The sequence below is a fragment of the Cucurbita pepo genome, chromosome 17 (assembly GCF_057944985.1).
Source record: "Cucurbita pepo subsp. pepo isolate OVF chromosome 17, ASM5794498v1, whole genome shotgun sequence".
Classification (NCBI taxonomy): Eukaryota; Viridiplantae; Streptophyta; class Magnoliopsida; order Cucurbitales; family Cucurbitaceae; genus Cucurbita; species Cucurbita pepo.
In genome coordinates, this window is record NC_141814.1 from 10113960 (window position 1) to 10186048 (window position 72089).

A 72089-nucleotide genomic window follows, 5' to 3' on the forward strand; every position below is an offset into this window, starting at 1 on the left:
AAATTATTAAAAGATATTTCAACTCATGCCACATTGAAGTAGAATGAAGTTTCATGTTTTAAATTTTGGGTGGATTACAATTTAGAGTAATTTAGAGTTATTGTATTTCATTAATGTATTTTAAGACTTTTAATTTACTTTAGGTTACAATTACATAATGGTTAATTATGGCCATTAAGTATGAATGTTACAACTATTGGAATAACTTTAGTAGTTTCATTTTGAGGCTATATAAAGCCATATATGTTGTATTTTTAGGAAGACTTGGAAAATATAGTAAAAGAAGCATTTGTGCTCTTCTTTAGCCAGACTAAGTTTCTTTGTAATTCTATGTAGTTTAGGTTGCATGTAGAATCATTCAAGCTCGACATGATCAATCTTGCTTGTGGAGTGATTCGAATTTCAAACAATGTTCTTGCCTTGAGATATTCGATCAACAAGGTAATCCGAATCTTACACCCCTTGTAGTGATTCCTTATCTTATCAGTAACCATGAACAAAACAACGATCAAGGACTAGAACATGGATCAAGATCCAAATTTTGAAAACAAGAACCTAGAACCATAGTACTAAGGCCCTTAGATCAAGACCAAAGTTGAGACCAAAGTTGAGACCTCTGAATTCTAGGACCAAGGTCCTCAAGATAGATCACAATAAAAATTCACAAGTCAAGAACATAACTAAAGGGGCCTAAGTACTTACAACAAGAAAAGAAAGAGTATTATTGATAAGGCAACCCTAGTCCTCAGCCCAACGATCCAAGCTTTTGTTGAAGCAAGAACCCTTGAATCAAAGTAATTAACACCTTCTTATACAAAATTTGGATCAACCAAGAGATAATGCTAGAATTAGATTACCTCTTACGATCGAAGATCTAGAAGCAAGATTTGGAAACCTTGTTCTAAATTGAGTCACTCCACAAGCGAACTTGATCAAGGTTTGATTGAATGGCTCGGGTGCAATTCACAAGAATTGCTTGAAACTTAGAAATGACAAATATGATGCTCGGGTTTCTAGGTGAAACGTCTCAATTTGAGATCTGAATTACATTCATCCATGAATCTGACTTTTACATAACATATTGAGGGTATTTATAGTCTCCCAACAAAAGATGTTTATGGACGGGATTTATTCCCGATCCCCTTTAATCTCCACACAAGAATAAGTCAAATTGACCATTTGACTTTGACCTAATTTATGAAATTAAAAATAGTTCTTTCTAACAAATGTTGATATGTTTGAGTGACTAATGCGACAGGTTTGAAATTAATTGAGCTCTTTGCGCGTAGGTTTGAATTCTGTTGTTGACATGTTTTTTTAATCTTCTTGGCAATAGGACTATTTGGAACACCGTGATTCTTATCAATTATACCCTAGCATACCAAGGACATGAGTAAGACCCTACAAGTAGGCTACTTATTGAGTCTACTATCAGCCTACATGCTATCTTGGAAATCACTGACAACCCGCACGATCAACATCCTCCTATAGGACAGAGCCATTGGGCAAGACAATCAAATAAACTATCAAGTGACACATCCATAACCAATCTCACGCCTAAGTCAAAGGTTCCATACTGGAGTTGAAAGAGAAGTTGAAGTTCTACAGACACTGTATCGACAACAATTACCAAAATGCTAACTTGAAAATAACATCAACGACTTTTTTTCTTAAGGCACTTGATTTAATTATTTTTTTCCCTAGAAACGACTCTACCCATTTTTATTGATGAGTAATGCATTTAATAAACAAGAACTATATGAATAAATATCTGATCTTATCCTTTACTAACAAAATGAGATTTTGATATGAACCAAGAGACATCAATCATACAATATGCTTCAATGAAGATGTGAAGAAAATATTGTTGAAATTATCAAAAGATATTTCAATTCATGCCACATTCAAGAAGAATGAAGTTTCATGTTATAAATTTTGGGTAGATTACAATTTTGAGTAATTTAGAATTATTGTATTTCATCAAAATATTTTAAGACTATTTATTTACTCTAGGTTACAATTACATAATGGTTAATTATGACCATTAAGTATGAATGTTACAACTCTTGGAATGCCTATAATAGTTTCATTTTGAGACTATATAAAGCCATGTATGATGTATTTGTAAGTAGACTTGGAAAATATATTAAAAGAAGCATTTGTTCTTTTCTTTAGCCAATGGCTAAGTTTCTTTGCAATTCAATGTAGTTTAGGTTGCATGTAGAATCATTCAAGCTCGACATGATCAATCTTGCTTGTGGAGTGATTCAAATCTCAATCAAGTGTTCTTGCATTGAGATATTTGATCAACAAGAATCATTCAAGCTAGACATGATCGATCTTGCTTGTGGAGTGATTCGAATCTCAAACAAGTGTTCTTGCCTTGAGATATTCGATCAACAAGGTAATCCGAATCTTACTCCCCTTGTAGTGATTCCTTATCTTATCATTTGGTATCAGAGCTTCAGGCTCAAGATCAGATATATGTTTCCTTTGCGTTTTTTTTTTCTCAATTTGATTTTTTATTTATTTTTAGTTTTTTAGTTTTTAATCGACCAAGAGTTTAAAATCGAATCTTGCTCTATTGAAAATTTTGAGAGGTGAGAATGAGAGCTTCATTTGTGTAAATGAGTGTAAAAAGAGTGGCCTAAATTTCCTTGAGTGTATACTTGTGAGAGAATGTTGTGAGGTCCTTTGTATTTCCATAACTTATTTTTTGCAGCAAAGTTTCACAAATAGATTCGAGGACGAATCCTCTCGAAGAAGTGGAGAATGATATGATCCAAGAGACATCAATCATACAATATGCTTCAATGAAGATGTGAAGAAAATATTGTTGAAATTATCAAAAGATATTTCAATTCATGCCACATTCAAGAAGAATGAAGTTTCAAGTTATAAATTTTTGGTAGATTACAATTTTGAGTAATTTAGAATTATTGTATTTCATCAATATATTTTAAGACTATTTATTTACTTTAGGTTACAATTACATAATGGTTAATTATGACCATTAAGTATGTATGTTACAACTCTTGGAATGTCTTTAATAGTTTCATTTTGAGACTATATAAAGCCATGTATGTTGTATTTATAAGTAGACTTGGAAAATATATTAAAAGAAGCATTTGTGCTTTTCTTTAGCCAAAGGCTAAGTTTATTTGCAATTCAATGTAGTTTAGGTTGCAAGTAGAATCATTCAAGCTCGACATGATCAATCTTGCTTGTGGATTGTTTTGAATCTCAATCAAGTGTTCTTGCCTTGAGATATTTGATCAACAAGAATCATTCAAGCTAGACATGATCGATCTTGCTTGTGGAGTGATTCGAATCTCAAACAAGTGTTCTTGCCTTGAGATATTCAATCAACAAGGTTATCCGAATCAACAAGGTAATCTGAATCTTATTCGATCAACCAGGATATTCGATCAACAATAAATACCCCAATATGTTATGTAAAATTCAGATTTGTGGATGAATGTAATTCAGATCTCAAATTGAGACGTTTTCCTTAGAAATTCGAGCATCATATTTGCCATTTCTAAGTTTCAAGCAATTCTTGTGGTAGAATTGCACCCGAGCCATTCAATCAAGCCTTGATCAAGTTAGATTGTGGAGTGACTCAATTTAGAACAAGGTTTCCAAATCTTGCTCCTAGATCTTCGATCATAAGAGGTAATCTAATTCTAGCCTTATCTCTTGGTTGATCCAAATTTCGTATAAAGAGGTGTTAATTACTTTGATTCAAAGGTTCTTGCTTCAACAAAATCTTGGATCGTTGGGCTGAGGATTAGGGTTGCCCTATCAGATTATATAGAAGTGTACACACCTGTGGCCAAAATAAATACTGTGAGAATTATCATTGCTTTTGCAGCCCAAAAAGGTTGGAAACTCTATCAGTTAGATGTCAAATCAGCTTTTTTATATGGCGGGTTAAAAGAAGATATTTTTGTTGAACAACCAAAAGGCTATGAAAAGAAGGGAAGTGAGGACACGGTGTCCAAACTCCAAAAGACTCTTTAAGGATTAAAATAAGCACCTAGAACCTGGTTTAGTCGAATAGAATCCTACTTCATCAAGGACTATGCCAGAGACATGGAAGATAGCAAGAGTACTTCAGGCTATGTGTTTATGATGAGTGGAGGAGCAGTAGCTTGGCCTTCTCATAAGCCGCCTATAGTCACCTTATCAACCACATAAGCTGAGTTTGTTGCTACTAGTGCCTGAACTGTTTGGATGAGGAGGATACTCAAAGAGAGTCGTCACTCTCAAATAGAAGAAACAAAGCTAATGTGGGATAATACTTCAACTATTAAGCTATCCAAAAATTCAGTTCTACATAGACGTTCCAAAGAGAGTCGTCACTCTCAAATAGAAGAAACAAAGCTAATGTGTGTGTCGAAAATAGTTAAATAAAGATGGTTTCTTTTTTAGTAGTTAAAGTATTTTTAGGTATTTAGTTTAACTATTTTGGAACCTTTGTCGTTGGTTTCTATTTGTGGTTATTTGTAAAGCTATAAAAATCAAGTTATTCTTCTGTTAAAACCTAACAAACACATGCAATCATGCTCTTCAGACCTATCTCTGTTTTTTAAGGGTGGCCTCCAATCCGAACTAATATGGATGTATAATACTTCCCTACACACGACCTACACGTGCAAGTGTGAACCTCCAGGGGGCTCGCACACCCCTGGACCCTCTCTGATTAAGCTAATCTATAGCGACGTCCGGAGGTCGACGGAAGCCCTTGGTGTCATGCTCTCCATGAATACCCTTATTATCAACCCTCTAGTCTCATCTCTTTGTTACATTAAGTAACACATGCTCATTGAATATTTATATTAATATCATTTTCATGCTCTTAGGTTTGTGTCCTATGTCGGTCTATCGACATGATGCAATATTATGCTCATTATCATATATCATGCTTAATATGAAAAATATCAACATATTAAGCCAAACGTCATGCAATCATCATAATCATCATATTGCCATAAACTGCATCAAGCATATCAAGTACGTCATTCATCGAAATATATATTACGCACATCATCAAGCATCATAACTCATACATCACCAGATACTCATACAGTATCATATACTAGTATATAGCATCCTACGATACAACTCATACATCATAATTGTAACACATACAATTTCTAGCTTTCTACTTCAAAGGTCGCCAGGGTTTGTTTCCAATCACACTGTTCGTCACTTCCTGTTAGTATTTCACAATTAAATTAAAAATAAAATTAATAATGTGAAATACGACTCTAAAACGACCTCAGTTACCTTAATCGGGGTTGAAAACAGGTTCGAGACAATCGAAACGGTGGAAATCTGGCAAAAATTGGAAAATCGAGCCGAATAGCCACTGCTGCGCCGTACACTCCGCTCAAGCTGAAGGGCTGCTTGCGCTGCAGCTTGACATGTGCCGACATCTGAGTAGGACACGACAACGCAAACATCTCGGCTCGTCGGCTGCAGGTGTAGGCTTCGGCTGCAGGTTGGATTGCATTTCTTGTTGGCTCGCGGCTCGTCGGCTGCAGGTGTGGGCTTTGCTTCGTGGGCTGGGCCGCAGATGAGTTTGGGCTACTAGGTTTATTATTGGGTTTTGGGTCGAGTTGGGATTGGGCCTCGGGTTTATAGGTTTGTTTCAGGTTGTAGAGCGGGTCGCAGGTTGTACGCAGGTCACAGGCTTGACCAGCCTCTGGCTGCTAGGCCAACGAATTTTTGGTCGCAGGCTTACTCGCTAGGCATCGAGTTTGGATCAAGTGCAAACTAGATTCGACAGATCTTTTCTTCTTCGCTCGACTCCTTGCACGATTTTCTCTCTCCTCTTCGCGACGTTTCTGACGCCTTTTCTCTTCCATTTTCTCTCCCTATCTCTCTATGGACCTCTCCTCTTCTCTTCCATGAATTTTCGTGGCTTGTAGCCACCTGTAATGACGGATCTTTGATATTTTTGAAACTCAATTTTGATCTCCTTTTTCATGACGATGACGACAAAAATACAGCGTGGAACATGTCCTAGACGGTTGACCTTCTCTTCACGACGTGTTTCAAGCATTTTAATGTCGGATCTGACAGTTTAAGGTCGTGGGTTTCATTTTTGGAACTTGTCGACGTTCTCGATAATTCCCTCTCTCTCTCAGTTCCTCACTTTCTTCTTCGTTGCAGGTGGTCTGAGTGTCTTGGAGGGGTTGCTGACGTTCGTGTGGCAATGGTTGAAGGTCGAGGGAGCCTTGTGAGGGGTTGGGGGAACACGACTTTCGTGTGTGTCACGAAATTTCCGGCGACTGAATATTTTTTTAAAAATTTCGATTCGTTACAGTGTTAGATTGACGTGATAACCAACTACACCACAATACCAGATGATTTACAAGTTTTGTTCTATATTATGATATAATGTTATAAGACTCCGAGCACGAGTAGAAAGAAAGATAAAATTAGAAATTCAAATCTTTTTTTTTTTTTTTTATTTTAGAATTGATTGAATACTCTTTACATATTTGAATGTTTTCATTATTATTTTCAGTAGTACGTGAAGCTCTTTAATCTTAATATTGGCCACTAGAAAATTGACTACTTACTAATGACAACTATAGAACTTGGGAAAATGATGTTTGTACCCTTTCAATAGAAGCAAATTAGATAATTGAAAGACATTATGAATTTGAGAGTTCTGTATCGGAAAGAGGATAATCAAGAGTTAATAGCATAACTGGCATGATTATGTAGAAGATATTGACGATTGAAGAAATAGTTATGGTTATGTGTTTCAACTCAATGAAGAAGCTCTGTCTTGGTCCTCAAAAGAAAAAAAAAACATAGTTCCTTTGTTCTCTTTGCTTGTCCAGGGGTGGATGATGAGAAACATGCAGTTTCTTTGTTCTGTGGATGATGAGAGTATTGAAAAAACTTGGTCAACTACAAGACCCAAAATCATTAGTCATATTTACTGGGATAATGAGATTTATTAAAAAAAAACATAATTTTTTTGCGATTAGATAACATAAATTAGTACCCAAATGTTTTCACAAATCTAGTATACAACATCTAATCCTCCACTTTCTCAATATATTTCTACCGTACCTAAAAAAAAAACAAACAATCCAAACATATAGGATTATAAGTAGTGAATGGAAGTCTTGGGAGAGGAGTAACCACTTGGATACTAAAAAAATATAGATTTTAATCATTATATAATTGTTATTACACCTATTCGTATAAATAATTTTAGTTGCATCTGTCAAAACTAAAAGATAGGATTATAATACATGCACATGAATTTTATCGATATTCAAATCAAATAAATGAATGAAATAATAATATATTCAATAAAAAAATTTGTCACAAGTGGGCATTTGGTCTAGTGGTATGATTCTCGCTTAGGATGCGGGAGGTCTTGAGTTCATGTTTATCTTCTCTTATTAATTCTCTCCTTTCCTATTTAAACAAAGATACTCCAATAACTCAGGATATGTTTCTCTTTACAAATATGGGTGCAGGCTTAGATTTTATTTTCGAGCTTCAACCTTCTTCCTTTAATGGCAAACAAAATTGGGAAGTTGTGTTTGAGGTACCCTCAACACTTTATTTCTTCACCAAACTTGTGAGTTTTGTGAGTAATCTCATTTAGAAGGTGTAGAAGCAAGTTTGAAGGAAAATGGTTGACTATGGCTCTCAAATTTTGACTAAATTTGATAGTAAGAAACCCAAAATCTCAAAGGCTATAACAATTCATAGTTGAAGGCTTAACTTAGCTCGATTCTTACTCCAAAAGAAAGCCCTTGCTTCAGGCTTTATAGAGGGAGCTTAGACCGACATTAAAACTTCTAGATTGTCGTGAATTTGAGATTAAATATTATAAAATTTCTGCCATAAATATTATCTATGATTAGTGGGCAACTGATCTCCATTTTGAATTTGGTCGTTGGATTCGATAGTTGTGTCTCTTCTATAAGATACTTGGATTCGATTCTAATTCTTGTCTTTAGAACTTAGGCCCTTTAAGTTCTATTATAGCTTTCTAGGTTCTTTTCATGATCTAGTCCAAGAACTTTAGTAGTGGGATATGAGGTCTTAACTTTAATAATGATCTAAAGACTTTAGTTTTAAGGTTCAAGGTCCTAAGTTCTAAAAACTTAGGTCTTTATCGGTACTTTAATTTTTATTCTTATCTTAGGCTTAGTCTTGTTCTAAGTTCTTTCCTTCGTTCTTTTTCTGTTCCATAAGACATTTCCTATGATTAATGATCCGGACCCTTTCAGCTATGTTACCTTATTCATTCAATCTGGAACGGAACCTACCTATCTATTTCTTTTTCTTCTTCTTTCGGTTGTTAGGAAGTGTAGTCAAGACGAAACCTCACCCCTCTCCAACTCGGTTTCATGTCTTCGGCCCTGGCCTATTCATTCATTCATTCATTCTTCTTTCTTCCTCTTTGTTGTTACGTTAAAGCTATTTGTTTGAAGAACCTGAACCGCACCGTACGTAACCTGATTTTAGTAGGTCTCTTCTCTTTGCTTGCTCCTGACCCTGCATTGTACTTACCTTACTTCTGTTCTTGTAGTCTTGAGGGAAATAGACTGGCTGTATGATTAGCTGCTCATTCACCTTTTTTCCTATTCTTGAACTGTAAAGCCGAAAGAAAGAGGGATTTTCCTTCACTCAATCACTTGTCTTTTCTTGACCTCAATAAAGATGATGTTAGCTTTGGCGAAGATTGACTTACCTATTCAAAATGAATTGGGATTCTCATTGCCAGTGGATTTGGATTCAGAGGTAGCTCCAAAAGGGAGGGATTGGCTTAGTTTCTTGTGTACCAGCATAGAAGACAAGAACAAGATAAGATCCAAATCTTGTCCAAGCCCTGAAGGAGATCTTTCAGGTCGGCACTCCACTCTAGTACTTTATAGAGCTATAGCTGTAGTTGTTACACTTATTCAGTAAAGGAAAAAGCAAGAGAAGTAGCGAAGCCTATGTTACCTTGTCTTTGAATAAAGAGGGAATGAAAGTATAAGGTTCCGGTCAGGTTAAATAAAGGGTTCCGGAGCGAAGCTACTCTGGAATCGAGTACTATACGTTTCCGGGAAGCACATACACAAAGGGAATTTATTTGGACGATACACAAGAAGGAAGGAGTGACGTCAACTCTGATCTAACTTTTAGTCTGTCAAAGAAGAATAAGTTCAGTTCCGGATTTCATTAATTTCTTCTCCTCGTCAGCCGGGATCAAGAGCAGTGAAAGCAAGAAGGTTCCAGCTTAGTAGCTCAGGGTTGAGGTTGAGTCTCATTCATCTTTCGGGCTTTCAATTCGACTGAACTCCTCTCTTCCTTTACTACCACAATAGCTCGACTGTAAAGGTTCTTCATTCAATCAAATAGCTTTACCTTGTTCAATTGTTTGTCTCATTCATCTTTCTTACAGGAGAGGAAAAGAGGAAATGAATAGGAAAAGGAGAGACAGAAGCTCCTTTACTGAGTGAAAGAAGAATAGTCCAGGTGTAGGAGCGAAGCTGTGAAACCGACAGGTGAAGGAGTTCATAGACCTACAGAAAGAAGGTGAGAAGCAGCTTCCTTCCGTTGATGAATGGTTATACAATGGTGGTTCCTTATGAGCTAATTGTTCTACACTTCTGACTTGGTGTAGCATGTTACATGGGTGGAGAGTGGGAACTTAGTTTCCGTCTAGGTATGCGTCCTTGGATTGCTGTTGCATATTCCGCTCCTGTTGCAGCTGCTACTGCTGTTTTCTTAATCTACCCAATTGGGCAACGAAGCTTTTCTGACGGTATGCCTGACAGAATCTCTGGTACTTTCAACTTCACGATTGTATTCCATTCTAGGCTGAGCACAACATCCTTATGCACTCATTCCACATGTTAGGTGTAGCTGGTGTATTCCTCGGCTCCCTATTCAGTGCTATGCATGGTTCCTTGGTAACTTCTAGTTTGATCAGGGAAACCACAGAAAGAAAATGAATTTTGTTCAGTTCCATCCAAGCTCAGTTTTGTCTGAATCTTCGTGGAAGAATAAAAAGCGGTTCACCAGCCACTACATCTGTGGATCCCACCAGGGTCGCGAAGTGTAAAGATCCAGTCTTTGCCAACCGTCGTAAGAACAACAAAATCGATTGTGTCTTCGACACTATAACTATAGGCAGGACCAGTTGTAGGGGCATGCTCTCGAAAAAGATACCTTCCATTCTCTTGTCTCCGGTTCTGGAGCTTCTCTTCAGTTGTTGAGTCTGAAGAATCAAAGGAAAGAACAGATGAGAGACCGTAAAATAGCTTTAACGAGTTTACTGTTCCAGAATAAATAGGAAAAGGGGCGAAGCCACAAGACCCAGTTCAAGAAGGTTCCGGTTCGGGAGGTAATCTCAGCCTATTCAATCACCAGGCGTTCTCCTTTTCTTTGACTCTATCTACTATTACAATCAGTTCTTGTGTGTGAATTATTCTGTGACCAAAGACTAAAGATGAATGAGAGTGAACTCCGTAACCTATGGATGGAAAAGGAGGTTCATTGGATACATTTGAAGTTAGATTCATTTGGTGGATACATGTATTAGCTAGATTCATTATTTCAGATTTGTTACATGAATGGCCATGGAGGATGTTCCAAAAGAAGGCCTAGATTGTTTTCCTCATTCCCTTCTTTCACTCCTATACCTATTTATTCTGGAACTTCTCTTTCTCCCAGGGAACCTATACTATATGAGAGTTTACAGGGTAGGCCGATCGATTCTTCGGAGGTAAAGCACTCTCTTTTCTTTCTTTTCTTTTTCCTATTTATTGAAAATATTCTTCTCTTTGTTTTTCTTTCCTGCTGTAAGGGTGTTCTGGAGCAAGCCTGTAATAAGTATTAGATAGAAGTGCGTTCTTTCTTTTGATTACCTATAAAAAGAGAATTGAGGGTTGGTTGGAATGGAACTGGCGTATAACAAGAATGATTGGAATTCCATGGGTTTGATTGGTGCTGAACTAAAGTGCAAAGTCGTATCTCTCTCTTTCTTTGGTTAATAAGATCAAAAAGGGTTCTCGATCCCAGGGGCAGGGGGTGGAGATCCATAATAGACATATCTAAATGAGAAAAGTGTTGGTTTCATCAGAATGTCTAATGTTCACCTGGAGAACTCATTGGATTGTTGCCAGCGGAACGAACAGTAGGGCGAAACCTGAACAAAAACATGAGAGTCAATTCATTAGCTGCTTTACAAGAGAACTGAAAGAAGAAGAAAATGAAAGAATCAGAGAAAGGAAAGAAATGCCAGAAAGAGAAGCGACTTACTCCTTTTCCGATATTACCTGACCTTCACCTTTTCCTATCCGAGTTTAGAGAAAGATTTGCGGCTGAACTCAATCACCTGTCCTTTACCCTGACGAAGAAGAAAATGAAAGAAAAAGAGAAAGACGAAAGAAAGCAATAGAAGATGAATGAGACGGAACGAACTGAACTCAATCACTTGAATGAAGAACCTTGACAGTAGAGCTACTTACTTCGGAACAGGAAGACAAAACAAACATTCTCCTTTACTGTGAAAGACTAAATTCAGGGAGAGTGGAGAGTCAAGCGAAAGATTCATTCTCCTGAGAAGGAAAGAAAGAGAAGAGAAGCTCATGAACCTGAACCTATATTACCGAGCGAGTTCAATCAGTCGGAGGGTTACTCTCGTCTTTGGCCAAACCACCTGGGCACTAGGGCCAATGTGAGTAGGATCACCTAGCCATGCTTCATAATTGAAAAAGAGCACCGTGGAAATACATCCCCCTCAGCCAAGCCCAGAGATCATAAATCAAGGATGGGATAGGAATAAAGGCATTCCAGCCCAACATACTCCGGTGAATGGGTCGAGAGAGATAGGGAGGGAGTGGGCTAGAGGAAGTCTAGTAATTTCTGACTACAGGGGTTACTCTTCCTTCCTCATCTTTCATTATTCATAACAGTTTAAGTGGCTATCCAACCAACCATTCAATCGGCTGACGAGGATTCATTCTATCTTTACCCTATTGAAACAGGAAAGACGAAAGAAGAATCAATGAGAGTGAACTGGAAGGAAAGACTAAAGATTCATTCTATCTTCTGTTTATTTTGAGGATTAAAAAGTCTTATCTCTCCCTTATTTTTTTTTTATTAAAAAGTGTATATTTACCCTATTTTTAGGGATCAAAGTCTATCTTTACCCTATTTTGAGGGATAAAATGCTATCCTCTGTCTATTTCTACGATAAAAGTGTATCTTTACCCTATTTTTAGGGATCAAAGTCTGTCTTTACCCTATTGAAACAGTAAAGACTATTTATGACTGAGAGTTCACTGTCAGTAAATCCTCAAGAGGGCCTTAGGACTCAAGAATTTGACTCTGAGTCTAGGAACCATTGGTCCGGGTAAGGCCTTCCTTTATATATTCCAGTATACTAGCGGGGCGTTAGCGTAATCAATCAATGGAGCAAGGAGAGGGGAGAAGCTGACAGACCGAGGGGAAGGAGAAAGAAACAAACCAAACAAATAGGAAGAGGGAAGGGATTCAATGAATTGACTCAACCGGAATGGAAAGGACAGGGACAAGGGATTGAGCGAACGAAGCAGCTTTACCAACTGAAAGAAAGAAGAAATTCACTAGTTTACTGGAAAGAAAAGAAAGAAGAAAGACTCAACCTCAGGAACCTTAAACGACCTTATTGAGGTAAAGCTAGAATCAGAATCAGATATTCCATTTACTACAGGAGAGTACAGAAAAGGAAGAAGACGAAAGATGAATGAGAGTGCACTGGAAGGAACCCTCTCCTCTCCTTTCCAGTCTTCTGCCGCTTCGCGCGTTCGCCTCGTAAACTCGGACTTACCGCTTCGCGCCTCTTCTCATCGAGCTTTTTCTCCCCTCTCCTCTTCTCATCGAGTTGCTTTGCCCCTCGACGAGAATAAAAAATAAACAAAAGAATCAGAAAAAAGGTATTTAAATCATAGTCTAATTGATTTCATAATCTATGAATCCATTTGACATTAATTAGAATACTATACATGACTTTGAATTTCCTCGAGCCGTACGAGGAGAAAACTTCTTATACGGTTCTGGGGGGGGGGGTATTGTTAATTTATATCTATCCTAATATTTACGGTATGAGTCATGAAAGCGAAAATCTGTGTCTAAGGCTTCATTCGTTCCAAGAGACATAGTTTGTACTTACGTCCAAGGTTTCTTGTGTTCCAAGCGACATAGTCTGAACCTACATCCATGGCTTTATGCATTCCCTACGATACAACCTGAAACCTACACCCAAGGCTTCTTACAATCAAAGCGGTGTAGTCTGAAACCTACATCCAAAACTTTTTACGTTTCAAGTGACTTAGTATGAAGAACTCATACGTTCCGAGCAGTGTAGTCTAAATACCTACGTTGAAGGCTTCATACGTTCTGAGCACTATAGTCCAAATACCTATACCCAAAGTTTCATACGTTCTGAGAGATGTAGTTTGAAACCTACATCCAATACTTTTTATGATAAGAATCACGGTGCGGAGAGCTCTATTGATTTCAAACCTGTCGCATTAGCCACTCAAGCACATCAACATTTATTAGAAAGAACTATGTTTAATTTCATAAATTATGTAAAAGTTAAATGGTCAATTTGACTTATTCTTTTGTGGAGATTAAAGGGGATCGGGAATAAATCTTGTCCACAAACGTCTCGAATAAATCCCGTCCACAAACATGTTTTGTTGGGAGACTATAAATACCCACAATATGTTATGTAAAATTCAGATTCGTGATGAATGTAATTTAGTTCTCAAATTGAGACATTTCCCTTAGAAATCCGAGCATCATATTTGCCATTTCTAAGTTTCAAGCAATTTTTGTTGTAGAATTGCACCTAAGCCATTCAATCAAGCCTTGAACAAGTTAGATTGTGGAGTGACTCAATTTAGAACAAGGTTCAAAATCTTGCTTCTAGATCTTCGATCATAAAAGGTAATCTAATTCTAGCCTTATCTCTTGGTTGATCCAAATTTCGTATAGGGAGGTGTTAATTACTTTGATTCAAGGGTTCTTGTTTCAACAAAAGCTTGGATCGTTGGGCTGAGGATTAGGATTGCGTTATCAATTTGGTATGAGAGCCTAGGTTTACATCTTTATGGCCGACTCTAGAATTGATTTTGTCTTTCATTTTTGCTATTGTTAATTACTTTCATTTATTTTCTTACGGTCATTTCCGCCATTATTCATCAACTTTTCACTTTGTTCTCATTTTCTTCCTAAAGATCATGTTTAGATCTTGAAAAAAAAAAATCTTATCATATTTGTTCTTACGATTGTGATTATAAACGATCTTTATCATTTTTTTCATTTGCATGTTTATTTGAAGATCAAATAAACTTTGATTCACATCTTTTTCTTAATTCATCTAAATCTAGAACCGTTGTGTTTGATATTTTTTTTCTCATAATCTACGCTTGAAGATAACTTCTAAAAATTTCCCGAATTCTGTAAAAAGAGAGTTAGATCGTTCTTAAAATCCTCACGTCCTTTCTTTTTTGAATTTTTTATTTTATTTTTCAGTGTGCAACTCTATTCCAAAATATCTGTGTCTCTTATTTGTTTGTTCATTTCTTGTTTTATTTTGCTGTTATTTCATAATTAACTTATCTTGATTGCCTTGAATAGCTTGCTACCATCAGAATTGCTTTACCCATATATTAGCCTACCTTGATCATAATTTAGTCACTTTCCCAAACAACCTAACTTTGTGTGTATAAATTGTTGGGTTTTATGTCCTAAAACTCGTAGTTTGTAAACAAAAAAAAAAATATATTCTATTTTCAATAAAGTTATTATTGTTATTTATTCAGTAAAGATTGTTATTGAATAAAGTGAACTTTACGATCATTAATCTAAATCCAATAAACTAAGAACACTCTGGCTATAGTATGATTACTTGAATTATATGTAGAGACATAAGAGTAAATCAAATTCAAGTATATAGTCAAAATGATCTACAGTATAAGGATAAGGCTGAGTACCTTATTCTGGGGACACTATGGATGCGGCCCACTTTTGTATATGATATAAACAATGTGATCACTAAATTGTACATGTGGAGACATGTGAGTGGGGGCGTCCTATGCAATGAGTATTTCATAAGATCGAACCATGAAGAAAACCACTCACTTTATAATGTCGTTTACTATTGAGACTGATTTTCTTTTCATTCGATAACCTAGGTAACTCAGTTTTAATCCTGAGCTAACCATGAACTCCTGTTTATTCGGAATTATCCTTAGATTTGCATGGGTGAGAGTGGCTCTAGTTCGCCGACTCAATAGGCCTTCCATTTCAGGGGTAAGACTGGGTGAATGGCTGGGGACGTGGGGTGCAAGATGGAATTCACTCCTACCCACTTTTAGGGATAGAATAAAGGTAGTTCACTTAAGCACTGACTCCAGGTCTTGAACAAGGGGCCCCACCCTCTCATTGGCCTGAGAGGGATTCGGTTTACTGGTTGGACCACAAACCAATTGTTCATTAGAGGATCAGTGAGACATAAGGAACAAGAAGTAACTTTAGGGGTAAAACGATAAATTGACCCAGCTCTAGTTACGAACAACCTGTGAAGGATCGACTTACTAATCATGGTTATATCAAATGGACAGAAATATATCTATAGTGAGGGGAGTGCAACTACTAGGCTATAGTGGAGTGTCCTAGTAGTTAACGAATGTTGATTAACAAGGTTAATGAGTTTAGCCGGTTAATCTTGGATCGTTGGAGCCCATGATCTATAGGTTCATTAGGTCCCTCTACTAGCTCATATCAGACTAAACCATAGAACAGTGTGACGAGTGAGTTCGAAGTGTTCGAATAGGGAATATGCGCTACATATATACGATATATTTAACCGCATTTTTGTTTTATTTACGAATTAAACAAAAGGAGAGAATCTGAGATATTTAAATAAGATTTAAATATCTTAATCAATTATGTGTCAGAATTGATTGGGATTGGCATTTGAATTAATATTAAATATTAATTAAATAGTTTAATTAATCATTTAATGTTACTTTAATTTGAAATTCATTATTCAAATTAATTGTAGAATTAAAATGAAGAAAGTCAAAATGTTGACTTCATTTAATGGAAAAATCCATGTTAGTGGAATTTTGAGGTGTCAAAATTTGGTTTAACCAAACTTGCATGTTTGCCAAATAAACCCCACAAGTTTGAGTGGAATTTTGAGTGTCAAAATTTGGTTAACTCAAACATGCATGCTTGCCACATAATCCCAAACATTTGAGTGGAATTTTGAGTGTCAAAATTTGGTTAACTCAAACATGCATGCTTGCCACATAATCCCAAACATTTGAGTGGAATTTTAAGTGTCAAAATTTGATGATCTCAAATTTGCATGAACATGCAAACATGACTCTTTAAATAAAGTGATCATGGTACATGGAAGGTCTTCTTCTTCTTGGTGGAAAACCTTGAGAAAAATCTCTCACAAACACTCTCTTCACATATACAAAATCTCTCCCAAGTTTAGTCACTCCCCGAATTTCACAATCCCGTTCTAAGGCCGGAGGATAGTGGAGAAGACACTAGTGGTGGTTCGAAACCGGTTCGTGAGGAAAAAGGAGTTTGAACTACAAAAGGTTAGTATCTAAACTAATTAAGTTTCTATACTTATGAACATGCTAGTTATATACTATAATTAATGTTCTAAAAGTGCCTAAGATCCAAATTACTTCCGCATGTGTTATATTAACACCATCATAAACACGAGTGTCCCTGAGTGTAAAATTAGTGAGTTGAGTGTCTGAGATCTTAAACATATTTCACTACTGTTTGTACAATCATGAACCAAGACGAGGAAAATGGAAGGGAGATCAATGATCAAGTTGAAGAATTCTAGAAGAATGAGGAGGAACTGGAAGATGAGATTCATTTGTCACTTATAACAAGAAGACTTGTTTAAACTCAAGTTACGGAGAATGATGTTGATGATCAAAGAGACAACCTGTTCCACTCGCGGTGTTTCGTCAAGGGGACTGCTTGTAGTCTTGTCATTGATAGTGGAAGTTGCACCAATGTTGTGAGTACCATGTTGATCAAAAGGTTACAAATTCCAACCCAAGATCATCCTAAACCTTACAAGCTTCAATGGCTCAATGATAGTGGAACAATGAAGGTAGTTTTTCAAGCTTTAATATCTTTTACTTTGGGAAAATATAAAGATGAAGTTCTTTGTGATGTAACCAATGGAAGCTGGAGATATATTGCTGGGCCGACCATGGCAATTTGACAAGAGAGTTATGTATGATGGCTATTTGAATAGGTATTCTTTTGTAAAAGATGGTAGAAAAACCACTCTTGTACCTTTGAGTTCTGCAAATGTATTTCCTGATCAATTAAAGTTGGAGGAAAGAAAGAGTTTGAGGAAAAAGAGTTAAAAAGAAAAACAAGAGTTGAGTGAAAAAATAGAGAAAAATCAAAGAGAAAAGAAGAAAATGAAAAAAGAGATGAAATTGAAGAAAAAAGGAAGAGAGAGAGTTATTTGGCTACAGTTGTAGAGGTGAGAAGGTTTTCACAAAATTTGTAATTCAACTACCAATGGCAAGTCTTCTAATCACTTTCCAATGTCAGCCACTCCATTATTTTCTTGAATTGATACTTGAATCTTCTTTGTATTGCTTCTTGTAATTGCTCGTTTGGGTACATGGAAGTGTTTAGTTGTTGGATTCATATCATCCCCCTTTCTTTAAAAGGATTTGTCCTCAAATTTAATTCTTCCCAAGTCTCTATTGGATTCTCCTCTTTTCTTCTTCTCTCGGATTTGAGATGCTGGTACCAATCACTAGCATGATTGGTAAATGTGGCAATAGCAAGTCTCATCTTCTTATTTTCACTATAGGTGTTGCAATCAAACACATGCTCTATCTTTCTTTCCCATTGCAAGTATGCCTCAGAATCTGCCGTTCCACAAAAGGGTGGGATTTTGAGTTTAACTCCCCCATCTCTATCTTCATGTACTCTTTCCATTCTTCTAGGTTGCATAATAGTTGCATGGTTATTTCTTCCTCTCCATCTTCCTTCAACTTGTCTTTCTTGTACTACTATACCTTCATCTTCTTGTAATGTTCGTTCTTGTCTTTGTTGTTGCGCCCTTCTTTCTTGTCTATCTTCCATCATCATTTCCATCATACCTTGAATTGCTTGTGAATGGTTGTATTAAGATCTGGTACTCTTTTCATGGTGAGTGCATTAGTCTTATCCGACGTCTTCAATTCTGATTCCAAATCTACGGAGGTAATTGACGACGGCGTAACTGCTCTAATGAGCGTCAAACCCGAAGAAGAGCTTCAGCTGGGCGTGATAAAGGCACCGGCTGGAGAGCCAATTCAGCTGAAGGAGGAGCGAGTGTTCGCTCAAATCGGTGAAATAAGCGAGCAGCAAGAGCACCGATGATGGGTCCTCGACACAAGGGCAACAAACAGTATGACCGGGGCTAGGTCAACATTCTTCGAGCTCGACTTGGGGATTCGCGGGACGGTGAAGTTCGGCGACGGCTCCATCGTCGAGATCGAAGGACGCGACACCATCCTGTTTGTCAGCAAGGGAGGCGAGCACCGGAAGCTGACCGGTGTCTACTTCATCTCGAGGCTTAAAGCTAACCTTGTGAGCCTAGGTCAACTTGATAAGGCCGGTTGCTTTATCTCCATTGAGCGCGGGCTACTTAAAATCTACGATGATTGACGACGGCTGCTCATGCAAGTTCGGCGCACGGAAAATCGCCTTTACATTCTGGAGTTAGAGATAGACCAATCGGTCAGCCTCTCGGCCAGGACCAAAGAAGTAGCTTGGAGGTGGCACGCAAGGTGTGGGTTTCTAAGCTTTCCTGCTCTATAAAAACTACACGAGGAGATGGTGCACGATTTTCTAGCAATTAAAGGTGTGAACAAGCTGTGCGACGGGTGTCTCATCGGCAAGCAAAGGCGCTCCCCCTTTCCGTCTAAGGTATTCTACTGCACTAATGTGCCATTGGAGCTCGTGAACGATGATATCTATTGGCCCATCAAGTTGGCGACCCTAGGCAGCAAGACCCTCTTCCTCTTGTTGGTCGATGACAAAAGCCACTTCATGTGGCTAGTCCTACTGCAAGCGAAGAGTGAGGCGAATGCGGAAAGAAGATATGAGTTCTGCGCACCGATCGGGACGGAAAATTCTCCTCAGTGAGTTTCAATAAGTACTGTGATGAGCTAAAGCAAGCACATAGAAATTATATTCAACTACATCCGGGAATGTGCAGAATGGGGGCTCATCAAGATTGATCTCATCCAAACAGAGGAACAGCTTTGAGACATTTTCACCAAATCTCTAGTTTGGCTGAAATTTGAAGAATTACGCTCTAAGATTAGAGTTCAAACAATAAGGTAAATATATACCACACAGCTTAGGAGGAGATTGTTAGATAAAACCCTATTTTAGCTTAAAAGTTATTCTCATTTTTAGTTACTATTTTTAATTAAAGTCACACAATTAAAATTAGGGAAATGTGACGGTGTAATGGCTTTAATTGAGCTTACACTTCTTCCCAATTTTAGGATATAATTGTTATTTAATTATCCCTATTGAATGAGAAATAAAATCATCGAGTCTTCAAACAGAATCTCAAATATTGTATCTCTGATATGAACCAAGAGACATCAATCATACAATATGCTTCAATGAAGATGTGAAGAAAATATTGTTGAAATTATCAAAAGATATTTCAACTCATGCCACATTGAAGTAGAATGAAGTTTCATGTTTTAAATTATGGGTGGATAATTTAGAGTAATTTAGAGTTATTGTATTTCATTAATGTATTCTAAGACTTATAATTTACTTTAGGTTACAATTACATAATAGTTAATTATGGTCATTAAGTATGAATGTTACAACTCTTGGAATGCCTTTAGCAGTTTCATTTTGAGGCTATATAAAGCCATGTATGTTGTATTTTTAAGAAGACTTGGAAAATATAGTAAAAGAAGCATTTGTGCTCTTCTTTAGCCAATAACTAAGTTTCTTTGAAATTCTATGTAGTTTAGGTTGCATGTAGAATCATTCAAGCTCGACATGATCAGTCTTGCTTGTGGAGTGATTCGAATCTCAAACAATTATTCTTACGTTGAGATATTTGATCAACAAGAATCATTCAAGTTAGACATGATCGATCTTGCTTGTGGAGTGATTCGAATCTCAAACAATGTTCTTGCCTTGAGATATTCGATCAACAAGGTAATCCGAATCTTACTCCCCTTATAGTGATTTCCACATATCATTTTGTATCAGAGCTTCAGGCTCAAGATCGGATATATGTTTCTTTTGCATTTCTTTTCAATTTGATTTTTATTTATTTTTATCTTTTTAGTTTTTAATCGATCCAAAATCAAAAAAATCCAATCTGGGCTCTACAAAAATTGAGAGGTGAGAATGAGAGCTTCATTTGTGTAAATGAGTGTAAAAAGAGTGGCCTAGAATTCATTGAGTGTATACTGTTGAGAGAGTGTTGTGAGGTCCTTTGTATTTCCATAACTTATTTTTTGCAGCAAAGTTTCACAAATAGATTCGAGGACGAATCCTCTCGAAGAAGTGGAGAATGATATGAATCAAGAGATATCAATCATACAATATGCTTCAATGAAGATGTGAATATTATTGAAAATATCAAAAGATATTTCAATTCATGCCACATTGAATAAGAATGAAGTTTCATGTTATAAATTTTGAGTGGATTACAATTTAGAGTAATTTAGAGTTATTGTATTTCATTAATGTATTTCAAGACTTTATTTACTATAGGTTACAATTACATCATGGTTAATTATGGCCATTAAGTATGAATGTTACAACTCTTGGAATGCCTTTAGTAGTTTCATTTTGAGGCTATATAAAGTCATATATGTTGTATTTGTAAGAGACTTGGAAAATATAGTAAAAGAAGCATTTATGCTCTTCTTTAGCCAATGACTAAGTTTCTTTGCAATTCTATGTAGTTTAGGTTGTATGTAGAATCATTCAAGCTGGACATGATCAATCTTGCTTGTGGAGTGATTCGAATCTCAAACAAGTTTTCTTGCGTTGAGATATTTGATCAACAAGAATCATTCAAGCTAGACATGATCGATCTTGCTTGTGGAGTGATTCGAATCTCAAACAATGTTCTTGCTTTGAGATATTCGATCAACAAGGTAATCCGAATCTTACTCCCCTCGTTGTGATTTTCCCATATCACTCTCTCTTTGTGTTTTTCTGTTATTTTCTTCTCCCAACATTTTCGTTCGGCTTTTTTCCTCCGTAAAAAACAACACCACAAAGAAGAAAGAAAATACCAAAGATTAAAGATGGAAGTTCACTTACAAGATGAATTCTTTTGTTTTTTTTTTCCTTGAAATATGAAAGCCAAATTGATACAGAACTGTTTTCTATTCTCTTTTTCATATTATTAAGGTTTCACTTAGTGGATAAATTTGTAAAATCATGTCTATTGTCGTTATCACGATTTAGATTTGAGAAATCTCACCCAACCTTCCTATAACAATAAAGAAAATTTTATTTGATAGAGAAGACGTGGGGCAAAGTAGAAGAAGACTACACAACGATGTGGTATTTGCTACACACTCTTCAATTCAAAAGAAATTCGGGATTGATAGATGTCAAATTTAATTTGAATCCTATTCCGTGTTTTGGACATGAGACATTATGACCATGTCACAAGGGATGTAAGGGAATGTCAGAGCAATTATGGACTAAATCTAGGTTCCAAAGCATAATCCAAACCATGGACATAGGTTTTACTAGGTTAAGGATGTCAGTATCGACCACATGACCTAGTTGTCTATCGATGGGAGATTTCTAGTTAAGACTAGAGCGTATGTATTGTGTGTGAAAAAGGAAGTGGACAGCCAGATAGGATCCACTCTCCTTCAAACCGCCTTGAGAACGATGAAAGACCACATAAGTACATAAGTCAAGACTTAGGCAATAGACTAATTAAAGCCTCAAAACTTAGACCCTTGTAATAGAACCATTGATATGAACCAAGAGAGATGTGAAGAAAATATTGTTGAAATTATCAAAAGATATTTCAATTCATGCCACATTGAAGAAGAATGAAGTTTCATGTTATAAATTTTGGATGAATTACAGTTTAGAGTAATTTAGAGTTATTGTATTTCATTAATGTATTTGAAGACTTTTTAGTTATTTTAGGTTACAATTACATAATGGTTAATTATGACCATTAAGTATGAATCTTACCACCCTTGGAATGCCTTTAATATTTTCATTTTGAGAATATACAAAGCCATGTATGTTGTATTTGTAAGTAGACTTGGAAAATAATAGTAAAAGAAGCATTTGTTCTTTTCTTTAACCAATGGCTAAGTTTTTTTGCAATTCTATGTAGTTTAGGTTGCATGTAGAATCATTCAAGCTCGACATGATCAATCTTGCTTGTGGAGTGATTCGATTCTCAAACAAGTGTTCTTGCGTTGAGATATTTGATCAACAAGAATCATTCAAGCTAGACATGATCGATCTTGCATGTGGAGTGATTCTAATCTCAAACAAGTGTTCTTGCCTTGAGATATTCGATCAACAAGGTAATCTGAATCTTATTCCCCTTGTATTGATTCCTTATCTTATCAACCATATTCCTATTTTAAATAATGATTAGAACTTGATCAACTATTGGAGTGGTCTGGAGCACATGACCATAGAAACAAACTTAGGTTCAAGAGTTTCCTTGGATTTTATACACTTTTGTCCTGATCTTGTCTTTTATGCTTCGTTCCTTCTTTTGTATTTAAACTCAAACTCTATTGTGTATAGTGTAAATATATATTATATGTACTCTTGTATGTTTTCAAATTCTAGAGTCGTTCTTGTTTTTCAAAACGAAAAATATTACCATATTTTCATAACTCTTTTGTCGTTAGTCTACATCCCAATCCATGCTTAAAACATCTAAAATTGATCATGGCAACATCGATGTGGGGATGGTCAGTGGGTTCACCAACTCACCTTTGACAATCTACATAGTAGTGTCAGTTTATGGGGTTACCCCTACAAGTTCTATGACGACGTGGGGACTGGGGACTAGTAATTGAGAAATCGCACATATTTAGTAAACATGTTTGCGTGATAAGGGTCTACAAGCGTATTTAGAAATTATTAGGAGTTGGTATATTAAAGATCACGCGTTGAGCACAACTTATGCTCCATAGATAGAACTCATGTGGAGACGATCAAGCGATCTCCAACTATTTATTGGTCGTGAACTTTCCCATAGAAGTAAGGGTCGACATAGGTATAGTAGCTTAACAGGCACGAGGGCCACCCTTCCTAAATTATGATGATATTATATGGCTTATTAGGGAGTCACCCTCTAATCCCTTTTAGTAGACCAATATTAGGTGATAAATCATGTAATATCCTAGTAGCTCAATAGCGGGAACAACTAGAGGTCACATTTAACAGATGCATGATACTTGGGTATGTGATATGAGCAATAATTTAACTTATAGATAATTAATTGACTCTAAGATCTCGTAGAGAACAAATGGATATAGACATGCTCTTGGGGTCATTTTTGTAATTGGCCATTTTTTAATATTTTAATATTAGTTTCTAAAAAAAACAATCTAGAATTTTCCCCAAACTTTTATACCCCTTAATAATCCATTTTTCTTCATAAACACATTGAAATTCTTCTTCTATTAGAATTTAAAAATTCGTGAATTTTGATAAAACTTGGAAAAAATTCAACTTTCTAAATTTTTTTCCAATTTTTGTTGTTCTTTGCTTCCAAAAACCTTCTAAAATCTATTAGGGACTATACATTACCTCTTATTAGAGGACTTGGGTGTTACACACTCATGAAAATTCCTTAAAACCAATTTCTTTAGCTTGAGGGAAGAATAAGGAAGAAGTTCCATGAAGAAATCGGGTTCTAATTGATAAATTTAATAAAGATAAGTTTACAAAAGGAAGGAAATTCAGTAATTTGTTATGTGAAGAATGACTGTTTATAGCGAATACAATGTTTAACAGAAGATAAAAATAAAATCCTAACATAAAGTAGAATATCATGTCAAAACAAAGAATCTGGCATAATATCATATCTATGATTTGATATCGGCATAAGATCACATCAGTGAATTGATATTTGGGAATTAAAATATAAAAATAGCAACTAAATATTTTTTAACATTCTCTCCCTTAAACTGATGACTCAGTCTTTAGATCAAACTTTAGGATCTTGACAGACACCAAGCAACATGCATAGCTTCTCAAACACAACTCGAGTCAAACGTTTTGATATGAATTCAATTGCTGACCCTTTGCATGTACCCGAAGAACCGATTACAAGAAGCAAGGTTAAGAAGATTCAAGAGGCCTATACATTGCATCTTCGAAACCTAGCTGGTGTACAAGTTGAAACAAAGACTGATATGAACCAAGAGACATCAATCGTACAATATGCTTCAAAGAAGATGTGAAGAAAATATTGTTGAAATCATCAAAAGATATTTCAATTCATGCCACATTGAAGAAGAATGAAGTTTCATGTGATAAATTTTGGGTGGATTACAATTTAGAGTTATTGTATTTCATTAATGTAGTTTAAGAGTTTTTATTTACTTTAGGTTACAATTACATAATGGCTAATTATGGCCATTAAGTATGAATGTTACAACTCTTGGAATGCCTTTAATAGTTTCATTTTGAGGCTATATAAAGCCATGTATGTTGTATTTGTAAGCAGACTTGGAAAATATAGAAAGAAGCATTTGTGCTTTTCTTTAGCCAATGGCTAAGTTTCTTTGCAATTCTATGTAGTTTAGGTTGCATGTAGAATCATTCAAGCTCGACATGATCAATCTTGCTTGTGGAGTGATTCGAATCTCAATCAAGTGTTCTTGTCTTGAGATATTTGATCAACAAGAATCATTGAAGCTAGACATGATCGTTCTTGCTTATGGAGTGATTCGAATCTCAAACAAAGTGTTCTTGGCTTGAGATATTCGATCAACAAGGTAATCCGAATCTTACTCCCCTTGTAGTGATTCCTTATCTTATCATTTGGTATCGAGCTTCAGGCTCAAGATCGGATATATGTTTCCTTTGCGTTTCTTTTCAATTTGTTTTTTATCTTTTTAGTTTTTAATCGATCCAAAATAAAAAATAAAAAAAATCCAATCTCGGCTCTACTAAAAAATTTGAGAGGTGAGAATGAGAGCTTCATTTGTGTAAATGAGTGCAAATAGAGTGGCCTAAAATTCCTTGAGCATATACTCTTGAGAGAGTGTTGTGAGGTCCGTCGTATTTCCATAACTTATTTTTTGCAGCAAAGTTACACAAATAGATTCGAGGACGAATCCTCTTGAAGAAGTGGAGAATGATATGAACCAAGAGACATCAATCATACAATATACTTCAATGAAGATGTGAAGAAAAGGTTGTCAAAATTATCAAAAAGATGTTTCAATTCATGCTACATTGAAGAAGAATGAAGTTTGATTGTTGTAAATTTTGGGTGGGTTACAATTTAGAGTAATTTAGAGTTCTTGTATTTTAAGACTTTTTATTTAATTTCGGTTACATTTACATAATGGCTAATTATGGCCATAAAGTAGGAATGTTACAACTCTTGGAATACCTTTAGTAGTTTCATTTTTTAGGCTATATAAAGTCATGTATGTTGTATTTGTAAGCAGACTTGGAAAATATAGAAAGAAGCATTTGTGCTTTTCTTTAGCCAATGGCTAAGTTTCTTTGCAATTCTATGTAGTTTAGGTTGCATGTAGAATCATTCAAGCTCAACCTGATCAATCTTGCTTGTGGAGTGATTCGAATCTCAATCAAGTGTTCTTGTCTTGAGATATTTGATCAACAAGAATCATTGAAGCTAGACATGATCGATCTTGCTTCTAGAGTGATTCGAATCTCAAACAAAGTGTTCTTGGCTTGAGATATTCGATCAACAAGGTAATCCGAATCTTACTCCCCTTGTAGTGATTTCTTATCTTATCAAAGACTTTTGAGCCCAAAAATCTTTATAGCATTAACATATCAAATCAAGAAGATAATGGAATAGCTGACATTGGACAGTAATTAAAAGACTTGCCTTTGGTAGTTGAACTACCAATTAAGACAATTTATAAATACCTTATTTTTTTCCATTTGTATTTAATAGCATTTATTAATTTGGAGTTGGTGGTTGAACTTTATTATGTTAGGGTTAACTTTTGGGTCTATTTAAAGGCATGTAATATTCATGTTTGGGAATGTATTGTTGAATACAAACAAAACCTTTGTGTTTTTTTGATACCTTTTTGGTGTTATTCTTTTTCAAATCTTTCTTTAGGTTTGATGTTTAAACCGATTCATTGAATTAGTTTTGATCAAGCTAATTCTAGAGTAAATTGTCTTGGTATCTAAGAGTGACCATCATAGATTTTAAGTTCGATCTAAGTGTCATTCATCTTCTAACCAGCTCTTGGTTGGAATCAATCCGTTAAGTTAGCTTTCTCTGTGAACGTTTTGCAAGGATTCTAGAAAGACCTCTAGCTTTGCAAATTCCACCATTGTAGGTGCTTATTATTTGGTATCAGAGCATTTGATCGACGTTCTTTGGCCGCTCTAGTGGTGAAATATCTTTATTGTTATTTTTTTTCTATCAATTTTTTTTCTCTCTCAGATTATCGAAAAAAAAAAGGAAGAAAGAAGACTCGGTAGAAAAAAAATCATTTCTGAGAAAAATATATATATATATTCAGTTCTTATCATTTATTTTCAAGCTCTTGATCATTGAGATACTAGTCTTAGCTTATTACAATTGATCGTGAATTTGTTATAATCAAGCTTAAAGCAAGATTGAACCAAAATAATAATAATAATAATAAAAGCGAGCCTTTACATTCTTGACCTAGTACCAAAAGCCTACCTTTGAGTGTTAAACACGAGTGTCCCTGAGTGAAATTTTTGTGAGAAGTGTGGAGAGGTCCCTTGAGATACAAAATGTCACATAATGGAGAAGGAGTACCACCAGTACCAGATCTTAATACAACCATTCTCAAGCAATTCAAGGTATGATGGAAATGATGATGGAAGATAGACAAAAAAGAAGGGCGCAACAACAAAGACAAGAACGAACATTACAAGAAGATGAAGGTATAGTAGTACTAAAAAGACAAGTTGAAGGAAGATGGAGAGGAAGAAATAACCATGCAACTATTATGCAACCTAGAAGGATGGAAAGAGTACATGAAGATAGAGATGGGGGAGTTAAACTCAAAATCCCACCATTTTGTGGAACGCCAGATTCTGAGGCATACTTGCAATGGGAAAGAAAGATAGAACATGTGTTTGATTGCAACACCTATAGTGAAAATAAGAAGATGAGACTTGCTATTGCCGAATTTACCAATCATGCTGGTGATTGGTACCAAGATCTCAAATCCGAGAGAAGACGAAAATAGGAGGATCCAATAGAGACTTGGGAAGAACTTAAAGAAGCCATGAGAAAAAGGTATGTTCCAAAACATTATGAAAGAAATTTGAAAACTAAATTGCAAGGTTTGAAGCAAGAAACAAAAAGTGTGGCAGAATATTATCAAGAGATGGAGACTATGATGGAAAGAGCAAATGTTAGAGAAGAAGAAGAAGATACCATGTCTAGATTCCTTGGAGGTTTGAATCGAGAAATTGTTCATCTTGTTGACAGAAATCCACCACCATATCTGGAAGACATGTATCATTATGCTCTCAAAATTGAAGACCAATTGAAGGAAGAAAAAGAGCATTAAAAAAGGTACACATCATGAACTAACACCTTTTCAAATTCTAAAACTTGGAACAAGGATAATTTTGTGAATAAAAATGAATTGTTGTCACCAAAAGAAAAGTTTGTGGCTGCTAAAAGGGTGGAGGCTGAGAGTTCCAAATGTAAAAAGAATGAAGCTTCAAAGACGATACAGGAGAAGTCTAGTTCTATTCAATGTTGGAAGTGCAAAGGATTTGGACACATGAGCAAAGAGTGTGTTAATAAAAAAGTTATGGTGATAAGGAATGGGATACTTGATTCAGATGATGAATGTGAGGATCATGATTCACAACTTGTGGAAGAAATCGCAGCATATGATGATAAATATGTTGAAGAAGGTAATTTCATATCTTTGATCACAAGAAGGGTACTCAATGTTCAAATCAAAGAAGCGAAATTTGAAGATCAAAGGGAAAACTTGTTCCACACAAGATGTTTGATCAAAGGAAACCCATGCAGTTTGATGATTGATAGTGGAAGTTGCACAAATGTGGTATGCAACTTCCTTGTAAAAAGACTTCAACTTTCTGTTCATCCACATCCAAAACCGTACAAACTTCAATGGTTGGCAAACAATGAAGAAATTAAGGTGAACTCCCAAGCTCTTATTTCTTTTACTCTTGGAAGATATAAAGATGAAGTCCTTTGTGATGTCGTACCAATGCATGTGGGGGACATCTTGTTCGACCGACCTTGGCAATATGATAGAAAGGTAACATTTGATGGTTTGACGAACAAGTGTACTTTTACTTTTTGTGGGAAGAAATTTCCTTTACTTTCGTTGTCTCCATATGAAGTACATTGTGACCAATTGAAATTAGAGAAGAAAAGAAAAGAATGTGAAGAACCACAGTGGAGAGAAGAAACTCAGGTAAAAGAGAGAGATAAGAGTGAAAAAAAAGAGAAAAGTGAGGGGCAAAGGATGAGTGGAAACAAAGAAAGAAAAAAAAGTGATTTTGAGGAAAAGAGAGAAAATGTGAGTTTGGTTATAAGAAAGGGAGAAATGAGGAATATGTTAGCCCAAGAACCAAAATTTGTACTTATGTGCAAAGGAATGTGTTTAGCAATAGAACAAAAAACTGATGATGCTTTACCAAGTGCTTTTAAGTCTCTTTTTCAGGAATTCAGCGACATATTTCCACATGAAGATGCATGTACGGGGTTACCCCCTCTAAGAGGGATTGAGCACCAAATTGACTTCGTACATGGGGCAACTTTTCCAAATATGGCTGCCTATAGGACTAATCCCACCGAGACTAAGGAGATTCAGAGACAAGTAGAAGAACTCATGGATAAAAGATATGTTAAAGAAAGCATGAGTCCTTGTTCGATTCCTGTGATTTTGGTACCCAAGAAAGATGGCACGTGGAGGATGTGTGTTGATTGTTGAGCCATCAACAAGATAACGGTAAAGTATCGACACCCTGTTAAATAAAAGCCATGCCTTATTTAGTTAGGTTTGTAAAACATCTGAATTCACGCGAATGGAGGAGCGTGATTCTAGGGGCCATTGTTTTGGCAATTTGGGTGAAGTCTTCGTCCACTTCTTCTATTTTTGTATAATTGGTTTTTCTATTTTTGTAATTAGATTTGTTATTTAAACCGTTAAACTGAAGTAAAATAAGATATCGAGTCTTCAGCAATCGACGCGAATCTCTCACTCTCTCTCCTTTTACTTCCGCTAATTTTTCCTTCGAAGAAACCTTCGGCCAATTTTTCGTCGACACTGTCTTCCGAGTTGCCAGAGTCAACAAGTGGTATCAGAGCCAGGTTGAAGCGATCGGTAGTATACCATCACAGAAGAGCCAACCTATCAACAATCAAGTTGAATAGCTCAAGTGGTTAGAGTGTCGACCTAACAACACATAGGTCTCAGGTTCGAGTAGAAGAAAATGCAAAGTGTGTAAATAAGCACATCTTGGGGTCCCCATCCCAAGCAGGCTCCCTCACTCCTCCACGCCACCGTCAAGTGCTGGCATCTCCATCACCACCACGAAGAGGCCGACGCTGTGATGACGGGCATCGAGTTGTTGTTGAGCGAGATTGATCAGGGAGACAACGACGACGTCGTTCAGTACCCGATGTTGACAAGGTCAAACTACAACGAGTGGGCCTTGTTGATGATGCGCGTCAACGTACAGGCGCTGCGGGAATGCTGCGAAAGAAAGCTCTCGGAGATCTGTTTTAAGGACGGCAAATTCGTCGATGATTTTTCAATGCCGGATCACGGGGCTCGCCAACAGCACCACCACCTGGCATCAGCGAGACAGAAATCGTGAAGAAGATGTTGCAGGTCCGTCCCCGATCACCTCGAGCAAGTCACGATTTCAATTGAGACATTGCTTCCGGAAGACTACGTAACGTCGAGAGGACCGTCTACTCCTCACGGAGGAGGAATGACTTGCACGCCTAAAGCTCCCTCCGCGACAACACCGGCGAGAGCAACGGATCCTCCTCCAGCTGCAAAGGTGGCAAGAAGCCATGGATGTCCCACGGGCGCACGCGCAGGATAGATGGGAATCAAAAGAAGGAGTCGACCAATGGCAGGCCGATCCCAATGGTCGAACTGTGGGAAGAGAGAACACCTGAGTAGAAATTGCTGGAGCAAGCTCAGGAATTAAGAGAAGCCCGAAAAGGCCCATGTGGCTCCAATCCGAGGAGGACGAGCCAGCTCTCTTCATGGTAACTACATGGTAACTACATCCGACGACGATGTTGAACCCGAGAAAGAGCTCCAGCTGGGCGTAGCAAAGGTGGCACCAGCTGGGGAGCCAATTCAACTGGAGGAAGGGACGAGCAACACGAGCACCGGCGATGGATCCTTGACACAGGGGCAACAAACCATATGACTGGGGCTAGATCTGCGTTCTCCGAGCTCGACTCGAGGATCCGTGGGACGGTGAAATTCGGCGACGGCTCCGTCGTCGAGGTTGAAGGGCGCGGCACCATCTTATTCGTCAGTAAGGGAGGCGAGCATCGCAAGCTGACCGACGTCTACTTCATCCCGAGGCTCAAGGTTAACCTTGTGAGCCTGGGTCAACTCGATGAGACAGGTTGCTTCATTTCCATCGAGCGCGGACTACTCAAAATCTGCGATAATAAACGACGGCTGCTCACGCAGGCAAGGCGCATGACAAACCGTCTTTACATCTTGGAGTTAGAGATAGACCAACCCGTCAGCCTCTCGGCCAAGACCGAAGAGGTATCTTGGAGGTGGCACGCAAGGTACGGGCACTTAGACTTTCCTGCCCTAAAAAAGCTATAGAAGAAGGAGTTGGTGCACGGCTTGCCAGAAATCAAAGGCGTGAACAAGCTGTGCGACGGGTGCCTCATCGGCAAACAGAGGTGCACACCCTTTCCGTCTCGAACATCCTACCGAGCCGATGAGCCGTTGGAGCTTGTACACGGCGATATCTGCGGGCCCATCAAGCCGGCGACCCCAGGCGGTAAGAGTCTCTTCCTCCTGTTAGTCGATGACAAAAGCCGCTTCATGTGGCTGACCCTGCTGCAATCGAAAAGTGAGGCGGCAGAGGCGGTTAAGCGCGAGCGGAGGCCGAATGTGAGAAGAAGATGCGAGTGCTACGCACAGACCGAGGCGGAGAATTCACCTCGACAAGTTTTAGTAAGTACTGCGACGAGATCGGCATACAACGGCACCTAACGGCGCCCTACTCCCCCCAACAGAACGGAGTGGTAGAGCGCCAAAATCAGATCATTGTCGAGACAGCAAGGTCATTGTCGAGACAGCAAGGTCATTGTTGGTGACGGCCGGGATGCCTGGGAGATTCTGGGGAGAGGCAGTAATGACGGCTGTCTATCTCCTCAATCGGTCACCAACCCGAAGCCTCGATGGGAAGATGCCATATGAGGCCTGGTACAACAAAAAACCAACAGTACATCATTTCCGCGTGTTCGGCTGCGTCGCATACATGAAGGTAACACGTCCCCATCTCGCCAAGCTCGATCCCAGGGGGCTGAAGGTCGTCTTCATCGGCTACGAACCCGTGAACAAGGCGTACAGACTCTATGATCCGGTAGGGGGGCGAGCTCACGTGTCTCGCGACGTCGTCTTCGACGAAAGCACCTTCTGGCAGTGGAATGAGGTGATCGAGGTAGACTGTAATCCAAATCAATTCACGGTGGAGTACCTCGTCACCGAGCCTGAAGAAGAAGGAGCCCAGTATCAGGAGACGTCACCGCCGCCAGCAGGTGCACCACCTGAACCAGTGGAATTCGCAACACCACGGACTGCGGATTCGATGCTGGATGCCGATCACGATACTGATCTGGAGGCTAGGTACCGAAGGATGGATGACCTAGTGGGAGGAGGTGAACCACCTGGACTAGCAGCGCGCGAGCTCGAAGAAGTGGCCGAACTACATGCCATCAGTGCAGATGAACCAAACACCTTCGCCGAAGCAGAAAAGAACCCGTGCTGGCGGAAGGCAATGCAGGAGGAGATGACATCCATCACCGAGAACCAAACGTGGAGTCTGAAGGATATGCCACCGAGAAATCGAGCCATAGGGCTCAAATGGGTCTTCAAACTGAAGTGCAACGAAAAAGGAGAAGTTGTGAAGCACAAGGCTCATCTGGTGGCGAAGGGCTACGTCTAGAAGCAAGGAGTGGACTTCAAAGAGGTATTTGCGCCAGTAGCAAGGTTAGAATCCGTTCGTTTCTTGTTGGCAATTGCGGCACATTACTCTTGGAAGGTTCACCATATGGACGTAAAGTCTGCTTTCCTTAACGAAGAGTTGAAGGAGACCGTATATGTTCGACAACCACCTGGCTTCCTGGACAACGACAACTCTAATAAGGTACTGCGCCTGCACAAAGCACTCTATGGGCTTCGACAAGCCCCACGAGCCTGGAACGCGAAGCTCGACAGTACCCTACTGTCATTGAAATTCAAACGTTGTGCCTCTGAGCATGGCATGTACACGTACGGCCACGGCAAAAAGCAACTGATCGTGGGAGTGTACGTCGACGACCTCATAATCACTGGAGGCGACATGGGAGTCCTTGGAAGGTTCAAGAAGGAGATGTCGAAAAACTTCGAGATGAGCGATCTCGGCGTGCTCAGCTACTACCTCGGCATCGAAGTGCAACAGAACTCTTCCGGCATCTCCATCTGCCAAAGTGCATACGCGAGGAAGCTGCTGGACACAACTGAGCTTGTGGACAGTAATCCTACCAGGACGCCAATGGAGGCCCGACTCCAACTAAGGAAGGCCGGCACTACGACGACAGTCGACTCCACCAATTACCGCAGCATTGTCGGGAGTCTGCGCTATCTGGTAAACTCTCATCCTGATCTTGCTTATTCTGTTGGCTATGTGAGCAGGTTTATGGAAGCACCTAGGGAGAAGCATCTAGTGGCTGTCAAGCGCATCCTGCGCTATGTAGCCAGAACCAGAGGCTGGGGTGTAAGATATTGCGCAAGGAGCGGAAAGGAGAAACTCAAGCTGGTCGGCTACAGTGATAGTGACATGGCCGGTGACGTTGATGATCTTAAGAGCACCAGCGGAATGATCTACTTTCTCTCAGGCGGCGCGATCTGCTGGCAATCAACAAAACAGAAGGTGGTTGCTTTGTCTTCCTGCGAAGCAGAATACATCGCCGCTTCGATGGTAGCAACACAAGGGATCTGGCTTGCACGACTAATGGAAGAACTCATCGGGAGAGAAAGCGATCCACCAATGCTATACGTAGACAACAAAGCTACGATCTCCCTGATAAAAATCCAGTTTTGCACGACGGAGCAAGCACATAGAATTAGATTCCACCACATTCGAGAATGTGCAGATCGAGGGCTCATCAAGATTGATTTCATCCGAACAGAGGAACAACTTGGAGACATTTTCACCAAGTCCCTGCGCGGGTGAAATTCGAAGAACTCTGCTCAAAGATCGGAGTTCAAATAATAAGGTACAGCTTTTAGGAGGAGATTGTTAAATAAAAGCCATGCCTTATTTAGTTAGGTTTGTAAAACATCTGAATTCACGCGAATGGAGGAGCGTGATTCTAGGGGCCATTGTTTTGGCAATTTGGGCGAAGTCTTCGTCCACTTCTTCTATTTTTGTATAATTGGTTTTTCTATTTTTGTAATTAGATTTGTTATTTAAACCGTTCAACTGAAGTAAAATAAGATATCGAGTCTTCAGCAATCGACGCGAATCTCTCACTCTCTCTCCTTTTACTTCTGCTAATTTTTCCTTCGAAGAAACCTTCGGCCAATTTTTCGTCGACATTGTCTTCCGAATTGCCAGAGTCAACACACCCTATTCCTAGATTGGATGACATATTGGATGAATTATATGGTGCTGATCTGGTTTCAAAAATAGATCTTAAAAGTGGTTATCATCAAATTCGAATGAATGTGGGAGATGAGTGGAAAATGGCTTTCAAAACAAAGTTTTGGCTTTATGAGTGACTCGTTATGCCGTTTGGCCTTACAAATGCACCAAGTACTTTTATGAGGCTAATGAATCATGTTTTGAGAGACTATATTGGAAAATTTGTTGTTGTATACTTTGATGATATCCTTGTTTACTCAAAAAGTTTGAATGATCATATTTTGCACGTCAAGAAAATTTTGTTTAAACTTAGAGAAGAGAAGCTTTATGCCAACTTCAAAAAGTGCAGTTTTTGTCTAGACCAAGTCAACTTCCTAGGGTTCTTAGTTGGAAAGAATGGAGTACAAGTTGATGAAGAAAAGGTAAAAGCTATTAGAGAATGGCCAACACCCACAAATGCAACCGAGGTAAGATCTTTTCATGGTTTGGCTAGTTTCTATAGGAGATTCATTAAGGATTTCAGTACCATAGCATCACCATTGAATGAACTTGTTAAAAAGCATGTGAAATTTGAATGGAAGGAAAAACAAGAGAATGCATTCAATGAACTGAAAGATAAATTAACCAATGCACCTTGTCTTGCTTTACCTAACTTTGATAAATCTTTTGAAATTGAATGTGATGCAAGTGGGATAGGCATAGGAGCTGTTTTAATGCACGAAAAAAGGCCAATCATGTTCTTTAGTGAAAAGCTTAATAGAGCACAACTCAACTATCAGACTTATGACAAAGAGTTATATGCACTTGTGAGGGCTTTGCAAGTTTGGCAACATTATTTGTGGCCAAAAGAGTTTGTTATTCATACGGATCATGAAAGTTTGAAGCACCTTAAAAGCCAAACAAAGCTAAATAGGAGACATGCTAAATGGGTGGAATTCATAGAGACATTTCCTTATGTAATCCATTACAAAAAGGGGAAGGATAATGTGGTCGCAGATGCATTATCAAGAAGGTATGCTTTATTTTCTTCCCTTACTGCAAAAATTCTTGGTTTTAAACACATGATTGAATTGTACAAAGTTGAAAAATCTGAATTTTATGATGTGTATATGCAATGTTTAGAAGGGAAACATGTGCAAGATCATATTGTGTTCGATGATATGCTTTTTAGGAAGGGTAAACTTTGTATTCCTAAATGTTCTATTCGAGAGTTACTTGTGAAGGAGGCTCATGGGGGAGGACTTATGGGATATTTTGGAGAATTTAAAACATATAGCACGTTGTGTGAACATTTTTATTGGTTGAAAATGAGGAAAGATGTAAACAAAGTATGCAAGCAATGTTTTAAATGTAAGGAGGCTAAGTCTAAGACAGAACCACATGGTCTTTACACACCTTTAGATGTTCCTAGTGAACCATGGGTTGACATTAACATAGATTTTATTCTAAGATTACCAAAGACTAGAAGACACCATGATAGCATTTTTGTGGTAGTTGATAGGTTTAGTAAGATGACACATTTCATTCCATGTAACAAAACAGATGATGCTACCAACATAGCTAATCTATTCTTTAAGGAAGTGGTTAGATTGCATGGTATTCCCAAAACCATTGTTAGTGACAGGGATGTAAAATTTTTAAGCCATTTTTGGAAGGTTTTGTGGGGAAAGTTGGGAACTAAGCTTCTATTTTCTACAACATGTCACCCCCAAACCGATGGAAAAACTGAGGTTGTTAATAGAACATTAGGAGCCTTACTTAGGTCACTAATTTCTAAAAATCTTAAGCCTTGGGAAGAGACTACCTTTTGTTTGTGGAATTTGCATACAATAGAGCAATACATAGCACCACTCAGTGTTCACCTTTTGAGGTTGTGTATGGATTTAATCCTTTAACTCCTCTAGATTTATTGCCTTTGCCACCTAATATGTTTGCTAATGATGCAGCTTCTTCAAGAGCCGAATACATAAAAAAAATTCACAAAGACATAAAAGAAAGAATTGAAAACAAAAATAAAAAACTAGTCACGCGCAAGAACAAAGGAAGAAAAAAAATTGATTTTTAAACAAGGTGACTAGGTTTGGGTTCATCTACGAAAGGAAAGGTTTCCAAGTCAGAGAAAGTCTAAACTTCAACCAAGAAGAGATGGTCCTTTTCAAGTACTAGAGCGGATCAATGACAATGAATACAAGCTAGATCTCAGAGGTGAGTACAATGTAAGTTCAACTTTTAATGTGGCTGATTTGACTCCATTTGATGTAGGGAATGAAGACCTTGATTGGAGGACAAATCCTTTTAAAGAAAGGGAGGATGATATGAATTCAACTGCTGACCCTTTGCATGTACCTGAAGGACCGATTACAAGAAGCAAGGTTAAGAAGATTCAAGAGGCCTATACATTGCATCTTCGAAAGCTAGCTAGTGTACAAGTTGAAACAAAGACTTTTGAGCCCAAAAATCTTTATAGCATTAGCATATCAAATCAAGAAGATAATGGAGTAGCTGACATTGGAAAGTAATTAAAAGACTTGCCTTTGGTAGTTGAACTACCAATTAAGATAATTTATGAATACCTTATTTTTTTCAATTTGTATTTAATAGCATTTATTAATTGTAGTTGGTGGTTGAACTTTATTATGTTAGGGTTAACTTTTGGATCTATTTAAATGCATGTAATATTCATGTTTGGGAATGAATTGTTGAATACAAACAAAACCTTTGTGTTTTCTTGATACCTTTTTGGTGTTATTCTTTTTCAAACCTTGCTTTAGGTTTGATGTTTAAACCGATTCATTGAATTAGTTTTGATCAAGCTAATTCTAGAGTGAATTTTCTTGGTATCTAAGAGTGACCATCATAGATTCCAAGTTCGATCTAAGAGTCATTCATCTTCTAACCAGCTCTTGGTTGTAATCAATTCGTTAAGTTAGCTTTTTCTTTGAACGTTTTGCAAGGATTTTAGAAAGACCTCTAGCTTTGCAATTCCACCATTGTAGGCGCTTATCACGTTTTATTAGGATATCAGCCACTTGCTCTTTAGTATGAAAATGTTGAACATCACAGTTCCATCTTTACTTAAGTAACTGAGGAAGTGGAAACGATCATCAATGTGTTTGTTTCGACCATGCAAGACTGGATTTCTGGTCAGCTTAATAGTGGAACTATTATCATAATATACCACTGTAGCTCCAACTGGGACATGATCGAGTCTTTCCAGCATCCTTCTTAACCATATGGCTTGACAAGCACAAGCTGCAGCAACAATGAATTCAACTTCAACAGTGGAGAGTGTGACTACAGGTTGCCTCTTTGAGGACCATGAAACAACTCCTGAACTTAGCAAAAATGAATAACCTGACATGCTCTCGTCTCGAGGATTCTCCTTTGACACACTCTCGTCCGACATATGATACAACTTAAACGTGAAATTCACTGCTAGTGAATCGTCTCCGTCGCACCCGAGTGACTCACGCATTAGCTCTGCCGGTTCCTATTTCACCATGTTGAATTTGAACCTAACGCTGAGTTCTTTCGCAAGTTGACTCAATGACTCGCCGACCTATTTCAACCTCTCGTCTCTGCCGTTCTCCACTACAATCGCCGTTAATTTCATGACGACCTTCCTTTTCTAACGACCTGAGAGAAGGTGGATTAGATTCATATTCTGACCTCCCTTCCCGATATCGAAATCCACAACATGCAATTGACGATCCTCTTCCTCTATTCCCTCAAGAATTACGAGATTTTGGTGCAATGAAAGCATGCTTAAAGCAAGGAGAAACATCTTAAAGCAACCGAGTCACTGCTGAGGGTTCTTGCCGAAAGTCTCTGCCACAAGATGCAGAAATTCCACTGGATTTACCCGCAATTTTAGAGCAAAAATCATATACTCTGCCAATCTCTGCACATAACTACCTCTCGCATTCGAAATCTTAACCACCTGTGCAAGAATCTCATCCATAACCTCCAAATTTCCCTCAGAAATCGTTGCCGCAGCCTCGATTACAGACTGTTTCAAAGAATCAGAAGATGTAGAAGCCATAGAGGACGACGTAGATGAAGAACAAGAAGACAAAGTAGTGGTAGTCGGCGAAGTCAAAATTGGCTTCTAATTCGGCGGCGTCGTCAGACTAATTAGATTATACATCCTCTCACACCATAGTCAAACTCGTAATCACAGACGCAACATCATTTCTTTCATCGTCGTCTTATCTTAAAGAAGTTGTTTCTCCAACTCCTGAAGGCGATGATTCATCATCATCTTCTTCTCCAACTCCAACAAATTCGGAGGTCCACCACCTGTGAAACCTAACTGCATCTCTGCTAATCCTCTACCTGATGTACTTTTCCTATCCTCCAAATCTCCCTGGATCACATCAGCAGAAGGATATGCCACATAAACCTCCTCTTTCAAGCAATTTTTTCTTTCTGCCACTCCGTTTTGCTATGGTGTGTAAGCTGCAGTGAGTCGTCGATGTATTCCATGATTTGAGCAGAACTCAATAAACTCAGTAGATGTGAACTCTCCACCTCTAATAGTTCTCAAACCTAAAATATTTGTCCCATTTTCTTTCTCCACCTTTGTTTTGAAAAGTTAGAACATTATGAGATCTTCTATTTCAAACATACAATCTATTGAGTCCTTCTTTTGTTCTACCATCTCTTCAACATATGCCAGGAGAAACAACGGTTCAGAAGTTTCAGCAAAACGAGCTTGTCATTTCTTTCTCTTATTCTTCTTGGGACATTCATACTGAAAATGACCAATGTCATGACAATAAAAACATTCAACAAGAGTTTTGTTAAAACTTGGTCTCCTATGTTCTCGTCCTCTACCTCGAATTGTGCCACCTCCACGATTTGTTCTCCCTGTACTGCTTGTTAGTTTAGTTAATCTTGTATTAACCGTAATTCATTTATATTTACTGTTTGTATGTCAAATTATGTTAGTGAAGGGAAGTTTAGCAGTTAAAGGAAGTTTAGCGGTTAAGGGAAGTTTAGCAGTTAAGGGAAATTATTAGCCGTTATTAATGTGTGGCTATTCTGTCTATATATGTACCGTGTAACAAGTTGAATCAGATGAGTAAGTTGGTTCCTCTCTTAGTTGTAAGAGTTGTTTCTGACATTAGGTATCAGAGCGTGGTTACATGCCAAAGATCATGTCGTCGAAGTCTGCAACAAAGGAAGGTCTGGTATCACTCCAATACCCGACGTTATCGAGAACCAACTACTCAGCATGGGCTATGAAGATGAAGGTCTATTTGCATGCTCAAGGGGTGTAGGACGCAATCGAATCAACTGAGTCTCTGGATAGTCCTGATGAAAGGAAGGATCAAATGGCCTTCGCAGCTATCTATCAAGCAATCCCTGAGGAGATGTTGTTTTTGTTAGTAGAGAAAGAGACAGCAAAAGAAGCATGACAGATGTTAAAAACTATTCATGTTGGTTCTAAACGTGTAAAGGAGGCAAGATCCAAACTCTGAAGATTGAGTTTGAAATTATGAATATGAAGGAGTCCGAGACTATTGATGATTATGCAGCAAGGTTGACAGAAGTTGTTAATAAAATACGTACTTTTGGAGACAAGTTGAAGAGGCATACTTGGTGAAAAAATTTCTCCGCTCAGTACCTCCTAAGTTTCTTCATATCGCATCGGCAATAGAGCAATTTGCCGATTTAAAGGTGATAACCATGGAGGAAGTCATCGGCCGTCTTAAAGCATATGAAAAACGGATCGGTGGCAACAAAGAGAATGCTGAGCATGTCTTATTGACTCAAGGAGAATGGAAAGCAAAAGAACGTAGCGACAATGGAGGCCATAGCCGAGGACGAGGTCGCAGTGGTCGCTGGAGAGGGAGAGGTCATGGACGTGGAAATGACTCGTTTCATCATGAGAAGAAGGCTGACAAAAGCAAGGTAAGATGCTACAATTGTCAAGGCCTAGGCCACTATGCCTCAGAATGTCGGAAGGTGAAGTGTTATAATTGTCAAAAGATTTGCCATTATGCATCCGACTGTAGATCAAAGAAATGGGAGGATCAGGCGCACTTGGCTGAGACGCAAAGTGATGAGGATGAGCCAGCCTTACTTACAGCACAAGTTTGTGAAGTCCGAACTCTCGGTTCACCAAAGTTGACGGAGATGGCTCTTTATGAAGAGAAGGTTGTCCCAGAAGAAATTGAGAAGAAAAGCAACACTTGGTTCCTAGATACGGGAGCCAGCAATCATATGACTGGTTGTCGAAGTTGGTTCTCAGAATTGAACGAGTCAGTGACCGGCACCATTGAAGTTTGGAGAAGGATCACTTGTAGAGATAAAAGGACGTGGAGATGTGAAGGCTGCATCTGTGAAAAAAACAGAGAAGATAATCGATGAGGAGAAATCGATGGCTCTGTGAAGATTGAATCGGAGGAAAAATAGAGAAGCGAGAAGAGAAGAAGAGCGATGGCGAGAAAACCGTTGGCGTTGTGAAGTTTGAATCCGAGGAGAAGAGCGATGGCGTTGTGGCGGAGGTCCAGAATGTGGCAACGGAGGTAGCGAAAGCAAAGGAGATAAAAGAGAAGGACTGTGACGGCGAGAAGAAGGAGAAGGAGGATGGAAACAATGGTTGTGGTATTGAAAAACAGGTCGCCAGATAAACGAAAGCAGAGAAGGAGAAGGAGAAGGAGAAGGAGAAGGAGGTCATTGTTTCCGGCAGTGCAATTGAAGTAGCACAGGTAATTAAACCTGTTGAGGAAAAGCCATTGGCCGGACAAGTAGAACAGGTAATTAAAACTGTCGATGAAAAGCAGTTGCCCATTGAAAGGAAGACAGAGAAGAAGGAAGTCGGAGATAATGGCGGTAGCTTTCATCCTGTGAAGCGGAGTATATTGCGGTGACATCAGCTGCTTGTCAAGGAACATGGTTAGGACGTTTACTGAATGAATTGGTTTGAAGAATATAAGAATGTGAAGATCAAAATACAAGATTAAGAGGATGATTTGTTAGTTTATTTAATCTTGTATTAACCGTAATTCATTTGTATTGACTGTTTGTATGTCAAATTATGTCAGTGAAGGGAAGTTTAGCAGTTAAAGGAAGTTTAGCGGTTAAGGAAAGTTTAGCGGTTAAGGGAAGTTTAGCGGTTAAGGGAAGTTATTAGCGGTTAAGGGAAGTTATTAGTCGTTATTAATGTGTGGCTATTCTGTCTATATATGTACTGTGTAACAAGTTGAATCAGATGAGTAAGTTGGTTCCTCTCTTAGTTGTATGAGTGGTTTCTGACACTGCTGTCAAAAGTGATCTTCAATGTCTGCTCTTCCACAGTATGTCTTTGCATACGTTGTTCATGAACCAGTAGACTACTTTACAATTCATCAATGGTCATGATGTCCAAATCGTTGGATTCTACAATGGAGCAAGCTATATAATCAAACTTTAAAGTCATGGAGCGCAAGATTTTCTTAATAATGCTAGCATCACTCATCTTTTCACCATGGAAAAACATTTTATTAGCAATGGTGAGAGTATGAGAAAGAAATCAGAAACAGTCTCACCTTCTTTCATATGAATGGTCTCAAAGTCTTTGTGCAGAGCCTATAGTTGTGCTCGTTTCACCTTTTGTTTCCTTGGATTTTTTTCTTCATTGAATCCCAAATTCCTTTAGAAGTTTCTTTATCCAAAATAGTCTCCAGAATTGAGCGATCGATGGCCTGGAAAAGGTAGTTCTTAGCTCTTAAGTCTTTCAATTTCTAATCTGCTACTTCCTTTTTCTGTTCATCTGAGTAATCAGCATCATCTGCTACATAGAAATCCCAGACTCAACTACTTGCCAATATTCTCTAGAGCGAAGAAAGTTCTACATTAACATGCTCCAATGATTATAGTGACCAACAAATTTTGGTATTATTGGTTGAACAAACTCAAAGAGACAAAACTCTGATACCAAATGATAAATTTAATGAAGATAAGTTTGCAGAAGGAAGAAATTTCAGTACTTTATTATGTGAAGAATGACTATATTTATAGCCAGTACAATGCTTAACAGAAGATTAAAAATAAAATCCTAACAGAGAGTAGAATATCATGCTAAAACAAAGAATCAAGCATAAGATGATACCTATGATCTGATATCAGCATAAGATCATATCAGTGATATGATATTCAGGAACTAAAAAGTAAAAATAGCAACATAATCTTATTTAACACTAATAACCTCTAGAAACGGTTGCCCCGCAAGTTTTTTTTTTTTTTTTTTTTTTTTTTTTTTTTTTTTGGTAGAGATTTTGCGAGGAAAAAGATTTCCTATGAATTTTGGAGATTAATAACATAGGCTACAACCCACGAGAAGATATGAAACCAATCTCAAGCCCTTCCTTTGTAACACTATTTTCAAGTTTCATGAAGAAATTGAGGGAAGAAATCCCATGATCGGAGCTGTGGAGGAGAATTTTCAGGTGGCAGCATTATGCATTGTGCGCGTCTTCTTCCTATCTAGATGATCGATCCAAATAAAAAAATTACTCTCCATTAATTTTTCTCAATTTTAACCCTCTTCTATTCCATTTCTCATGAAATGTTTTTTTGGTTCTAGAAACTAGACACCCTCAGAATTCTGTCAAATTTTTTTTTGAAATAATTCGGATATTGGAAGCTTGAGAACGGAGGTCTCGAACATCTACGACGAGGTAAGTACTCACATGGACTTTTCTTAAGAAATACTTGTAGGAACTACTTAAATATTTGTATAAATCCTAAATTAAGTATGATTTAAAGGATTATGAAAGAAAAACAACCAGAACTGAGAGTTAAGGCTTTGAACCGATCAAATTGCTTGAAATTTAAGTAACGTTAAAATAACTCATTAAATGAACTCTACTGCCTATGAAACTTTAATGATGGACATATTATGACATGTTAAGATTATATATGAAATTTGGTGGCAATTGGATAAGGTTAAGTAAATCAACCAACAAATGGTGTAAAATTACCATAATACCCTTAAGGTAATTTATCTTCGGTTCAAGCTCTAAATGACCTTAAAATATTATGAAACTTTGTAGTAGATCTTATTTTATGATGTTTGATGATTTTGTAAAGTTTGAAAGTCATTGGAGCACGTTAAGTAGCGAAACCAAGAATTAGAGGGTAAAATGATCAAAATGCCCCTCAGACTCCTTATAATATTCAAGGTCTAAACATACTCTAAATGGCCTACTACTTTTTATATGGTCTATTCCTAAGGACATAAAGGTACGTTCAAGATTTCATGTTGATTAGAGAAAGTTTGGAACCTAAACTAAGCTAGGGCATTATTCACATACTGGAAAGTATTTAAGATTTTTCCAAAACTCCTTAAAGAATATATTATGACTCGATAAATTTTTAGAATAATTCATGCATGTTACTATGCTGGGTTCATAAGCTTAAGATGGCATGTTACAACTTATGTCTCAAGAAATAAAGAACCTTAGAAACTCATAAAATGAAAAACTAAGGAAAATACTACACTACAACTAACAATAAAAGGAATGCTAGGTACTACTCAAGGGTAAGCTCCTAAGACTTCCCACCGTACAGAATATTCATGACTCAGACTACGTTGCAGACTACGTTGCTTAAAACGTAGAAAGACTTGAGCGTAGGTATTCAGACTATGTCACTTGGAATGTATGAAGCCTTGGACATAAGTATTCAGGCTGCATCACATGACAAACACTAGATGAAAGATTTTAGACTATGCTACTTGGAACATATGAAACCTTAAGTGTAGGTATTCAAACTATGTCGCTTGGAACGCAGGAAGCCTTGGGCATAGGCATTCAGGCTGTATCACAAGGCAAGCCTTGATGCAGAATCAGACTACATTGCTTGGTAAGCCTTAGATGTAGATTTTCAGATTGTATCACATGGTAAGCCCTAGATGCGGGTTCAAACTACGTTTCTTAGAACGCTTGAAGTCTTGGACACAGGTTGTCAGGTCCTAGATGGGGAGTGTCTTAGAGAACGAACCAAGAACCTAAAAAGTAACCATGAACGAGACAACGATCTAGGACGAGAATATGGATCAATTACTAAATTTTGAAAACAAGAACCCAGAGCCAAAGTACTAAGGTCCTTATATCAAGATCAAGGTTAAGACCTTATAATCATAGGACCAAGGTCCTCAGGATAGATCACAATAAGAATTCACAAGTCAAGAACATGACTAAAGGGGTCTAAGTACTTGCACCAAGAACCAAAACAAGAAAAGAAAGGGTATGTTACCCTAGCATATCTAGGACCCGATTAAGAGCCTACAAGTAGGCTACTTATTGAGTCTACTATCAGCCTACTTGCTACCTTGGAAATCACTGGCAGCAATCAAATAAACTATCAAGTGACACATCCCTAACAACCTCACGCCTAACTCAAAGGTTTCATACTAGAGTTGAAAGGGAAGTGGAAGCTTTGCAGACACGGTATCGACTACAATTACCTACATGATAACTTGAAAATAACATCACCGACTTTTTTTCTTCAAAACACTTGCTTTAATTATTTTTTTTTTCCTAGAAGCTACTCTACCCACTTTTATTGATGCAGTAATGCATTTAATAAATAGAAACTATATGGATAAATATCTAGTCTTATCCCTTATCATTGTTATAAGTGACCGGATAAGATTTATTTTAATAAAAAAACATAATTTTTTCGTGATTGAATAACATAAATTAGTACCCAATAATTTTCACAAATCTATAATCATCCTCTCTCCATATATTTCTACCCAACCTAAAAAAACAAGAATTTCAATGTAACGACCCAAAATTTTCTACTTAATTTAAGGTCGCTGCTGTATACGTACCATAAACATTGAATGCAGAAGACTTCATTTAAATTTCATAAAACATAACCTTTAACTTAAAACACAACCATGGACTTACGTGTTTCGAAAACATCTTTAAAATGACACAACAAAAGACCCGAGATAAAATAAATAAGCGTTTAAGTTTAAAACATCCTATTCTATCCTAAGTCTAAGAAAATAAATACCACTATCCTATGCATGTGCCATGATCTCGAGTGCGATGCCGTCGTCAGCCGTACAGGAATGCATTGCCTTAACCTGAAAAATGTAGTAGCACATGGCTTGAGTATTTAAAGAAATACTCAGTAAGTAACCTCACTATTGGGGTTAAACGTAACAATCACATGCAATGAAATGATGGGCCCTATCTTTCGTTTCGTTTTCCCTACGGTGTAATCCTAACAGGTAATTGTGGACGTGTACCATATACTCTACACGCAGCCCATACGTGCGAGTATGGGCTCACCAGCTAGTTCGCACACCGCTGGGCCACTGTCTTTAGCCGGTGGGCATGCTCTGGGAGCCCTTATACCGGGACCCGTTAAAGCTAGAACCGTCACGGCAGCGCTATGCAAAGCATAACGATCGTTGTCCTGCCATTGGATGTACGCGTCTGTACCCTCGTGATGGGATAGGGGTATCCCCCCAAATGCATGAGCACCCAATATGCATGAGGTCCCACTAGTCCTACAGTTATCATTAATGAACATAACCACCTGTCACGTTTTCATGCTTACATGTCATTCTCATTCTCATTTCTTTACATATCATACATATTCCTAACGGGGTTATGTTTCATGCAATTTACCATATTTCATGTCATACAATTCATGCAGTTACATTCAAATATTCATACAAACAAGCCATAATCGTTCAAGGACCACACATCGTTACATGCATTACACATCACATCAGACTAAAAGCATACATTCACGTTTACATAACTACGTACTTAAGCACAATAATCTAGCATACAATGCATCATATCAAAACAAGTCATAACGTAAACACTTCATAGTCATATCGTTCTCTAACTTACCATAGCCTTAACGTTCTTATACCTATCACAGACATATCATTACGTAACGTACCTTAGTCATATCATCACCAGAACGTATCCTAACTCCATCCTTCTATCAATCTATCACAAACCTATCCCTTTCTACCCATAACCTAACCGTATTCTTTCATCAATCTCTCTTATCCATAGCACTCTAGTATGTAACCTAACCTTAACGTTTCATGAACGTATCTTACTCCTATCGTTACATTTCGTTTTGTGCATCCTTCTCGTATCCTATCTCAAACATCTCCTAGAGCACATTGTACCATAATTATTATCATACAATCCACATATTATAACATAACATAACATAACATAACATAACATATAGGAAGCATATGGATCCACAGACAATTCACACATATCAATATATATGACACGTGCAGAACCACAGGGCACGTGTCAACATAAAAAATAACCATGCCAATAGTGAGGTCACTTACCTGGCTCGCTTAAGTCATTGTCACAAATATATCTTTAATGAAAGTTCGATTCCGTCCTTTGAAATCCGAGTCAACCTATATGAGCTCATGACATCAGTTTCAAGTTTGAACTCTATAAAATTATTTCTCTAATTTACATTGCCATCTTAAAATTCTGATCTTTTCGGTTAGACAAAATTTAAAGAAGTTCACTGCCTCTCTAATAAAAATTCTAATATTTTGTGTTAGACAAAATTTAAAGGAGCTAAAGAGCTCACTGCCCTCTGATATTTCATTTTATTGTTAAATACTGTTTAACAAATCTTTCCTCAATCTCTCTCTCTTTTTTTCATTCTGTAAATAGGTTTTTGAATTGGGTAAACAGATATTACTGGTCAATTTTAAGTACAGGATCTTTTAGTTTATAGATTTGCCACCTAAAATTTATTGAATCTAACCTTATAACATTATTTCGTATAACTAAAATGCTAACAAAAATCTAATAATTCTATATTGGATCTGATTATTATAGACGGTAAGTTAGGAAAGAAGATTTGATCCATATGTTGAAAGTCATTTTACTTCTCAAATCTGACATAATTGTGGGAAGGGATTCAGATTAGGATTTTATCGTAATAACTGACAAACTTTGAATCTGTAATCTGTGGAGAGAGGTGGGGATTTAAAAATATTTATTTATTTATTTATTTATTATTATTATTATTATTTTAATTTTTTTATTTCTTTATTTCTTTATTTATTTTTGGGCTATTACATCCAACATATAGGACTATAAGTAGTGAATGAAACTATATAGGTAGAATAACCACTTGGGTACTAAAAAGTATAGATTTTAATCAATTGAAATTGTCTATCCAAATCTTAACATTTTATAATTGTTATTACACCTATTCGTATAAATAATTTATTGTTCTTACACCTATTCGTATAAATAATTTTAGTGGGATATGTTCAAAACTAAAAGATAGGATTATAATTGTTGCACATGGATTTCATTAATATCCAAATCAAATAAATGAATGAAATAATAATATATTCAATAAATTTTTTTTTGTCATAAGTGGACATTTAGTTTAGTGGTATGATTCTCGCTTAAGGTGCGAGAGTTCTTCGAGTTCAATTCTTAGAATGCCCCAAACTTTTTTCTAAATCGTGTTCATGTTTATCTTCTCTTATTAATTCTCTCTTATATAATATCATATCTATATCAAGTCTCAAGAGTTCTTCGAGTTCAATTCATGGAATGCCCCAAACTTTTTTCTAAATCGTGTTCATGTTTATCTTCTCTTATTAATTCTCTCTTATATAATATCATATCTATATCAAGTCTTGACAATCTATATTTTATTTACATGTACTTTAAATGTATGGTTGAATTCTATATTTTATTTAAAATGTATGGTTGAGTGAATTCAAATAAAGTTTTAAAAAATATGGATGAGGGAAAAATTTATTAAATAAGTATATTTTTTTTTTATGTTAAATTCATTTCAAAATAACCTTTTCGTCAACTTTGTTAAAGTAGGATGAGTGAAGAAGAATGGTTGAATAATTTTACACACAAATTATATAAATATTTGTGGTCCCATGGTCTAGTAGTTGAATGATAGTACACATGATCTAATAAATTAATTGATGTTATTGTGTTGAAACCTTATCAAATACAAAACAAAAACGAAGACACATCGATTATTTTCAAAATTTAGAGATCTATAAGAATCAATAATTTAGAGATCTATAAGAATCAATAATTTAGAGATCTATAAGAAACAAATAAGATACGGATGTATATTTATTTGGTTTCATAAGCTAGTGGTTAGGACATTAGACTTTGAACTTACCTATTTCACAAGATTTTTGTTAATATCATCTATAGATTCTCAAACTTTTAAGTTTAATAGATTTTTGACATTATCTATATTTCTTTCCTTAAAATTCAGCTAAGTATAAAATTGAAAGTTTAAGAGGTTAGAAGCAAAACTCAATTTTATACTCAATAAAGTAATTGATTTTATTGCGTTGAAACTCTATTAAATATAATGAAGAAAGCTATTGTTCATAGATCTATAAGATATGAACTTGAAAGTATATAAAAATATTACCTATTTTTTAAATTTTAGAAACTTATAAGACATAAATTTTATGAACATCTACGGTCTCATGATCTATTAGATACAAAGATGAAATCAATGCATATTAGAAGACTGTGCCGCCGTCTGGAATCTAGTCTCCCAAGATTCACTTTGGGCGTTTCTCCCCTCGATTTCTTCATAAAACTTAAAATTGGTGCTACAAGGGAGAGTTAAAGATTTATTTTATAACTTCTCATGGATAAGTAATACACTTCAAAATTTCGCTCGAAAACATATCCTTGCAAGAATTCAAATCCAAAAACTCTTTGTTGGGTAGCCAATTCTAGAGCTTGTCAGGGTCGGATTTCCACTCAGAATTTCTTCCTTGTATTTCCCTCGAGCTAAAAGATTTATTTTGGAGCAATGTCTTTAAGTGTGTGGTCTTAATTTTGGAATTTGAAGCTTGATATGCAACTTATCCAAAAACGCAGAATTTGGTTTCCTCAGGCAACTTGATCTAGGATGTTTAACTCCCGGTTTCTTCATCAAAAGCACTCAAGAAAGCTCAATTTTGAAGAAAATGAATTGTAAGTAAGACTTCGATCCTTACCTCCAAATGTTGCATGAAAATAATTTTCTTCAATTTGACACGCCCGGAGTCTTGTTAACCTTCGTGGTCTTCTATGGAAATATTATTTGGTGGTGCAAAAATTGAATGAGATTGGTTTCTCTGGACGAATTTGCGTATAGGCTCAGATTTAATTTTTGAGCTTCAACCTTCTTCCTTTAATGGTGGACAAAATTGGGAAGTTGTGTTTGAGGCACCTTCAACACTTTATTTCTTCACCAAACTTGTGGGTAATCTCATTTAGAAGGTGTAGAAGCAAGTTTGATGGAAAATAGTTGACGATGAATCTCAAATTTGGAAGAAATCTGAGAGTAAGAAACCCAAAATCTTAGAGGCTATAACAACTCAAAGTTTATGGCTTGACTTGCTCAATTCTTGCTCGAAAGCCCCTACTTCAGGCTTTATAAAGGGAGTTTAAACTAACATTAAAACTTCTAGATTTTCGTGAATTTGAGATTGAGTTTTATAAAATTTCTGCCATAAATATTGTTTGATTAGTGAGCAACTGATCTCCATTTTGAATTTGTTCGTTAGATTGGATGAGTTGTCTCTTCTATAACATACTTAGAAGACCATTTGAATGTCATGGTTTAAAGGTTTTCTACCAAGTTACAAAACCATTTGAATATGTCAAGATTTAAACCAAGATTTGGGGTGGTAAATGGCCAACATACCCCTATAAGAATTCTAAAATGTTTTCAAGATTCCAAAAGAGGTAAGTGTTAAATAAACTTTTTATGAGACTCATTTATGACCTTAAGGATAAGTATACAAGATCACATGAGGATATTAGAACATGTTTGAGGTATGAACTCTGAGAAAAGGACGAAACTAACCTTTTATAAGAATCAAGGTTTGTTATGAATACCAAATGACAAGATGTGTACATGAAACTATTCTTCAAGTATCTCAAGGTTTACTCCATATAAAAACATTTATTATGCTTACGCAATATCAATCTTAGATGAAAGTTTTATTAAGTCACTCCTTAGTGTTACAAAGAAATTAGAGGAAATAACACTCTTTTTAGAGATGTTTATGTGCCACGATTGTAGGAGAAAATATTAAGAGGAAGCTTTGAGGTTGTATGAGCAAAGTGGTCCATGATTGGTAGGAAGGTTTGAATTGAGGTTGAATGTTATATCTAAGTTATTCCAACAATAATATCAACACCAGATTTGAGCCTTGAATCTACTTGAATTTTTTTAGATTATGGCCCGGACAACTTAGTAGAGTTGAGGTAGACCGAGCTATAGGCACATGAGCTACTAAGTCAAGACTTCACACTCCTTAACATTTGTTTTAGAGAGCAATAGCTCTAGTCATTAAGAGGAAATAATGGGCCCACGCGACGATATATTGAATATTAAGAGCTTATCCAGGTACTTATTAAAAAGAAAAAAAAAACATGCATTCATGTAGAAAAAAGGGTTCCCTCAAGCATATGAACCAAGAAGGCAAGGTTAAAAGGTTTTCTCTGAGTTCAACATAGTTGTGTGAGTAAGAGTGATGTTGTTGGACTCACTAATTTCCCATAGCTTAAGTAATTTTCATGAATCAAATATTTAACGAGGATTCTAGACTTGTTTTATAATAGTGTTCATATGGATTATAGGAGGCTAATTAGAGACAAAAAAGATAAGAAGATGAGCCATTAAGCAAACTTAATACCTCTATATATATAGTGAGCGTTATACCAAATTCTCCGATTAAGAGTCTTGGTTGAATAAAAGCAAATCCCTTAGACATTGAATATTATAAAATGTGGCCTAGTGAACCATTTTAAACGAGGAAAAAATTGTAGTTTGTCTAGACTTATTCTGAGATATAAAGTTCTAAGTTTCCTAGCTTTGACAATGTAGAAGGTTTGTTCAAAAGTTTTGAGTTTGACTCATTCAATACATGCGAGAAAAGCTTTCGAAAGTTGAGGAATTTGCTAACCTTAGTTATAGTATAAGGATGTGCTAGATGATATATGAAGGTCAGTAAAGTTTAATGATGTTATGAAGAGATAACTAGTTAGAGTACTAAGACAACTAAAAACATAAGCATCCTACCTCATATTTACAATAGTAACATGAGATTACTTACCTCGTCCTTAATATGGATATCACACTAAATTACTGATGCATAGTGAGTGAATCCCAAGTTGGTTAAGTTCTTCAACGTGGCAGGTCACATAGAGAGTTGTAAAAGGATATGCTCAAACCATTGGTTAGTGAATCTGATGGGTACTGAAAGGTTCAATAATTAAGAGACTATGTCATGGAATTATTTCTAGGTATGATAACAAAAGGTCACACTGCCATTCGAGTAGTGGTTGGTTGTTGCACTCACAAGCTTACACAAGTTACTTTGGATAAAGTCTCGACCCTATAGGGAATGTGCAAAAAAAATTTTAGGTTTACAAACTATGTTATTTCTATTTTCATGTTTTAAATTAAATGTGCAAGTCTATAGCTTCATTTGTAAATGTTTCATTTCCATGTCTGCATATGTTAATTAAGTCATGCATGTAGTGACGTCTCTAATTAGGTAAGAAAATTATGGGCGTTACTGTTGGTATCAGAACCAGACATCGGGCGATGTACTGGCGAGAATGGATAACAGTGAATGTTGGAATGACCATGAAAGTTAAGATAGGGCAATAATATGCATTGATTTTCATTTAGAAGTTTGATAGATGATCATGAGATCTCACATTGGTTGTAGAGAAAAATGACAGTAGGGCCATTTGGTTGGCCTAAGCCGAAGCTACTACAACCATTTGAGGTTAGCTTAATGCTACTCTCTAAATTTTAATTTTGCCTAAACTCGATTGAATGAATTTGGAGCTACCGATCTATAATGTGCATAAAACCTATGGCCTAGGTCGCAAGTTTGACACCTGCATGATCTAATTTCATTAATTCTTAATAATAGCTTTTCATGATACCCAGTTACAACACAACAAACTTTAAAAAAGATAATGACTTAAAGTTTTAATTTATTAAGCATAAAATTATATACCAAAACTCGATTAACTGAATTAGGAGCTATCGATCTACAATGTGCATAGAACTTATAGCTTATTAGCAAAATTGGTTAGAGTGTGGTGCTAATAATGCGAAGGTTGTAGGTTCGACACCTACATGGAGCCAATTTCATTAATTCATAATAGTAATATATCTTTTCATGATGTGAGGTTACAACACTACAAACTTTAAAGATCATGGCTTGAAGTTTTAAGTTTATTATACATAAAATTATGTAACCTAAACTCACTAGATTAGGAGTTACCGATCTACCATGTGCACAACACCTATGGCCTATTAGCTTAGTTGGTTAGAGCATCGTTCTAGTAACGCAAAGGACCTATGGCCTATTAGCTTAGTTGGTTAGAGCATCGTTCTAGTAACGCAAAGGTCGTAGGTTTGACACCTGCATGGGCAATTTCAAGTTCATGGCTTGAAGTTTTAACTTTATTAGGCATAAAATTATGTAGCATAAAATTATGTAATCTAAACTCACTGGATTAGGAGTTACCGATTTACAATGTGCATAAAACTTTGGTTAGAGCGTCGTGCTAATAATGTGCTGGTTACAAGCTTAACACTTGCATGGGCCAATTTCATGATATGGGATTACAACACTACAAACTTTAAAGATAATGACTTGAAGTTTTAAGTTTAACCTATGGCCTATTAGCTCAGATGGTTAGAGCGTCATGCTAATAACCTGAAGAGGTCACAGGTTTGACACTTGCATGGGCCAATTTCACGATATGGGGTTACAACACTACAAACTAGATAATGACTTGAAGTTTTAAGTTTATTATGTGTAAAATTATGTAACATAAACTCACTGGATTAAGAGGTACCGATCTACAATGTGTGTAAAACCTTTGGCCTATTAGCTCATTTGGTTAGAGTATTGTGCTAATGACGCAAAGGTCATAGGTTTGACATTTGCATGGGCCGATTTCTTTAATTCTTAATAGTAATATATACTACAAACTTTAAAGAATAATGGCTTGAAGTTTTAAGTTTGTTATGCATAAAATTATGTAACTTAAACTCACTGGATTAGGAGCTACCGATCTCGTGTTAATAACGCGAAGGTCGCAGGTTCGATACTTGCATGGACCAATTTCAATAATTCTTAATAGTAATATATATCTTTTCATGATATGGGTTACAACACTACAAACTTTAAAGATAATGGCTTGAAGTTTTAAGTTTATTATGCATAAAATTATGTAACCTAAACTCACTGGATTAGGAGCTACCGATCTATGCATAAAACCTATGGCCTATTAGCTCAGTTGGTTAAGTCGTGCTAATAACGCAGAGGTTGCAGGCATGATTCCTGCATGGGCCAATTTCATTAATTCTTAATAGTAATATATATCTTTTCCTCATATGGGGTTACAACACTACAAACTTTAAAGATAATGGCTTGAAGTTTTAAGTTTATTATGCATAAAATTATGTAACCTAAACTCACTGGATTAGGAGCTACCAATCTACAATGTGCATAAAACCTATGGCTTATTAGGTCAGTTGGTTAGAGTGTCGTGCTAGTAATGCGGAAGTCGCAGGTTCGACACTCGCATTGGCTTACGGCCTATTATGTGCATAAAAATAGTAATGCTAGTATTGGATTAGGAGCTACTGATCTATAATGTGCATAAAACTTACGGCCTATTAGCTCAGTTGGTTAGAATGTCATACCAATAACGTGAAAGTCCTAGGTTCAACACTTACAAGGGTGTCAATTGTATTAATTCTTAATAATATCTTTTTATGATACAGGATTACAACACTGCGAACTTTGAAGATAATCTAGATTAGGAGCTACCGCAATTTGCATTAAAACCTTGGGCCAATTTCAATAATTCTCTTAATAATATCTTTTTATGATACAGGATTACAACACTGCGAACTTTGAAGATAATCTAGATTAGGAGCTACCGCAATTTGCATTAAAACCTTGGGCCAATTTCAATAATTCTCTTAATAATAACATTTCTTTATATCGAAGAAAGAGAGAAAGTTGGAGAGTGAGAGCAAGAAATCGAGACCCGCGAGGTAACCTTTTGCCGTAAGTCGTTTCTTACGAGTTAAGGCCTAAGATATTGATATGTTCCTCTAGAAGGATTCCCCATAGTATTCATGAAGAATCCTTGTGGATTTTGTGTTGTGACTCCACTCGATATGCGACACACGGTAGCTCTTCCAACCCGCGCTCACGTCTGACCCAGTTTGACTTAAAGGATGTTCAACCCAATTTGCATGGTGTCATGCGTCAACATAAGGAATTTCACTTGCCAGCGCCACCTCTGGATTTGAACCCACGACTCATCAGTGGCTGACCAACCCAAGCATGCCACATGGCAGCACCGGGATGTGCGTCCTCTTCCCTGAAGCGCATTCGTACGGGGGTGTGGAGCGTCTTTCCGATGAAGGTTAGTTTTCATCATGATATGAACCAAAAGACATCAATCATACAATATACTTCAATGAAGATGTAAAGAAAAGGTTGTCAAAATTATCAAAAGATGTTTCAATTCATGCCACATTGAAGAAGAATGAAGTTTGATTGTTATAAATTTTGGGTGAGTTATAATTTAGAGTAATGTAGAGTTATTGTATTTAAGTCTTTTTATTTACTTTAGGTTACATTTACATAATGGCTAATTATGGCCATTAAGTATGAATGTTACAACTCTTGGAATGCCTTTAATAGTTTAATTTTTTAGGCTATATAAAGTCATGTATGTTGGATTTGTAAGTAGACTTGGAAAATATAGTAAAAGAAGCATTTGTGCTCTTCTTTAGCCAATGGCTAAATTTCTTTGCAATTCTATGTAGTTTAGGTTGCATGTAGAATCATTCAAGCTCAACATGATCAACCTTGCTTGTGGAGTGATTCGAATCTCAATTAAGTGTTCTTGCCTTGAGATATTTGATCAACAAGAATTATTCAAGCAAAACATGATCGATCTTGCTTGTGGAGTAATTCGAATCTCAAACAATGTTCTTGCCTTGAGATATTCGATCAACAAGGTAATCCGCATCTTACTCCCCTTGTAGTGATTCCTTATCTTATCACATCATATTTGACTTCTGTTTGCTTGAAGGGATTTTCCATGACCCAATAATATGATAAGCATAGGGATTTGTGGTTAGAAGTGACAAGTCACTGAGTCTAGACCTAACCTTTCCCTATGAGCCTATCAGATCACATCAACAAACGAAGTACCTTAAGAGTGTTCTTAGGCTACTAGTTGTGTGAACAATATCTATAGCTTCATAGGAGGACCAAAGGTTCCTGATCAATTCTCGTTGTTCCTAGCCGTTTCTCATGGAAAATATGTCCCCACGTCGTACAAACCATTAGCTGCATGGGAAAGGAGGGCTCGCGCCCCCCAATAAGGGGGACTATCATGGGCCTAGGAACTCTTAGAGTTTAAATGAAAGAATGGAGAACCAAAGAAGCCCCAAGGACCCAAGACTAGAATCAGACGTCCTAGAGCCAAAGAGGAGTCCGTGGGAATCGGTTAAAGATGCAATAAGAGCATACAAGTAAGTGGCTTACTGAGTATAATATTTATACGCATCCCAGTTTTCCTATTTTTTTCAAGTATTTGCAGGCTACCTGTCGAGGTTGAGGAGCGTTTGAGAGTTGTGCGGTCATAAAGGGTGATAAGGCAACCCTAATCCTCAGCCTAACGATCCAAGCTTTTGTTGAAGCAAGAACCCTTGAATCAAAGTAATTAACACCTCTGATATGAACCAAAAGATATCAATCATACAATATACTTCAATGAAGATGTGAAGAAAAGGTTGTCAAAATTATCAAAACATAGTTTGATTGTTACAATTTTTGGGTGGGTTACAATTTAGAGTAATTTAGAGTTATTGTATTTTAAAACATTTTATTTACTTTAGGTTACATTTACCTAATGACTAATTATGATCATTAAGTATGAATGTTACAACTTTTGGAATGCGTTTAATAGTTTCATTTTGAAGCTATATAAAGCCATGTATGTTGTATTTGTAAGGAAGACTTGAAAAATATAGTAAAAGAAGCATTTGTGCTTTTCTTTAGCCAATGGCTAAGTTTGTTTGCAATTCTATGTAGTTTAGATTGCATGTAGAATCATTCAAGCTCGACATGATCAATCTTGTTTGTGGAGTGATTCGAATCTCAGTCAAGTGTTCTTGTCTTGAGATATTTGATCAAAGAATCATTTAAGCTAGACATGATCGATCTTGCTTGTGGAGTGATTCGAATCTCAGACAATATTCTTGCCTTGAGATATTCGATCAACAAGGTAATTCGAATCTTACTCTCCTTATAGTGATTCCTTATCATATCATTATCCGATCTTGAGCCTGAAGCTCTGATACCAAATGATATGATAAGGAATCACTACAAGGGGAATAAGATTCAGATTACCTTGTTGATTGAATATCTCAAGGCAAGAACATTGTTTGAGATTTGAATCACTCCACAAGCAAGATCGATCATGTCTAGCTTGAATGATTCTTGTTGATCAAATATCTCAACGCAAGAACACTTGTTTGAGATTCGAATCACTCCACAAGCAAGATTGATCATGTCGAGCTCGAATGATTCTACATGCAACCTAAACTACATAGAATTGCAAAGAAACTTAGCCATTGGCTAAAAAAGAGCACAAATGCTTCTTTAATAATATTTTTCAGTCTTCCTTACAAATACAACATACATGGCGTTATATAGCCTCAAAATGAAACTATTAAAAGCATTCCAAAAGTTGTAACATTCATACTTAATGACCATAATTAGTCATTAGGTAAATGTAACCTAAAGTAAATAAAATGTCTTAAAATACAATAACTCTAAATTACTCTAAATTGTAACCCACCCAAAATTTGTAAAGATCAAACTTCATTATTCTTCAATGTGGCATGAATTGAAATATGTTTTGATAATTTTGGCAACCTTTTCTTCACATCTTCATTGAAGTATATTGTATGATTGATGTCTTTTGGTTCATATCATCCTCCTTATACGAAATTTGGATTAACCAAGAGATAAGGCTAGAATTAGATTACCTCTTATGATTGAAGATCTAGAAGCAAGATTTGGAAACCTTGTTCTAAATTGAGTCACTCCACAATCTAACTTCATCAAGGCTTGATTGAATGGCTCGGGTGCAATTCTACCACAAGAATTGCTTGAAACTTAGAAATGACAAATATGATGCTCGGATTCTAAGGGAAAGTCTCAATTTGAGATCTGAATTACATTCATCCAGCAATCTCAAATTTTACATAACATATTGTTGGTATTTATAGTCTCTCGACAAAAGACGTTTGTGGACGGGATTTATTCCCGATCCCCTTTAATCTCCACAAAAAAATAAGTCAAATTGACCATTTGACTTTTACATAATTTATGAAATTAAACATAGTTATTTCTAATAAATGTTGATGTACTTGAGTAGCTAATGCGGCAGGTTTGAAATCAACTGAGCTCTCCGATTCTTATCATCTTCCCCCTCCTCAAAAGGATTCGACCTTCTTTCCTTCACCTCCTTTTGAAATGTTTTGATCAAATCTGCATGCTTCACTCACAAAAATATTAGAAGGAAATTAGAAGGAATAAGTCATGCTTTGCCTCATCCATTTCCATTCATTTTAATAAATATATCTGCCACAACAAAAATACAATCTTTACCATTTGTAGTGTGCAGTAAACCAAGAACAAATTGTATAGATATATTAGTCCAAGGTTTGTTAGGTACATTCAAAGGAGTATAAAATTTATTTGGTTGTGATCTAGATTTAGTTTCTTTGCGTTTAAAACATTTGCTACAAAACTTTTGGATATCGTGCTTTCATCTTCGGCCAAAAGAAGTGTTTATGCAACATCTTATAAACTTTATTAATCTTGAGATGTCCCATTAAGACACCACCATGTGCTTCTCTCAAAAGCAAATCTTGTATAGAGCATTTAGGAATACAAAACATAAAAAATTTATGAAACAAATAATAATCATCCATAGGTTTTTTTGCATGACAAGAAGCATAAATAGTTCTGAAATCTTGGTCATCTCTATATAATTCGGTAATATGCTAAGTCCAAGAATTTTTGCACTAAGAGAAGTAAAGAGATCGTACCTTTTAGATAACACATCAACTACCATATTATCATTACCTTGCTTATATTTGATGACATACGAAAATGTTTCAATAAATTCCACCCACTTTGCATGTCTATGATTCAGTTTGCTTTGACCCTTCACATACTTCAAGCTTTCATGATCAAAATGGATTACAAATTCTTTAGGCCATAAGTAGTGTTGCCACACATGCCATATATGAACTAAAGCAAATAATTCTTTATCATAGGTAGTATATTTTAATGTTGGCCCATTTAGTTTTTACGTAAATATATTAAGTACTTTCCATCTTGAATTAAAATAACACTTAAGCCCAAACCACATACATCACATTCAATTTCAATAGTTTTATCAAAGCTAGCCAAAACAAATAATGGTTTGCTTAATTTCTTCCTAAGAAAATTGGATGCATTCTCTTGCATTTCTCCTCGTTTAAAAACAACAATATTTTTCACTGAGTCATTCGATAGTTCAGTTATGGTTCTAAAATCATTTATAAATCTCTTATAGAGGTTAGCTAACTCATGAAAACTTCGAAATTTACGTGCACTTTTTGGTGTTGGCAAATCCATAATGAATTTAACTTTATCTCTATCTAAAGCTACTCTACTTTTACCAACTATGAAGCCAATAGAGTGAACTTTTTCCATGCAAAAACTACCCTTATTAAAATTAAATTTCTCTGTTCTATGTGTAATCAAAACTAATTTAATATGCTCCACATGCTCAAGCAAAATCTTCAAATAAATTATAATATCATCAATATAAACAACATGTTTTCTCATATATTTTCTCAAAACATTATATATTAAGCGCATAGGTGTACTAGGAGCATTAGTTAACCTAAAAGGCATAACAAGCCATTCATACAATCCAAACTTAATATTGAAAGTTGTTTTCCATTCATCTCCTACGTGCATTCTAATTTGATGATATCCAGATTTCAAGATAATTTTTATAAATAGACACGAATCATGCAATAAATCAAGCATATCGTCTAACCTAGGAATAGGATGTCGATACTTTACCGTGATTTTGTTGATGACTCTATTATCCATGCATATGCGCCAAGTTTCATCTTTCTTTGGCACCAATAAGTCTTGTATAGAACATGGACTCAAACTTTCTCGTACATAACCCTTCTCCATGAGCTCCTCCACTTGCCTTTGAATTTCTTTTGTCTCGGTTGGATTGACTCGAAAAGCTGGCTTATAAGGAATGACAGTCCTTGGAATGAAGTCTATTTTATGTTTAGTACCTCTAATGAGAGGTATTTCTTTATCTTGAAACATGTCTTCAAATTCCTGTAAAAGATATTGAAAAACACTAGGCAAAGCCAAGTTGTTATAGTCAGAGACCAAAAATTCTCCATTATACATAAGTACAAAGATCGATCTTTGTGAAAACCTTCTCACCTCTCCAACTGTAGCCAAATAACTCTCTCTCTCTTCCTTTTTTTCTTCAATTTCATCTCTTTTTTCATTCTCTTTTTTTCTCTTTTATTTTTCTCTATTTTTTCACTCAACTCTTGTTTTTCTTTTAGCTCTTTTTCCTCGAGCTCTTCCTTTCTTTCCTCCAACTTTAATTGATCAGCAAATACATTTGCATAACTCAAAGGTACAAGAGTGGTTTTTCTACCATCTTTTACAAAAGAATACCTATTCAAATAGCCATCATACATAACACTCCTGTCAAATTGTCATGGTCGGCCAAGCAATATATCTCCAGCTTGCATTGATAATACATCACAGAGAACTTCATCTTTATATTTTCCCAAAGTAAAAGATATTAAAGCTTGAGAAACTACCTTCATTGTTCCACTATCATTTAGCCATTAGAGCTTGTAAGGTTTAGGATGATCTTGGGTTGGAATTTGTAACCTTTTGATCAACATGGTACTTACATAATTGGTGCAACTTCCACTATCAATGACAAGACTACAAGCAATCCCCTTGACGAAACACCGCGTGTGGAACAGGTTGTCTCTTTGATCATCAACATCATTCTCCGTAACTTGAGTTTTAACAAGTCTTCTTGTTATAAGTGCCAAATGAATCCCATCTTCCAGTTCCTTCTCATTCTTCTGGACTTCTTCAACTAGATCATTGATCTCCCCTCCATTTTTCTCGTCTTGGTTCATGATTGTACAAATAGTAGTGAAATATGTTTAGGACCTTAGACACTCAACTCACTGATTTTACACTCAGGGACACTCGTGTTTATACACATAAAGGTAGGCTGTTTGGGAAAGTGACTAAATTATGATCAAGGTAAGCTAATATACGGGTAAAGCAATTCTGACCGTAGCAAGTAATTCAAGGCAATCAAGAGAAGTTAATTAAGAAATAACAACAAAATAAAACAAGAAGTGAACAAACAAATAAGAGACAGAGATATTTTGGAATAGACTTGCACACTGAAAATAAAATAAAAAATTCAAAAAAGAAAGGACGTGAAGATTTTAAGAACGATCTAACTCTCTTTTTACAGAATTCGGGAAATTTAGAAGTTATCTTCAAGCGTAGATTATGAGAGGAAAAAAAAAATATCAAACACAATTTAAAAGTAATGGAAAACTTTTATAAATGTAATTGAAAACTACACCATTGTTACTCTACCAAATTTGTAAATGTCATACTTCGATTGGTCTATGATGTCAATTTTGCCGCTTGGTCCATGATGTCAATTTTGTCACCACATCATCACGTCATGTATCTTGTTTTGAATTTGATTGGTCCATGATGTCAATTTTGCCTCCACATCATCACGTCGGGTATCTTGTTTTGACTGAAACTTCTTCGTTTTATCTCTAATTTGAGTGAACCAAAAAAGACGTTGAAATCGTTATTCCCAACCTTACACTATGGACAAAATACTGAGAATTGTTAATAAATGAAGATAGGTTTGTTATCATCAAAACATCAATTAATTAATTTGAGATTAAGGCGAAAAGGCCAACAATCTCCCCTTTTTGATGATGACAGACCATTTCAAGAAAAATAGTATGAAAACCATAAAACATAAAATAATGCACGTCCAAATAATAATATTGATACTAATATCGATGCATCATCATAGGCATTCTAATATATCATCAGAACTTTGAAATTCACTCACATCCATATTCTCCCCCTATATTAATGCTTCAATGAATTAGGAAACATCACAACAACGAAGTAATTCATTAATTATAAAATAACAAATTTAGAGCATATTTTTCCTAATTTTCTCCCCCTTTGTAATCATAAAAAAGAACAATAAAACAATAATAAAAGAATGACATGCTCCCCCTAAGAACATGCCTATAATTGAGAAATTCAAGATATATTACTACTAATAATACCAACTAATAATACCAAGCTCAAGCCTATTTTTGCAAAAAAATTCTTCAACTTCGTAAAAATATCTGCTAATTCATTATTAGAGTTTACAAAATCAAGAATAATATGTCCATTTTGCACATGCTCTCTAATAAAATGATGTCGAATGTCAAAATGTTTAGTTATAGAATGATGAACAAGATTTTTAGTTAAATTAAAAGCACTGGTGTTATCACAAAAGATAGGCACACTATCAAATTTTAATCCAAAATCACAAAGAGTTTGTTTCATCCAAAGAATTTTAGCACAACAACTAGCAACCGCAATATATTCTGATTCCGTAGTAGATAAGGCAACCGAATTTTGCTTTTTTACTAAACCAAGAAACTAATGAACTACCAACAAATTGACAAGTTCCACTAGTACTTTTATGATCAAGTAAACTTGCAAAATCCGCATCAGAATATCCTACCAATTTAAACTCAAACATTTATAGGATACCACAATCCAAAATTAATATTCCCATGCAAATATTTAAATATTCTTTTAACGGTATGTAGATGAGATTCCTTATGACAAGATTGAAACCTAGCACAAAGACATACAACAAACATAATATCATGTCTACTCGCAGTCAAGGAAAGTAAAGATCCAATCATACCTCGATAAGATTTTTTGTCTACACATTTATCTTTTTTGTAACAACCAAAAAAAATTAATAAATAAATAAATAAAAATTATTATGAAGAACAAAAAAATATTATTATGTAAAATAAAAATATAATTATAATAACTTAATAAATTAATAAATAAATAAATAAAAATAATTATTCCCTCATCTCTCCTCGTCACTCTCCCTAACAATCTCTCCTCAACCCACGTGATAGTTCCTGCAAAAATGAAACACAAATGAAAAATGTCAGATTTGAGAAAACAGAAATACGTGCGTCAAATTTATAGGAGATGGGTTTGCAGATATGATCAAGATTTATATGGGAGAGATGAGATTTCTCTCTAAGTTATATCTCAGATCTCCTTTTTTATATCCAATTATTTAGTTTTATTTAGCAATTTAAGTTGTTAGAAAGATCGCATAATAGCAGAAAAAATAGAATAGATTAAATTGGCCAAAATAATTGTTAACCTAATTGAAAAGGTAGCAAACAAAACTAAAGAAGAAGGGTTAAACAGATTTAACTTATCAGAATTTCTTCTCTCGACAAAAACAAACACACAAAAAAAAAAAGGTTCACATTTAGTTTTGGCAGTGAGAGATATTTTGCTAGAGAAAGATTGTGCATTTGAAAAAATAAATAGTTTTCCTTTTATTTTATTTAATGATATTAAAAGGATTTTGCTATTTTAGTAGTTTTCCTTTTATATTATTTAATAATATTAAAAGTCATCCTCAAACACAGGAGATAATTAAAAGAAGGGAAATACAGTAAGAGACAGGGAGGAAAGATTGTGAATATAATTGAAATTACAGGAGATAATTAAAAGAAGGGAAATACAGTAAGAGACAGGGAGGAAAGATTGTGAATATAATTGAAATTATCTAGAAAATGTTAAAGAGTATTAAACACTGTAGAGAAAATAGAATATCTGGAAAATTTTAATGGGTATTAAATGGTTTATATGAAAATAATACTATAACAAACGTATATAAATATTTCAAGACCTAACTCAGGCAAAGACTCTAACGTTCGCATGAAGTATAACACATGGATCAATATAAATTAGAGAAACAATTTTGTAGAAATTCAAACTCGGAACTGATATCATGGGCTCACATAGGTTGACTTGGAGTTCAATGGACTTTCATTAAGGATAACGACGGAATCGAACTTTCATTAAGGATATATTCGTGACAACGACTTAAGCTAACCAAGTAAGTGACCTTACTATCGGCATGGTTATATTTGTTGTTGACACGTGCCCTGTGGTTCTGCACGTGTCATATATATTGATATGTGTGAATTGTCTGTGGATCGATATGCTTCCTATATGTTATGTTATGTTATAATATGTGGTTTGTATGATAATAATTATGGTACGATGTGCTCAAGGATATATTTGAGATAGGGTACTAGAAGGATGCACAAAATGAAATGTAACGATAGGAGTAAGATACGTTCATGAAACGTTAGAGTTAGGTTACATACCGGAGTGCTATGGGTAGAAGAGATTGATGAAAGAATACGGCTAGGTTATGGGTAGAAAGGGATAGGTTTGTGATAGATTTATAGAACGATAGCGTTAGGGTACGTTCTTGTGACGATATGACTAAGGTACGTCACGTAATGATATGTCTTTGATAGGTATAAGAACGTTAAGGCTATGGTAAGTTAGAGAACGATATGACTATGAAGTGTTTATGTTATGACTTGGTTATGATATGATACATTGTATGCTAGATTATTGTGCTTAAGTATGAAATCATGTGAACGTGAATGTATGTTATTTATACTGCTTAGTTGATGTGATATGAATGTATGTGACGATGTGTGGCCCTTGTACGATTATGGCTTGTTGTATGAGTATTGGAGTGTAACTAAATGAATTGTATGACATGAAATACGGTAAATTGCATGATACATAACCCTGCTAGGAATATGTATGATATGTAACGAAACGAGAATGAGAATGACATGTAAGCATGAAAACGTGACACGGGGTTATGTTCATTAAATGATGACTGTAGGACTAGTGGGACCTCATGCATATTGTGTGATCATGCATTTGGAGGGATACCCCTATCCCATCACGAGGGTACGGACGCGTACATCCAAATGGCAGGACAACGATCGTTATGCCCTGCATAGCGCTGCCGTGACAGTTTTAGTTTTAACGGGTCCCGGTTGGCCCCCAGAGCATGCCCACCGACTAGGGACAGTGGCCCAGCGGTGTGCGAACTAGCTGGTGAGCCCATACTCGCACGTATGGGCTGCGTGTAGAGTATATGGTACACATCCACGATTACCTGTTAGGATTACATCGTAGGAAAAACGAAACGAAACGAAATGAAACGAAACGAAAGATAGGTCCCATCATTTCATTACATGTGATTGTTGCATTTAACTCCAATAGTGGGGTCACTTACTGAGTATTTCTTTAAATACTCAAGCTATGTGCTACTACATTTTTCAGGTTAAGGCAAGGCATTCCTGTACGGCTGACGACGGCATCGCAACTCGAGATCATGGCACATGCATAGGATAGTGGTATTTATTTTCTTAGACTTAGGATAGAATAGGATGTTTTAAACTTAAACGCTTATTTATTTTATTTCGAGTTTTTTGTTGTGTCATTTTAAAAATGTTTTCGAAACACGTATGTCCATGGCGATGTTTTAAGACAAAGGTTATGTTTTATGGAATTTAAATGAAGTCTTCCACATTCAATGTTTATGGTAGGTATACAGTAGCGACCTTAAATTAAGTAGAAAATTTCGGGGTCGTTACAGTTGGTATCAGAGCCCTAGGTTATAGATCTTGTAAACTAGCCTACGATGTAGGCTTGGCATGTTCCATGGTCCCACCGTCGGTGCCCCGTCTCCTTCAGGTATGTCTTGCGTAAGATAAGAAAATGAAATGTCATTGATTGTGTATGTTGTTATTGCTTGGTCATTATAAAATATAACTCATAATTGGACTTTTACTCTATTGATTGTATTATAATTTACTACATTCATGTTAGCTTAATTCTATATTTATTTTAATTTAGAATACGTTATGTTTACCTTACCTGGAATGTGAATGTAAATTGTTGTATTGATGATGTTTAGATTTATTGAGATTGTGGCTAGGAATGAGTAGATTTAATTTTAGTAAGCTACTAAATGTTACCGTATGCGTGAAAATGATTTTGCTAAGCAAGATCATATGTTTTAGTTAGACGTGTTGAACATAGATAAACTACACAGTCTTATGATCATAGAGATGGGGAGGACTGTACCAATGTATACGGAAGAGTAAATAGTTTTAGATGAAATAAAATGACCTAAGAAGCTTGATAGATGTCAATATCCTATAGTATACTATAGATATTAAAAGTTGTAGTGTCTGAAAGAAAACTTTATAACTTTGAAGTATGTAAAGATGAAATTAAAGTACCTGTAAAAAAAATTGAGTTAAAGACCATAAAAGTTTAAAACATGTATACTTAAATTAATTGGTGAATGACATAAGTGTCGTTAATGGAAGATGAGCTTTGTTAGTACTGAGATGTAGAAAACTTTCCTACCTTAATAAGACTTGAAAACTATATAAAAAAAAATAATACAACCGCAATTATGGAAGTTGTGAGATGATTTAAAAGTGTCGAGCCACAATTTGGATGAGGCATTACGATCATGGTCAAAATTTTAGAGGTATATGGAGAGGGACTACGGCATGAGATTGTCAAGGTATCTTAAATTTAAGAAACCATGATTTAAAATGAACTTGGGTGGGGGATACACGAGGATTAGAGTGGGACATTGTCTCTAGATCAACTAAAAGTTTTGTGGTAATCCTCCTTAGGGTATACGAATGCACTCAGGAAGCTCAACATAAACAAATTGTTGTAGAAAATTACCAATCAATTTTTTTTAGCAATGTCAACCTAGTTAAAAGGTATTACTATAGTAAAAGTTTCAAAACTGCAATTTTAAGTTTGATTTTCAAGTATCCCAAGTTTTATGGCATTTGAGAATATCCACCATGCTTATATAATACCAATTCTTAGAAGAGAATTTTGTTAAGCCCATTCTTGATATTACAAAGGCGTTGAAAGGGTTGTGTTGTCTTTCCGTTATGGTTATAGGAGTATTAATTTGGGATGTACTAGATAAGGTATACCAAGAGAAAAGCCTATTTGACAATGTGTCCTATGAAAGTTACCAAATCCTTAAACTCTAGCTTGACTACAAATCAAATACAGGAAGTGGTTCCTAGATCCATGTGATTTACTAGTGCATTCTATTTGCATTGGGATAGGGTGGAGTTCTTAACTAGTTTCATGTCATGATTTTGACTCCAAAAAATTTACTAGAATTGGGATAGGTAGCCAAAAGAGAAAAGTATTACAAATTTCTTGATTTTGTATGGGAAAATAGGCAAATTTGTATATGAAATTCATCTACAAAGATGAGACATTAATGATGAACCAAATCAAGTGAACACAAACAATAATGAGGAAAGGAAAGCAATTCTTTCTTTCTTTTTAATTATTAAAATATAGAGAACGAACAATTTTAATTGAAAACATTCCTCTAGTGAATTCCCGGGAAACTCCTATAGTAAATGGACTATACAAAATTGTGGTTAGTCAAATATTGCAAAGCCCGGTATCTATTACTGGTCAGAATTTGACTGTAACAAAATTTCGATCTATACCGGCACCATAATATTTGATTGGGGAGGAAGATTAGAATTAGATTGATCGAGAAACAAAGGTATGAGTGTGTATGAGTAGGAAACAAAAAATATCTATTCTAGTTCTATCATCAGCTATGGGTTCGAATCTTAAGAGAAATTCTCGAGAATGTTTCTAACCCAGAATTTTTTTTTGTATTTCTTTAATGATAGGGAGAGAGAAAAAAAAAATTGGATCAAAAGAAAATGCCATTTTGGATATTTAAAAATGAGATTTTGAGAAGGCATGGACAAACAGGTCAATTAGTGAACCTTTAGCTAAGTGTAGAAAATTGGATTTGGAGAACAATGTAAAGATGAAACTAGTAAAACTATTGATCTAGTAGATGGAATCATAGTAAAAAAAAAAAAAAAAAAAAAAAAAAAAAAAAAAAAAAAAGTGAGGAACTATGTAAGTTTTCCAACCTTATTGTTGACAGAACATTTATTTCAATGAAGTGTCAGAGCCACAAACCTTAGATGAATTATGTTGTCCATGAAATTTTAGAAGAAGACCCAATATGACATGATAAGGCTATGTACGAAATTTGGTGACCATTAGGTTATGATAATGGGCTAAACCAAGTGTAGGTGTAAAATGACTAAAATGCCCCTATAATTACGTACCACTAGTTTATGACCAAATTGACCTCTAAATGACATGAAATTTGATGAGGAGCCTTATATCATGGTGTAAAGGGATTACACAAAGTTACAAGACCATTGGAATATGCTGAAGAATTAAACCAAGATTTAGGGGTTAATGACCAAAAGACCCTTTTGGAGTATGAATTAAGATTTAAAATACCTAACTATCTGACAAGACACCTTATAAGGATTCAAAGATTTTATGAATACAAAGTGATAGGCTTATGGAAGTTTTATGCATGCAAATAAATGTTATGACTCATACGAATTAAGGTATACTTGTTAAGAATTTTTGCTTAGTGGTACTTGAAGACTTAACAAAGAACTCTTAGAATAAGGATCCGAGTTATTCCAAGATTAAAACACTTCCGAGGACAAAAAATTTTTTAGAGGGATATAATGTAACAGCCAAAAAAAATTAATAAATTAATAAATAAATAAATAAAAATTATTATAAAGAACAAAAAATTATTATTATGTAAAAAAAAAAATATATAATAAATTAATAAATAAATAAATAAAAATAATTATTCCCTCATCTCTCCTGGTCACTTTCCCCAACAATCTCTCCTCAACCCACCTAATAGTTCCTCCAAAAATGAAACACAAATGAAAAATGTCAGATTTGAGAAAACAGAAATAACTGCAGTCAAATTTATAGGAGATGGGTTGTCAGATTTGAGAAAACAGAAATACCTGCAGTCAAATTTATAGGAGATGGGTTTACAGATATGATCAAGATTTACATGGGAGAGATGAGATTTCTCTGTAAGTTATATCTCAGATCTTTTTTTTTATCCAATTATTTAGTTTTATCAAGCAATTTACCTTTGTTAGAAAGATCCGATAATAGCAGAAAAAATAGAATCGATTAAATTGGCCAAAATAATTGCTAACCTAATTGAAAAGGTAGCAAACAAAACCAAAGAAGAATTTAACGTATCAGAATTTCTTCTTTGGGCAAAAACAAACACACAAAAAAAGGTTCACATTTAGTTTTGGCAGTGAGAGATATTTTGCTAGAAAAAGATCGTGCATTTGAAGAGATTTTAGTAGTTTTCCTTTTATTTTATTTAATGATATTAAAAGGATTTTGCATTTCAGTAGTTTTCCTTTTATATTATTTAATGATATTAAAAGTCATCCTCAAACACATGAGATAATTAAAAGAAGGGAAATACAGTAAGAGACAGGGAGTGAAGATTGTGAATATAATTGAAATTATCTAGAAAATGTTAAAGAGTATTAAACACTGTAAGAAAAAATAGAATAGGTGGAAAATTTTAATGGGTATTAAATGGTTTATATGAAAATAATACTATAACAAACGTATATAAATATTTCAAGACCTAACTCAGGCAAAGACTCTAACGTTCGCATGAAATATAACACATGGATCAATATAAATTAGAGAAACAATTTTGTAGAAATTCAAACTCGGAACTGATGTCATGGGCTCACATAGGTTGACTTGGAGTTCAATGGACTTTCATTAAGGATAACGACGGAATCGAACTTTCATTAAGGATATATCGTGACAACGACTTAAGCTAACCAAGTAAGTGACCTTACTATCGGCATGGTTATATTTGATGTTGACACGTGCCCTGTTGTTCTGCACGTGTCATATATATTGATATGTGTGAATTGTCTGTGGATCGATATGCTTCCTATATGTTATGTTATGTTATAATATGTGGTTTGTATGATAATAATTATGGTACGATGTGCTCAAGGATATATTTGAGATAGGGTACTAGAAGGATGCACAAAACGAAATGTAACGATAGGAATAAGATACGTTCATGAAACGTTAGAGTTAGGTTACATACCGGAGTGCTATGGGTAGAAGAGATTGATGAAAGAATACGGCTAGGTTATGGGTAGAAAGGGATAGGTTTGTGATAGATTGATAGAACGATAGCGTTAGGGTACGTTCTTGTGACGATATGACTAAGGTACGTCACGTAATGATATGTCTTTGATAGGTATAAGAACGTTAAGACTATGGTAAGTTAGAGAACGATATGACTATGAAGTGTTTACGTTATGACTTGGTTATTATATGATACATTGTATGCTAGATTATTGTGCTTAAGTACGAAATCATGTGAACGTGAATGTATGTTATTTATACTGCTTAGTTGATGTGATATGAATGCATGTGACGATGTGTGGCCCTTGTACGATTATGGCTTGTTGTATGAGTATTGGAGTGTAACTAAATGAATTGTATGACATGAAATACGGTAAATTGCATGATACATAACCCCGCTAGGAATATGTATGATATGTAACGAAACGAGAATGAGAATGACATGTAAGCATGAAAACGTGACACGGGGTTATGTTCATTAAATGATGACTGTAGGACTAGTGGGACCTCATGCATATTGTGTGATCATGCATTTGGGGGGATACCCCTATCCCATCACGAGGGTACGGACGCGTACATCCAAATGGCAGGACAACGATCGTTATGCCCTGCATAGCGCTGCCATGACGGTTTTAGTTTTAACGGGTCCCGGTGGGCCCCCAGAGGATGCCCACCGACTAGGGACAGTGGCCCAGCGGTGTGCGAACTAGCTGGTGAGCCCATACTCGCACGTATGGGCTGCGTGTAGAGTATATGGTACACATCCACGATTACCTGTTAGGATTACACCGTAGGGAAAACGAAACGAAACGAAATGAAACGAAACGAAAGATAGGTCCCATCATTTCATTATATGTGATTGTTGCATTTAACCCCAATAGTGGGGTCACTTACTGAGTATTTCTTTAAATACTCAAGCTATGTGCTACTACATTTTTCAGGTTAAGGCAAGGCATTCCTGTACGGCTGACGACGGCATCGCAACTCGAGATCATGGCACATGCATAGGATAGTGGTATTTATTTTCTTAGACTTAGGATAGAATAGGATGTTTTAAACTTAAACGCTTATTTATTTTATTTCGGGTTTTTTGTTGTGTCGTTTTAAAAATATTTTCGAAACACGTAAGTCCATGGTTGTGTTTTAAGACAAAGGTTATGTTTTATGGAATTTAAATGAAGTCTTCCGCATTCAATGTTTATGGTATGTATACAGTAGCGACCTTAAATTAAGTAAAAAATTTCGGGTCGTTACATTTTTGGTATGTATACAAAGGTCATTTCTTCTTCCACTTGGTTTTTCTTCCAGTCGCGCTGACAGGTACATTTTTGTCTTTCATCAGCAATTTAACCTTATCTATTTGCTTCTTTATGTTGATGACATTTTACCAACAACAACTCATCTCTTATTGACAGCTTTACTCGCAAGCTTCATTCTGAGTTTGCTACCAAAGATTTGGGTTCTCTCAGTTACTTTCTTGGTCTTGAAGTTTCACCCACTCTTGATGGTCGCTTTATTAGTCAGTTAAAATATGCTCGAGATATTCTTACTCATGCTCAGTTGCTCGATAGCAAACTAGTCCACACTCTCATGGTTGTTTCTCAACACCTGACTGCTGATGGTTCTCCTTTCTCTGACCCTACTCTCTATAGATCTCTTCTTGGTGCCCTTCAGTACTTGACTATTACGCATCCTGATATTGCTTATGATGTCAATTCTGTCAGCAAATTCTTACATACTTCTACTGCAGATCACTTTCTTGCTGTCAAACGTATTCTTCGCTATGTCAAAGGAACACTCCACTTTGGTCTTACCTTTCGTCCATCCACTATTCCTAGTACGCTAGTCACTTATTTGGGTGCTGACTGGGCTGGTTGTCCCGATACTCGTCGTTCTACATTCGGCTGTTTTATTTATCTTGGTAACAATCTCGTTTCTTGGAGTGCCAAAAAGCAACCTACTGTCTCACGCTTCAGCTGTGAATCTGAGTATCGTGCTCTTGCCACAACTGCTGATGAACTTCTTTGGGTTACGCATCTTTTGCATGACCTCAAGATCCCTATTTCACAGCAACACTTACTTTTATGTGACAACAAAAGTATTTTTTTTTTCAGCTCTAATCCTGTTTCTCACAAGCGGGCTAAACATGTTGAACTAGATTATCATTTCCTTCGAGAACTTGTTATCGCTGGCAAACTTCGCACACAATATGTACCTTCCCATCTCCAAGTTGTTGACATCTTCACAAAAGTATTTCTCGACCTCTCTTCGGATTTTTCAGATCCAAGCTTCACGTTTGTTCAAATTCGACGCTCAGCTTGCGGGGGGTGTTAAGCATAGTTGACCATTTATTATATGCAAATATATTGTATTCATTTATTATTCTTTCCTTCTTATTGTTCTTCCCATATTATTTGTAGTTTACCATATTTCTCTATTATGTAAATTATCTTTTATTATTCTTTCCATATTATTTATAATTTACCATATTTCTCTA

At 36.2% G+C, this 72089-nt stretch overlaps 2 pseudogenes; one reads left to right on the top strand and one right to left on the bottom strand.

The window, feature by feature from the left end:
- Positions 1 to 18489: 18489 nt before the first annotated feature.
- LOC147787633 (uncharacterized) lies at positions 18490 to 36713 on the top strand (annotated as a pseudogene).
- A 461-nt stretch (positions 36714 to 37174) lies between these two features.
- Positions 37175 to 38479, bottom strand: LOC147787634 (scarecrow-like transcription factor PAT1; annotated as a pseudogene).
- Positions 38480 to 72089: the final 33610 nt, after the last annotated feature.